Genomic DNA, 66165 nt, shown 5'->3' on the forward strand with positions numbered 1-66165 from the left:
TAATAAGAAAGGACAGCAGCAGTTAACAGATTTTAAGGAAGGAATAAGTTCAGAGCTGAGCTTGTATTCACTCCGATATGTCATTGGCCCTGGGAAGCAAATCATAGAAAAGCACAAAATCCAGGTAAACTGCCAGTGATGGTCATATGCCAGTACATAGCCTTGCTCCAATGCAAATAATTGACTTGACACACCGGTGGTAAAGTAGTCTCTTGATTATAGTTCTCAGTGGGTCTGTCTTAATCATACTCATGGAAGACAAACATGCAGTCTTACGGTGAAGAGCTATTTACAAGTACTGCACTTTAGCGTCTTTTTTTCAGTTACAAGGTTATTTGCCCAGAAGCCACTACTAACAGTAAGAAAGATTCGTAGAATGTGACGCTCACCCACCAGAGCTACGTAGATGTGCTACCTGTTAATGAAAAGGGAACAAATTGCTGGCTGTTTAAGCAGTGACAAGGTAGATGAACACCATTGTTTTGGATAGTGGTTAAGTAGGGAAGTGTTCCCAAAGCAGTTATCCTTCAGAGGTGGCAGCAGCAAGATGTAAATAGTGTGTATTAAGTTTATAAATATTAAAGAGTTAGAAAACTGGATATTTTGGTGAGGATATGGTTGAATGAAAGGAGCTGTGTTTATTTGGGTCTCTTTAACTAGCTACATTCTAATTTCTAGTAGTGAGCCAGACAAGCAGAGCCTTACAAGATTAAAAAGATGTCAGTAAGTTGTTTCAAATGGCACAGTCCTGCACCTGACATGCTGTGGGAGACATGATGAAAACTTTTTCTTTCTTCTCTGAGAAATTCATAGGCCTGTGTAATGAGGGATGAAGAGAATCCCTGACTCTGAATGGCTATGCATGTAATACGCAGTGTGAATATTAGATACCTGTAAGCATTCCCCATCGTCTTTCCTTACTGTGCCAAAAGCTCTACCTGCTACCTAGCTCTGAAGATCACCATCTGTTCCCCTAGTTTCGTCACTTCACTCTCACCTTGTGCTCCCCCCACACCGCATGACCCAGCAACACCATGGGCGGCAGAGTGGGGGTCAGATTCATCTATTACTAGAGACAAAAAAGTGTTTGGTGTTTGGCAAAGCTGGAAAACGTGAAATTGTCCCATTCTTTAGTCAGAACTGACTGCAGTCAAGTTAATTATGGGCATGTCTGGCTATGCAGCAAAGAAAAACCCGCAGCTGGCCCATGCCAGCCAGCTCAGGCTCGTGGAGCTGTTTCATTACTGTGTAGACTTCCAGGCTTGGGCTGGAGCCCAGGCTCTTGGACCCTGCAGGGTGGGAGTGTTCCAGAGCTCAGACTCCAGCCCAAGCCCCATGTAATAGAAAATTAAACCTACAGGGCATTTACGTCTGTCACAACTGACAGCAGAGCTGGTAGCTGAAGTAATGAATTGGTATTTATAAACCCTGTTAAAATAAAGTTTAAAAAAAAGTCAACTTAAGACACCTTTAAATGGTAAAGGAGCCTTCACAAAGTTCACATCTGTCAGCACTTTCAGGCTGCAGGTGCTTGTCACTTATAAGGGACAAAGCACTGACCAAACATGCAGAGTCAGGAGCTGAACAAGTCTGAAAAGATCAGCAAGCCAACACAGAAAGCATTCTCCATAACACAGAGGGAAAAGAGTTTTCTTTCAGAAGAACTGATGTCCACTTGACACAGACTGGTGCTGTATTTCAACTTATCCCATTTATGTTATGTTATAAGGCAATGGAGGAAATAAAAGATGAAATTCAGTTTTAGCCCATTTTTTCCAATAAGTGTTGAAGTTACCGTATGACAGGCACCACACTCTCATTTCTAAACCCCTGGGAGTTATGAGCTAGGATTTTCCAATAAAATATGCTATGTCAAAAGGTATGAAGATAGCAGCAGATCCAGACTTGTTAGCCCCATAAATATTTATCTTGGCCAAAATGCAAAGTGTGTGCAGAAGATGCTGCACATACTGGCAATTAATCCTTCATTTTAGACCCAAATCTGCTGTTAACCCATGTTTAGAGCAGAAAGCCCTGTCTTACAAATGCTTAATCATGAAACTGAAGTTATATGAAATATCTTTTAAAAAATTAATCCAACATTTAAAACTTCCTAAATATCTGTGTTAAAGTCCTTCCTTTTGGGACACTGTATAATAGTGACCTACACTGGGACCTTGTCAGGTTGAGAACTATAGTACCAAAACTAAAACAGAAAATAGGAGAAATATAAAGCACAACCCCTGTAAGTGGGAACTTTATTAAACTACCAAGTTACTCAGAAATGTATAAATGGTCCATTAAATACATTCAGTTTGTTTTTACAGACATTTATATAGATATTTATTTACATTTTCCAAACACATTTAAATTACTTTTTTCAAGCATACTACCAATAAAAGATATAAAAAAAATAAAATAATAATCTGCTCTCACAGATGCATACACAAGGACACAGAGAGGGCTAAGGGATACACTTTCATATTTAACCCACAAGGGAGGGAAAATCTAAACCTTATGAGATTTAAAGCAATATTCACTCTGAGGTTCTTGCCTATGAGTTGACTATAAAAATTCTCACTTTGAGACAGACTCTCACAAGAGGCCCCATGGAACAGCTGATAGTGTTTTGGTACTGTCTACAGTGGGATCTGCTTGGTTAAGGGCCACTTGCTTTATTAAAGTCATAAAGCTGGCTGGATCTGATTAGTTGGTTGCTAGCCCATGGAAGTTCATGGGCAGATAGTTAATTCTGATTAAATTATACACTCCTAATGAAAGGGGGTGGTGGGAGTGATACCTCAGAGAGGCAGATATACCACTAGTAAGTCACCACAACTTGTCCAAATAGATTTCATTTCATTATTTTTTTTAAATGACGTTTCATTCAAAGTGAATAAAAAGGCAACTGTTTAAATAAGATGTTTAGAAAGAGTCAGTTTCCCCACCTACATACATTTCTCTTGGGAAGGCACAGAGCATGTTAAAACAAGTTTTCCCTCATTCTCTGTATCTTGGTCTGAGATGATGTTAAAATTTGTATTTGCAGAAAAAAGTATTTTTTTTTAAAAAAGCTTATGAAACTTATGAAACACTAGTTTAAAACATGTCTTTAGTTCATCCTTTAGCCACTTTAAACATTCAAAACTACATCTGAAGCCGCCAAAGAAGCGTAATTTACAAAACATTGTCATACGTAAGCTGTGTGTTTTGTACTAAATGAGGAGGAGGCAGGGAAACTGATGGCTGTTTCAGAGCCATAGCAACATTCAAGTAATTTGATAGTAGATAAACCAGTGGAAATAAGGAATGGTAAGAAAGTGCTCGGCACCAGGTTGCAGCCTTCAAATGTTGAGCGGCATCACCTTTGATATGTATTATAAATATGGCACTTTTGTATTACCAAAAGCTGGCAAGTTTGCATCTGACTGAAACAAGTCAGAACACGAGTAATTATTGTTTCTAAAAGCTACTGGTGGTATTTCCAATAGGCATGACCTCCAGCTGCACTACCATATCCAGCATCAGTCATTTTTTTACTATATTCTACTTGTACGTGCAAGACAATTCTGCCACACTCATGGAGAATAAACTTTCTGCCCAGCAGAGTTTTGCCTCCTTCCTAAACAGACAGACAGACACATACACAATAAAACATGCCATAAATTCTTCAATGAGGTTAAGACAGCCACAAAACAGTGATGTCCTGTTTCACCATTTTCAGGCCAGCAGTTCCCAGTGTGTCCAATTGCCAGCAATGGACTTTGCAACAGGCACATATGACTCCTGAATCCAAAGAATTAAGAGCGACAGAAAGTGTCTTCACCTAAGTTCATTTCTGTACCATTGCAAAGGAGTCTTTTCAACTTTGAATAAAAGGAACTAACTAGTATAACTGCTTAAGCCTTTAAAAAAGAAATGGGGGAAAAAAGGCTCATGTATACAAAAACTGGCCATAACCTTTTTTTCTTTTCTTCTCTCTCTCTCTTTTTTTTTTTTTTTTTGGGGGGGGGGGGGAGGCGGGGGGGGGTCACAAAAGCATTTCAACTTGTAGTTTTAAATTCCTTCAAGTTCATTTTTTGGCAAAGTACTATACCACAAATGCACAGAAGTTTTGTGGCACTTGTAACTCCACCAAGTTAGAATTAAATACATTCAAATTCATTCTTGCAGGAGGATGAAGACCAGAAAAAAAGTAATTGCTGTCTTCTGATCTGCACATAAAATACTATGAGATGTTATTAAACAGTGATATTACAGTTTTGGATATTTCACAAGTCATCCTGTGCTTAAGTGTGTGTTCATATTCCACAATGTCAAAAAACCCAAACCCTTATTTCAATAATGGTTTCAATATCTTCCCTATTGTGGTCCGGTTTGCATCTTTCAATTTAAAAGAAGACTTTTCCATTGTACCTTGCTCCTTTGGTGTAGGTTCCACTTTAGCACTGAGAGTATCACTATGGTCTGTGTTCCTTTTGACGACTCTAGCACTACTTGCTCTCTTTAGGGAGTTTCCACTGTTCTCCTTAGGGATGAGGTCATCAGAGGTTGCTGCTGGCCTCATTCTAGGTAGCCTCTGAGACATTGATCTTGTGATGCTTGGTGTTTTTGAAGAATTAGGTAGATCCACCTTTGCACTCCTTGAGGAAGAGGCCACTGTGTTCCTTGCAAAGTTTGGTATAGAAGACGGTGCTTTAGGAGCACTGGCAGCTGTGCTTTTAGCATCTGTAGGAATCTGGGGTTTTACAGTGGAGCGACAAATCTTACTTTCATCTGGTTTTGACTTGGGAATACTTCTGACAGATTTAGAACCTGACACTTTAAGAGAGCCCTTGCGCTGAACTTGATCCCTCTCAAAATGGGCACTGCTGGAAGTTGCAGTCCCTCTCTGTAATTTTGGCTCCTCTACTGATAAGCTATGCCTATAAGGACTTCTGGGGAGGGTTTCTGTTGTGCCTCGGACAGAACTGCGATGTGATGGTTGTGTTTCAGCAGTGCTGGTCTCTCGAAGTGCTGGTTTGGCTTCTGGCTTTTTCAGACTGCTGGGTCCTTTGTTTGACCTGGAGATGGGCACCACTTTCCTCATACTCACATTTTCAGATGCATTCAAAGTTCTTATTGGTCTGGAAGTAGCTGTCTGGATAGGGCGAGTGCCACTGGATTTTGTGGAGTTTAGAGATCTATCTTTTAGAGAGTTTCTCTTTGGTGCTAAGGATTCTTTACATTTCACAGGCTTTTCCTTAGGAAAGTTGTGCTTGCTGCTGGAGTCCTCTTTATCACTTGAGGAAGTATGAAGAGAAACTTCCTTTGCAGAGGATGAATTCAGATTTGAGGAGATTGTACTCCTCCCATCTTTAGCGTCATTTGCACACGAGTAAGCTCTGCCATCTTGGTCTTTCATTTCATTGCCCACTAATTTTAAATCATTTCCTTCTGAACAATCAAAAGTCAGAGAACAATCAGTAGTATCAGATACATAGAACACTGGCCCATGTTCTTTACTGCCAGAAACACTTGTATCCATAGACATGGGGCCAATACTGGCATGCTCTGAAACTTCATTCCTGCAGCTTGCCACCATGGCTTGACAATCATCAGCCTCTCTGGAACTTTTGCAAGAGAGCATTGGATCATCATTATCTGCAGTGCTGAGGGAGTGTAAGCTCAAGTCATCTAGAGTCTCTAAGTCTGCGGCACCAACATCCTCTAAGTTTATTAAAGGCATGTCTTCCATAGGTTTTGTTCCTGGAATATCAAACTTATGTTGTTCTTTAACAAATTCACGTTCCTTAACAGCAAGGGCCCAAGTATTTATATCTGTTGCTTCCACACAAGGCACATTGGACCTGTGCTGCTTGTTGTCAGCGTTCTTTTGTGAGTAACAGAGATTAGTGTCGGTAGAGCCCACTCCTATGTCTTGCAATTGACTGGGCTGAACTGACGACAACTGAGACAGATCTGTGCTGTCCATTTTGGCTTCAGATGCTTGGTGTAAGTGCAAGTTATTTAAATGGACTTCTTTAGGCTCTTTGGATTCAATCAAGGCTATGCTGGGTCTTGCTTGGCGTGTGTTTGCACGGGGAAGGCTGTTGAATTTGTTTGGATCCTCATCCTTTGAGGTTTCCAGAAAAGTCAGAAGCTCTCGGTCTGCAGTAACCCCCAAGGACAGTCGGGAGCGCCTAGTGCTGGGGTTTCTATTCAAAGGACTTTGAGGTCTCTGCTGCAAGAAAGGTAGAAATTCCTCAAGTCCTTTTTTAGCCAACATTTCGACATCATTTTCACTACTACTTCTCCCAAAGTTCCCAAGCTCTCCCGCAGCCCAGGATCGACGCTTTTCCTCCAGCTCCTTTAATCTCTGCCGTTGGTGAATTTCTTGGCTGTTTCGTTCCCTATTTTCCTGTCAAAGAAAGAGGAGAGAGGAATAAATACACATTTCAGAGTGAAGCATCCCTTCAAAACAAGCTAAATGAGGCAACCCATCTCTTCATTTTTTCCTACAGTTGTCAGTTCCCCACTACAATCACCATGGCAACCTACTATACCACATGGAGAACAGTTTCCTGCATAACTAATACAGCTCATTAGACCGGTCAGCATACTAAAAAAATACTATCAGACCCTCGCAGAGAACAACAGTATGAATATATGCTTGGTTTTAAGTCCACTTTTAGTAAGTTTTAAGTCAGCAACTTTAACTGAATATGTAAACACTTAAACTAGAAAAAAATTTAGACATACAATTAATCTCAGGCATTAAAACAATCTTGTTTGATGCTAAAAAGATCCATCTGGCCCTCTGGATTCACTCCATCCTTCTTGACTTGAAGAATCAGAGCGCTTATGCTCAAGCACAACAGTTACAACTGTTCCTCGACAACTGGCATTCTACAGCCAAATTCTGATGAACTCTACAGCGCCTTAGACCCAAATTCTGTGGCATTCTAGTGCAGCAATCAGGAAATTCTGTCGCAGAGACTATTTATAATAAATAATAATTTTATAATAAATTCAGTGTTATGCTGTCCCCACACCCAAAACTGAGTACATTTATTGTAGGTATAAAAATCTGCAACTCTAGCATAGAGGGTTGTTTGGGACAAGCTGAATGTTTTGGCAGATTGAGGAGAGTTGGAGCTTTTAACTGTTGGGAATATAGAGGAGACAGTTTGGGATTGTGAGATAACATTTGCTATATGTTTCTGCTAAAATCATTGGCAGTGAAATAGTTCAAGACAACATTTTAATTGTCACCTTTAGATTTCATATTTAAACTATTAAAGCCTCATCTGCATTAGGTTGTTTTCTGAACCATTTGCAACTATTGCTAATACCACTGCAATTGCACAATGGAGCAAGTGCGAGTGTAGATAAGATACTGATGACAGTCATCATTTTCCACTATTTTGCTGAAACCTAATCAGAACAGGGCTATGCACCAACTTTAAAACACAAAAACAAATCACACACACCAGCATTCATCTGGGGATTTGTCTACCCTAGCACATCTACTTTGCTACCACAAGAAATGCTGACACCAGTGGTAGCAGTGGCATGACATTTTTTCAGAAAAAAATTAGTGTAGACATAGTAGTAGCCATGTTAGTCTGTTTTTAGCAAAACAGTGAGAGTTCTGTGGCACCTTAAACACTAACAAATTTATTTGGGCATAAGCTTTCATGGACAGAAACCCACTTCATCAGATGCAGACAGTGTAGTGTAGTGTAGACATAGCCTTCCATGAATGGGGAAGTTCATAACTCTTGGAGCTATTTTTCAGGATGCCACCAGACTCAAGAAGATCAGATATCAGATTACCTTGGAAAGACCTACAACAATGTTTCTTCACAACTATAACTACTAAAAACAAACTCTCTTAAAAAAAAGAAAAGGGAATGCTTGGCTATTGGAACAAAATTCTGGGGCAAAGAGAATGGAATGCACTAACTCCTGCCCTTAGGTGAGTCTCCCTGAAGACAGATCAACTTTAAATATCACTTTCTAAATATGATATTGGTTAAAAATAATTGAATATACCCAATAGTGGAGTCATCCGTCAATTGTCTATGGTTTTACTAATTATTTCCCTTTTTTAAAGAAAATACACATCTTTTAAAGGAAGTTTAAAAATTATTACCGTCTACTTTGTTTAAATTAGTGCATGATGTTTCTCTACATTTTTGTGTTTGGTAAGGTTACACATTGAACTTTCTTACCCCACCCAGGATACATTTCTAGGGATTTTCTTACGCTATATTTACAAACATGACATATTCAGACATGTTCAAACATATTAATATTAAAAAAACTTCCAAATGCAATTCTTCTTACGGATCGAGTGTACTCTTAAGTACCAAATGAATATCTTCTGTCTATTTTGCTGCGTGTCTACATGCTGCATTTTCCCCCCCAAAACTATACCCTCTTATATTTTTTGGAACCATTCCTTTGTTGTTGGGCTGTTTCTTATCCATCACAAAAGGCTACCAATAGTCTAGTAGCTACTAGCAAATATGAAATTCATTATTCATTTCTCGGAGTATGACCTTTTCCACAAGGAAGACCCTGGAGGATCGCCAGAGGAAAACAAACATCCAACAATTTGTAATATTTTGTAACATTATATGCATCCCAAAAGATGAATAATTGCATATCTCCTCCATATGCAATACAAAAAATCACCTCTGTCACTATAATTTCTTCTCTTATCCCCACTCATTGTGTTGTGTGATATGCACGCACAAACACACACACACACACACAAATTGGGATGGTGTAGAGTGCTACAAAACAGTATTTTAAACAAAATATTCTTTTATCATGCTACACACAGAGATTGCTGGTCCTCTTTTCCAAACTGAAGCTTATTTTCCTTGAGTGATTTGTCAACCCTATTATATATAATAAGATGCCAAAAGGATTTGGGTATTTTGTAAGAAGCTGTCAGCAAGGATTGATATAAATTAGTTATTGTATTTGCTACTCATCCAGAAGCCACCACTTTTGTTACAGTTAACTTTCTATAGAAAACAGCTTTCTAGAAAGTTGGGAAACAATGCTAAATTGAAGGTGCTGATACCATGGGAGAGTGTGCCAATTAAAGTTGGGTTTAATTTCTTTTAAAAAAAGCTAGAGTGAAATCTCTTTAGTATACAACTGGCTAGCTGGTTTATTTTCTGTGACATTCCCGATCTTGAAAGCTCTCTGGTTCGCAAAGGAAGACATTTAATAGCTCTATCCCAAATACAAAGAGTAGGTAGCCTTTGCCAAAGGGTGGGTACACATTTCTGGATGGCATAATTTTTATTACAATATTAATTCATTATAGCCTAGCAATATTCACACTGCTGCTTTGAAAAGAGCCACAAAAACAGAGAATGACAGAATATATGAGTTAGAAGAACCAGGGGAGGAGGAAAAAACCAGACTACAAATTGCTGTCAAATGAACAAAGTAAACAAACTGAAAAGAAAATTTGTTATCTAGCTTATTCTAGTTGTAATTATCTTAAGTCTCACTTATAACAGTAGACAGACATTTTGGCCAGAAATGCAATTCAGGTCAATGGGTGTTCCCTTAATATTGAAGTACCCTAAACAGAATAAGAATGTGTATTATACATATATTATACATTTTGAATTAGTTTTGTTCAATATAGCCCCAATTTGGAGTACTTAAGCAGTTGAGTAGTCACATTTAATGCAATGGGACTAATCCAGGTACTTAAATTATGTGCTATGAACCTGAGTATTGTATATCTGTTTTATCTGTGTGTATTTATAAGCCTGGAATATTGCTCAGATCTTCATGTCCCATCCAACAGTACTTTCTAGTGGATTTTTAATATGCCAATATCAAACGGTTACTTAATTGGAAGTTGCCTGTTTATAGCACTATACAGCACTTTAGGGGAAAACAGGCATGACACATTGGATTACATGAGCCAAAGAATGTATTTATGTACACAAAGCTGTCCTAGAAAAAAGCAAAGCTGCCCAACGGAAAAGTAGAACGAAGGCTATAGTGGTTGCTTTAACGCCAAAGCTGCCATGACCACACTGACAGGACAGGAGGTCACCTATAATAAGTCTTGAAATAAAATGTTAGTCTACTTCCCCATAGTTCCCCCCACCAGGGCCAGAGTCTTCATGAGACCCAAAACATCACTTAATGCCTTCTTCTAGAGGACGAAAGGATGCAAGTCAAAGATAAGGAATTTTTACAGACTTGCAAAGAAGGTGAGGTAGGAAGCTATCTTACAATGACACTTAGATGACTAAACATTCTAATTGGCTGGTAACAAAATATTTGGGGCAGCAAAATGTTTGACTTGATTGTTGGCTTGACTACAAGGCTGGAGTGGTGGCCATTTTCCAGTTTGTTTAGAGCAACAAACGCCCTAGAAGTGGCAATTTGCCACCTGATATTCATTCAAATAAATGTAAAATATTATGGGGATGGTAGCTCCCTGAAGCACATAAGATCTTAGATCACATAAGAATCAATAGATTTATTTTAAGTCAACGAGAATGTGTTTTCAGTCTCCTTACCTTAACAGCCTTGTTGAACTTTATGCAGAAGTCCCTAAATATCTGGAAGCACTCATCCAGTTTCATGGTTTCTTTGTCTTCACAGAAAAAGTCAATAAGAGTATTTCCTTGCTCCTGTAATTCTCGCTTCCAGGATTGTAGTTCTTTTAGTGCTTTTACAGCAAACTGTAGTAAAACAAATACATTGTAAACTAGACATTTTAAGAATTTATACACCAGATATATAATAGGTGCTGATGAAATCCATGTTCCCATCTACCAGCTATCAGAGTCCAATAAATCAGGACTTTGAGAGTAACATCCTACAATGTAAAAGCAGACTTGTTGCCATTTCAGTGAAGTGAGGAAGAAAGAAAAAAAAATATATCAATCAAAACAGGAATTCCAATGAGCCGGATGCATCACTAGATGAAGGGTTAAAAGCAAAACAGCAGGTTTCGAACTTTATCTCTCAGAACAGCTGCACTAAGAATATAACGAGCTCTCTCATTTTACTGAAGGAATAAATCTTTGCCTATCAGTCTTCTCACACGCACACGCACACACACACACAAACAAAGCAAACAAAGAGCTGGATTGAAGATAAACAGGACAATTGACATGCATGGATAATTAGCTCTACCACATATTAGTAGCTTATTCACAAGGATGACATAATGTAGTGATTGCCAGTAATTTCAAAAACGGAAGCATTATATAAAGTATATATTTGTAAAGTGAAAAATGGTTCCAAGATTCCACTTGGAATTTGTCCAAAGCAAGGTTTTAATGTTATATAAAGCTAGCTATTAAAATAAAAAACATGTTAAAACACAACATTAAGGAGTCTTAATGCAATGGATAAAAGCTAATAATTCAGAGTGAGGGCAGCTACTTCTTTCTTAATCCACCCTTTTTCTCCATCAATTACACAGCTCCTGACAAAGTGCAATGGCTAATCCATTAACAGCTTCTGTAAATTTAAATCACATCAGCCTTAACAAGATTTTTGGTAAATGATGTATTCTCATTTTCAATATTTATACCAAAAAATATTTTAAAAAGACACACGTGCACACACACATTTCAGTGAAGCACAAGTACAGATTCTTCCACTCATCACTACCTGCTAAAAGGTGTTACACTACATATGTCAAGACCATTTCAAAAGTTAAGGTACTCCATTTATTGACATAGGAAAAAAATTACTGGAAAATTAAATAAAACCACACCCAGGAATCATTGTAGGGCTCAGACTAAAACATACGCAAAGGGTTAATTCACAACAAATCTGTTAAGCATCTGAATTGCTAAAAACACCCCTTCAGTCTCCCAACAACCAGGATTTGAAATGCTCAATACAATCTCCACTAAAACTGGCATGCTCCAGCATAACAAGTTGGTAAGAATCTAGTTTCTGCATGTTAAATACAAAACTGTAAAAGCCATGAAAATAATCTGATATTCTAACCATTGATCTCTGTCAGCCATTTCACAACAGTTAAACATGCTTGCCTGATTAGCCCTCAAGGCAACACACATCCAATACCTTTTCCTCTAAAAAGTGTAGTCCTTTATAAACTCATATTTGACAAAGCTAGTATTGAAATGTGAGCAGCTCTGAACAGCTGATTTATGATGAGGCAGACATATTACAATGAATCTCCTGCCTGTTAACATATCCATGCAAATTATGTTAAACTGAGAAACACTGCTGCATTGAAGTGACAGTAACACATTAGCAGGGATGTTCTACAAACCTGGATAAAACCTTCCATCTGCTGAAAGAGTTCTGGGTCCTGTCGAATATTGTCTTTAAGAGATCTTGTCTTGGCAGATAGAGAATGAAGTTCTGCTTCTATATTATCAATGGATAATCTAAAAAATAGCATACACAGAGAGCCCTTATTGAGAGAAAGGAGTTGCCCATTGTTACGTGCTTCATAAATTATTTGTCATAATACACCACCTGTACATCAAACAAGACCTGCCTGCTTGGTAAACCTCCCCAGAGCAGAAGGTAAGAGTTAGCAGAGAAATCTGCTTATTTTTCCTTCTTTGCAATGTTGAAAGGTTCTCTAAGCTTTCTTAGAGGATATTTTGCACAAAGTCACAGAAATGTTAGCAGATCAAAGAGACACAAGTTCCCTTTGACCCAGCAGCTATGATATTTCATCCTTCTACCAGATATACCTTTAACAAACCCCTCCACGCCACTTATGTGATCTGGCCACTAAACACACACTAAACATTGCCTGACCACTACACAGCCTATTCTCCTAAAAAACGTTAACTGCTCCTGAAAACAGCAGTGCAAGTTACAGAAGAATCCCTCCCCCCTTGCAGGTTTCATTCATTGTTATTGGGGTATTATTGCTCACCTGGCAGGGCAGTCCAACAGCCCCCCTAAGACCCATAGAAATAGCTTTGTTCTTATGGAACCTGAACCTCTGTGTTTGAAGCCCAGCTCCCATAGTTTCTAAGTTAGTAGCAAATGATTGAGTCTCTCAACCACCTCAGAAATGGACCTTTTGGAGTAAGTCCCCACAGGGAGATGGTATTACCCTAACAGTGAGCTCCAAACCGCCATAGAATTTTAGCCTGGCTTAGGAACTGAAGCATTAGTAATCTCTCACAAGTGGCCTAACATTACTGACTACACACACTATTCTGGTTAGAGGGCATTTCACCAACAGCATGGTTTTAATTGCTTTCACTGCTTTTTTACAAGTATGGGAATGCAATCCATGTGACCTGCTTCCCAGAGTACACAGGGCTAGTGGTGATAGCAGCAACACCTATAATTTTCAGCACTAGAGCAGGGAGTGCACATATCTCTGGATATGAGGTAAGCTGTTTTTCCTCAGCTTCCTTCATCTCCACTGGTATACTCCCTGCTCCAGCAAAGATCACAGCTGCTTCAGAGATCTGCATGCCAGTGCTTTGCACATGATGTTTTAGAAGACCAAAAAGGCTGCAGATGACAGGAGTTGCATTTTGCTGGCCTTTGAAAGAGGGCAGGAGAGCGCCATAAGAAAAGGCAAGGTAGCTAAGTTAACAAATGCATGATTTTTAGGGTATTTTAAAGGAGTTTTGGGTTTACCAGCAGATTGTACTAGTGAGTTTTCTTTAATAAAGATCTTGTTCATGTCCAATGGCATAACATGTTTTGGTTTCTTTCATTTTCATCTCACCATCGATTTTAGTCAGATTAAATGACAAATGTCATACTGTAAATTGGACCTGGCCAGAAAACAGACTTTTTCCCTCCCATAAAAGATTTTGAATTTGAGGGGGGAAAACATAAAACTTTCACCCAAATGGGGACACAAGGTCAAAAATTCTAAATTTTTCACACGAGGGAAAAAGAAAAAGAATTTCTATTTTGGGATAGCCAAACTGGAAGTTGTCCACTTACTCCTGGGAAGCCTGGACTCCCCAGCAGTCTGCCAGGTAGGTTGCCAAGGAGTCAAGGGCAGAAACCTGCCTGATTTCCATCAGAAATTTCCAGTCAGGTCTATTGCAGACACATACACAGAACCTTCTCTCAGGGGATCTCAAGGTATTTTACAGACATTAATTTAAGATACTTCATATTTCCTGAGATATACTGAATCTCCATTTTACAAATGTGGAAAGAAAGCAAGCACAAAGCTGAAGACAAAGATGCAGCCAGGATTAGAACTCGGGGGTTGCTAGCTTCCGGATCTATGCTCCAGATCATACACTGCCTCATAAAAGTACAGTTTAGTCAGGTATTGAATTAATGTTTGCTGTAGAATTATACAATTCAAGCCTTCAGGTTGAAGTCTGTACACAGCCCCAGGCACTATACGTTTTCTTCTATACTCAGCATGAATACAACATGCTTATTCACAAGCGCCTAAGAGAAATGGGGTCTCAGGTTTGTAAAGCAAGTTCATATATTACAAGAATGGGGTGGTCCAGTATTTTGAATGTATGTATAAACCCTATAGTAGAGTGTGTGTTATTGAGGGAGGCTTTCAAGGATAGAAAGGGAGGAGGTGATGCAAAAATGGGGAAATGTAGTCTGTAGAGGAAGCCAGGGCCACTAGTAATCTTCACTAGTGTACATGGTACCAGATCTGGAAAGAAAGGCACTATATATCAACCCAACATATCTAGAAGTCATTCTATAGAGCAGCAACAACAGTAACATGACATTATTTTTAAAACATGCTCTGTCGATTGATCTCTTAAAAGTAATATATACGCATTTATCTAGTTGAACATTATATTGACAAATGCAAAAAAATTATAAAAATCAATTCATAAAAACTTCTAAACCTGACGGCACACTGCAGGCAAAGTTCTGCTTACAAATGAAAATGGATCCCTGAAAGCTATGGTAAACATCTTATAAAGATCTCAGTTTTAATGCCAAGCTCTGTGAACATGCTTCAATGCTTCAAAAAAGTCCCAAGTCTCTTTCTAACAATAAGTTCTCAGTTTCCTTTGCTTACCTGGCTGCATCATGAACATGCTGTAATTTTTCTGAAAAGGTTAGAAGAACCACATCTTTCTTTTGGGCTTCCTAAAATTAAAAAAAAAAAAAAAAAAAGAAAACAATGTCCCTTTAACATTCCATTACCCTGCTAAAGTCTAAATAAAGACCATTTTTAAAGTTTTGGGAAAGGCACTTAGTTTCTCTATTACACTGCTGTGAGGTTCTAGTTTTCCTTCAGTTCAACTGAGTGAATTATTTGAAAAAAGCCTCACTTAAAGGTGGACAAGGATCAGACCTAGAGAGAGATTAAACAACAATTTCCATTTCACAGAGCACAGATAATAGTACCTTCTTCCACTGAATACAATCCATGTGCTTTAAGAAAGACTGTTAGATCAGGGCAATTGACTAATGCCCATTGTTTGGGCTAATACAATATTTCCTGCCTAAACATCACCTAATAGTCTTCTGTTAGTTGAAGGTGTCTTGCTGATGTGAAAGCTGTTAAACCAGTTTGCACACAAACAACCAAAAAGTCACAAGTGGAGGTATTTCAATCTGTTCCCTTGCATGGAGGGAAGAAAAATTTAGTCAAGACAGCTTACCCCAGGTGTGCGTCAAATTCATTCCAATTCGAAAAGGAAAAGAAAAAAGGAAAAAAAAAAAAAAAAACCCCGTGAAGGAGTTGCAACAGATTTTGATAGCTTTAAAATAGCTATCTAATGAGTCAAGTACCGTGATGAAATAGGTCATTTCTCTTCAGAAGTTTTAGTAAAAAAAAATATCAGTTTTTATCAAAATGGACATTCCTTTAATAGAGTAGCCCAGGACTGGAATAGTCAGGGGGATGTTACACTTGAAGCAGGGGCATGTGCAGAAATTTAACTTTGACCCCTTTTGGGGGAGGGAGAGGGCATGTTTTCTGCCACCCCCCAGCCCGGGAGTAGCTCACTCTTCCCCCCACAACCACCACCACCACCATAGCCGGAGGAGTTCTGTACCCCTAACGATTATTTGGGGGAGGAGGTATGCCCCTGCTTACCCTGCCTTGTGCACACATTTCACTTGAAGAGCTAGATGAGTGAATATTTTTTTTTTTTTTTTTTTTTTTTTTAACATAGTACCAGACAGTTTCTGCTGAAGGTTTAACTAGTCTTTATGTTTGTTCAGCTTTCTGTGGGTGGGATCACAGGTAGGCTAGTGGAAGGTGTGGAGGCAAAGAGGGAAGGGTTAAGGACTGGAGACTTAAGGTTCACCCACTTATTGTCTGGCATGTACTTCTTCCACCCAACTAAAATAAACTATCAGTCTCCATGCCCCCCCCCCTTCCACCCATTAGAGTAGAACCGTTATTCTTAGAGATGGTAGTTTTTACATACCAAAGCAACAAAATGCAGCAGATTCATCCCAGGTTTGTTTGCTTTTGTGTCTGCCAGCTTGAGCAGTGACGAAAGTTTAAAGCCAACTGCATTGCCAGCATAACCCCCCTAAAGAGAAAGAGACAGAGAAGGCATGTAACATCAGTAGACTGCAATAGTGGATCAGGCCTCTCCATTTTGATGCTCACTTACTGCATTCATAATATTCCCAGCCTGAAGGACCAAGTGTAATATGGAATGTAGTTCCTCACATGACATTAACTCTGTAGAGAAACAAAGAGAAAATTGCTGTCTGGAGGTTGTTTGTTTAGAAAGATACACACTGCATACATTGGTAACTGACAATCTATGTACAAAGTCCATTTCACCCCCAAGGTCATAAAGGTGTGAATTTTTTATTTTTACAGGAAACTACAATTAACTGAAACGTGATGGGAGAAAATGATATTATATAATTCAAAGTCACAGGCACAGTCGGCAAATCACAAGTACATGTTCAGACCTTAGCTCTGCAAGCATCATGTTTCCAAGGCAACCGCCAGTAGCTCATGGAACATTTAGGTTCTAATCTTACCCGATGCTGAGTCTCTCATGAGAGTTACCAAGCACCCTCACTTCCCACTAACTTCAGAGTGAAGCAAGTGTGCTCAGCACCTTGCAGGAATTGTTCAGTGTCTGACAGGATTGGGACCTTGATGACTAAAGTTTGTATATAAAAATAACTGGTTGGGTCTGGAAAGGTGTAAGGAAAGTACAACTTTCCTTACTAACCCTTCACCCCCACTTCCACCCTGCAGATTTTCAAAAGACACTGCATTACAATAAACACAATTCTGAGACACCAAAGATAGAGCATACAGCTACATTAAAACATGATACAGGCAGTAAAATGAAATTAAACTTCTTTATAAAGCTCTCATAACAAAAGCTTGTTTCCTACATATTCTATATTTGCACAACAGTACTTTATATGAAAATATACATGAACATTTTCAACAAAATTCAACTTAACATGCATGCGTATGCTTAGAAACCATCATGATAAGTACCATAGAAATAAGAGAAACAGAGAGATGAAGCTGTGAAGAGTAAATAAACTAATATTCTACAAGTGCTGTAGAGGTAACAGATCTTTGCAAATTTGCCAGGTATTCATAGCATGGGAATAAACACTATAAAGTATTTTAAACGGTTTGATGAATATATAGCCATTCATAGTAAAATACGGAACCCTAAAATTATAGAAGCCTTAAAATAAACACACTTGCAATCACTGCACTTTGAACACCCCCCCCCCTTTCTTTTTAAGATCAGCCATTATACTGCTCCAAAATTAGCATTATTTAGGTTATACTGTATTTAACTGTTTACTGCAACATGCTAATCTGTCATTATGGAAGCAATCATCTCCTCATACTACTTTGCTCTCAGTGTTAGCAGCCTGCCAAAACATAAGTTAATTAAATATGTTTTGATATAATAAGGTTTATACAAGGAAGCACATAGCACTTTTGAGCAAGAGGCAGGAAATAATACAGACGTTTATAAACTAAGAGAAGTCAGCCTAAAAAATGACACACGGGAAGAGCCCATCTACACTACAATTGCTACTTGTCAAGTGACAATTAAAACATAGCTCCAATTTTGCAATGTAGATGGGCCTTTCTCAATTGATTTACTTCTAAGTCCCCAGTTCCATCCTCAGCATTAGCAAGATATAGTAGGCTTTTTTTGCCAAAAATTTACAGTCTTTACTACTACCAATTCAGCTCTTCCAGTGGAAGCATTAGTGTAGACAAGGCTTGTTCAACTGGACACTGACTATTGTGTTGTCTAACTCTGCTTGAGGCAGGTGTGAGCAATGCTCCTGTGGTTGTCAGTATGTTTACAGTACTCCCACACTAAGGATCAGAGTAAATGGGCAACATAGGGAGTAGGTGAAGGACAGAATGATAGGATGGAGCAAATCAGAAAGTTAATTATTTTACAATAGATTAAGAGAGAGATAGGAAGCCAGGAAGGTGGCAGAAGGCAGGACTTAATTAGGGTTTGGGACCAAAGGCGCAACATATCACCGACCAGTGAAAGTTCGAGAATTGGGAGTTAAGAATAACAGAAGGAAATGGAACTACAAGAGATGATATGAGAATTCATTATAAGGATTTCAGTAAAGCAATATTGCCATCTTACAGACAGCCCTACCATAGAGGAACGTGAAAGGGATCAAGATTTTTGACCCTGGGAGCAGAGTAAAGATTCAACAGACACACCCTTATGGAATGTGTCAGAGTTAGCTTCCTTTAAATAGCTACTAGGTACCTGAAATTCAAGATCTAGTCTCTATAATGCAGATTGATTAATCTACATGCAAAAACAAGAATATAATGCATGTCACAACATGTTTAATTACCTTTTGTAGCTGCTCTTATAATTGCCATGTCTTTCTGCAGAGTAGTACAAGAAGGTGTGAATTCTCTCTTCAGCACCATAGCTTCAATCCGAAGAGCATAGCTGGAATATGAACACACTAAGCTTTAAAACAGAGAGCCAAAAAAGAGAGATTGCCATGAATAGAATAAACCTAGTACTTCCTTACTTTGGCACCTGGATTAGTAAATACATAAAGTAATCAGCTTGACACAGTTTTGCTACATCTCCATCAAAGGCTTTTAATTTCTTTACCTAGAAAAGAGACAGAGACACTAATAAACAATTTAAACAAAGGTTAAGATTAAAAACAAAAGGAAAAAGATACACCTTTACTGAAGAGAAGCAAATTAGAGGCCTTGTCTACACAAGCACTTGAAAAAACACCCCATTCCCCCCCGAGCGACATAAGTTTTGCCAACATAAGCACTTGTGTGGACAGCGCTATGTCAGCTGGAGACACTCTCCTGCCGACATAGCTACCACCACTCATTCAGGTGGTTTTATTATGTCAGCGGGAGAGCTCTCTCCCATCAATATAATGCAGCTACACAAGCGCTTATGCCGGCAAAATTTATGTCACTCAGGTGGGTGTTTTTTCACACCCCGGCACAACAAAAGTTTTGCCAGCATAAGTGCTAGTGTAGAAAAGGCCTAACAAAGCATTACAGTCAATTTAGTGACTTGCTTTAGGGAAGTCTTGAAATCAGAGCCCCCTTTCAGAAAAATGAAAACCAACTTCACCTCCTTCAATCCCAACTTGTTAGCAATACAGCACAGGGGGAAACTGGCACACTGTCACTGTCAATATGCTTAATGCACCTCCGCAACTAGTCCTTTGTGCCATCCAGCCGGTGCGTGCTCACTGATTTAGGGCAACAAACAGACAAGGACATGGTCATGATGTTTGGGAGAGCGGTGCCCCAGTTTCCACAAGAATTAGGTTCTTTCATTTTGATTGTTTCATTTGCGATTCTCCATTGTAAGTGGGTGAATTTCCTGTCTGACCGGTGCCAGCTATTCAGGTGATTACAATTCTGGCATGCTGGATGCATGCATGAAAGCTAACAGTGTTCAGTGCTTACAGAACTAAAATAATCTAGCAGTTTGTAATAAGCGTTATAGTTAAGTGCAACATATTTTCTCTAAAGTTCTCTTTTGGGGTGAAACCCCACATTCTTGGTCTCAGTCCAAATGTGAATTTGTGGGGGTTTTATTTTATTGAAGTCAAATCCATTTTAAAGTTGAGTGTGTGTGACTGGAAAGATTAAATTTAAATTTAAGGGGGGAGGGGGGGGGAGAAACAAAAAAAGCTCAATTTCAGATCTTCACAAGGCTAGCCCTCCATGAGGACTGGTCACTTACACAGGTTTGAAAAAAATAAAATAATTGAAGATACAGTGGTACAACCAGGGTTCCCTAACACGGTTATATCTGATGCATACCAGGGCCTTAAAAATATACTACATAGTTTAAGTGTCAGAATCTCATGGCACTGTGCACACATCACACAAACATCCAGAACCATCCTTATCCCAAATACAGATATTATTATGAGTAAACGCAGCAGATACCCCCTGATACACATTTGTCATCTGTACTCCCCCTTCCATCATGGCTGCATCAACATCCATACGCACTCTGGAAGCCACAGATATAGACACACCACTTGTTAGTACACAAGCACCCACGCACACAGTGCAGATGTACACGTACCCTTGTTGAAGCACAACAGCAATTTGTCCAGGTAAGTTTTAAGAATGTTTCACAATGTGTAGAAATCGTGCATAAAATCAGAGCCCACATCCAGTTATCCTTATCCATCTTCCCCCACACAAGCTTCATATCTAGTCTCACCCTGACATTTATCTCATATCCCACGTGATTTAGACCTCTCTTTAGACAACTCCATCCTCTTTCCCCTTTCTCCATATCACACCTCCACTCACTGCCAACCACATGTAGACAACAAGGCCAGCATTCAGTTTTGTAGGGACCACCATACCTGTCCTGGAGAGGAATTGTTCAGACCATAGCAGAGTTTCTTTTCCATTCCCACTGCCACATCAGGACATCAACCATTCATAGGCTGCAGTGATTCAGCACAGGATCACAAGCCTCTCAGAACATCCAGGCTCCAACTGAATCATTTCAAAGGCTTTTGCCTAAGGTTGGCACAGCTGCATGTGGATTACACACCCGCCCTTCAGACATTAGTGTTCTTTTCTTTCTTTTTTAAGGGCAGGGAACAGTCTTATTTTTAATTTTAAAAGATTCTGTATGAAAAAGATCTTAAGACTTCTGTCACTGTACTTCTTTATGACATTAAGACAAAGGATCCTATCCCTCCAGAAAAAGGGGAAAAAAATGGGGGGGGGGGGGTTATCCTGCTTGATTTCACAGTAAAAATTCAAGATTTGTTGTTATGGAAGACATCAGAGCTTTAATTAAATTATGGACTTTTACAAAAAAAGATTTCCCACACCCCAAATGACAGAAAAGGACCCTTTTTCATCACTGTGTTAAGCCTGCTGAAGAGCTGGGTAAACTTAATATAATGGTAAACAGACTGGAAGCTGCTGGAGCTTTGTCTACACTAGAGCTCGCACTATAATACATACACTGAAGGATTCATCCCTCCCCCACCCCACCAGAGTTTCTTTGTGAAGACACGGCCATACATGATAGAAGAACTAATTAAGTTATGACACCACAGGAATCAAGAGACTGAAAGCTGAGTAAAATGATAGGTGAAAAGATATTTAGTCAGATGTTTATTTTTGTGAACTCCCAGTGGCTAATGAACAAGCGAAAGGATTGCTTTGTTGAAGATTTAACCCTTGCCTCTTCAATTAAAAAGCAAGTTTCACCAATAAGCCAATTCCAGATGCCCAGGAAGTGTGTTTTGTTTTGTTTTACTGTAGACACATAGGAAAGTATAAAGGGCTGAAAAAACAGAGGAAGTAAAATTTTAAACATCAGAAATGCAGGCTCTACCTAACCTGAAGGTGGATCTGGTAAAAGGTTTTTTGCACAAAAAATTAATCAGAAACTGCAATTTTGTTAAAAATCAGCATTTTCTGCAGATAAATGTTGATTTCAACATTTTCTGAATTTTAAAACAAAGATTTATTTGTTTCCAGTCCACATTTCAAAATGAATTCTTTCCTTTAGGCACAGCATTATGACTTTTGGAAACTGAATATTTTTTTACCTCTTTTGGAAACTGAATATTTTTTTACCCTCACCCCCACCATTTTTACATCGGAAAAAGAAATAGGAGTGTAGATGGCATATTAAAAAAAAAGTGTGCAAGGTGGAGAGGAATCAAAAGACCAAAAATGGAAAGCTAAAACTTTTCAGTTTCCAAAAACTGAAACTACATTTCAAGTTGAAACAAAGTGGGGGGGAAAAACCTGTTGATTCAAAATGAAAATGCCTATGAAAACCCAACATTTTTGTCAAAAAGCAATAAAGCTTCTATTTCTTTAGTTACAACAAAGATATACCAAGAAAGTGAATCCTGATTAGAGAAGTGAGTTGCATTCACACTACTTAAAATTGTCTAACCCAAATTTAACTCAAAAACAAAAAAGAAAAAATTCCTTCTAAAGCCCCTAATTTTCAATCACAGTTGTCCAAGAAATCAGCCAACAAAAACAGAAAAGACCAGACTCGACATTCTTAATATGTCTAAGGTATTAAACAAAAAACCCCAAATACCTATTCTAGTACATCAGAAATCAGCAAAAAAAAAAAAAAAAAAAAAAAAAAAGGCATACCACTTGTGTAGCCTTTACAGGTATCCTTTAACCTAACCCTCAGAAAAAGTGGTTCATAGCCAAAACAAGAGAGTTGTGAACTCACCCATCTATTTCAAAGTTTGCATGAAAAGCATTTAATGATATGGCTACACAGAAAATAAAATCCCATGGCTGGCCTGTGCCAGCCAACTCAGGCTCACAGGCTTCTCAGGCTATGGGGCTGAGGCTGGACATCTACACAGCAATGAAACAGCCCTGCCGCCCCAGCCCGAGTCAGCTGGCATGGGCCAGCTGCAGGTTTTTCTTTGCTGTGTAGACATACCCTTAGTGCTGTTCAGGCAGATTTCCCTCTTCAAAAACAAGACATTACAGTTGAAGACTATAAATGCAACTTTAAAATGTAAAATGCAGAACAGCCAGGAAGCAAACCAGTTCATGTTCTCAGAGTAGCATCAAGTCACTCCGATTACACACACTGCATTTAATATAAATTTGACGGTAACTAGCAATCAAGGTTATCCATGTGGAATGTGGGCTGTTAATGTTACAAGGCTAATTTAAAATTTGTTTTTTTTAATTTCTCAAGGCATTTTTTGCAGATATTGGGTAAGATCCTCACGCCTTCTCTAGCCCCATTACACTAGGAAAGAAGACTGGAGCAGTACCAGGGGTTCCTAGAAGCCCTGGTTCCACCCCAGGAAGGATTAGTCTTTCAGATGCACTTTATCTCTTCTAAAGACCCACTCACAAGAGCTGGCATTGGAGGCAGGGCTGAAAGAGGAGTGCTGAGGAAGGGCTACAGCTGTGCAAAGATTCTGGACAGACCTGCAGCTCATACGCAGTACTGGTGCTAGCACATTGGGAACCCTAAACAAGAATATTTTGGGCCTTCCCCTCCAGCCACCCCAACCCCCTAATAATTAATAGGAAGCCCCTTTGAGCTTCGTGGGACCTTAAGTAATTGGTTAGTCTGCTTATGCCAAGTGCCGGCTCCGCCCATAGGGCAGACAGACTGCTCTAACTTAGACAGTCAAGATGCCTCTCTCTAAACCCAGGAGACCAGCCCCCAGATTAAATAGCCCAATATTAGTCACCTGAGCCCATCTCCCCCTGGACTTCATGTTCTTTGCTGCACTTCTTAGGGAAAAAGCACAGAATCTCACCCATTAAAGTTGCAATACCCATGCAAGGAAGATATTAGTAACAAAATTTTACAAATGGGGAGGACAAAAACAAAGAGAAGCTAAAGGATCCTTTCTGCATTTTATAATCTACTGTGTTACATTTCATATAAGTCTTGCAATGTAGAAGACTGGACAGTGTATTAACTAGGTCATAAAATTATAACAATCTGGAGGAAATCTAAGACAATAGCTAAGACAAAAAATTTTCCTGTACACACGTTTCTTTGCTATAGCTATTACATATTTTACAGTTTTAAAAGATTCAGTCATTCTATAATGAAGCAGAAAAAAAACACCACAACTTGAATGACTAGTCACACTACACATAGCCAAAAAGAACTATTTGTTTGCGTACTGACAGGCTGCAGATTGTTAATCTACATTGTGTTGCCAACCCCAAGAGTTCAGGAATAACGAACTCCAAATAATAAGTAATGATAATTAGCTTTAAGTCTTGAGGTTTAAAAAAAATGAAACGTTTTGCCTTTTGCTTTTTTAGCCACTAGGCATCATATTTTCAAGCTTCTCCCTGCAATCACAAGGGCTAGAAAAAATTTTCACACAGAAGTCAAAATGCTCCCTTAGTCACATGACTCCAGGAGATGGGGCTCTAATTAAATATTATAACAGCCAGAAATAATGAGAGTGGCAACACCACACACTATTAGTCATATACTTAACAGACATACCAATAGTCTTTGGATAGGTTCACGAATGATTTGAGAATATAAGAGCTAAAATCTTTTTTAAAAAAATCACACACACACACACACACACCCCACTCAACACACAGGTCAGCCACTCTGTCTAAGCACCACAGAAGGTTTTCTGTCAATGGTATGCAGTCACATAATTAAAAGGATATTTTAATGCATGCGTACAAGACAGCATAGTTAAGAAATGAAAAATTGAGCATGAAGTTTGAGTTGCACACTGAGATGCTGTTAATTTTTCATTTGTTTTTTTAGATGGATTATATGTTTGCAATGGCCATGAGCACACAGATTTCACATACACGCAGCTCTTACATATGTAATCCACCCTCACTTTAAAGATTGTTATGAAATGTAGAAAGTCTGACCTCATTTGGTTTGAAGACATCCATCACAAATATTTAATTATTTTTCAGAGCCAGGATAGCCAGTAGATAAGCAACTTTCCATCAGAAACATGCATTAAACTTTATCTTATGAACACAGGACAACTATGCAAAGCTCCTGAACGAGAGTACAGAGTCCTTGACTGAAATTGTATCAGTACCACTCATCCTTGGATGCATACACTTGTAATAAATCAGAGTGAATTACTCCATCTCAAGAAGAGGCAGCAGTACACAATAAAATAGATGAATAGGATAAGTATCCTCCATTTTTCCATGTTTCTTCATCACTGTGAACATACATGGCACTTTAAAAAATGAGGCCCCTTTCCCACGGTGTTTACAGGCTAGTTCAAACAATGATACATGGGAAAGCAGCTAAAGTGCAAGGAATGGAGACACCACATGTGAAATGGCCCTCCCCATGCCTGTGCAATATAGCAAGTAGCTCAGAAAAGGAGACAAAGGGTGAAGTGAAAAGAAGACTACACCTGACTGAAGAGGTAAACAAGGATGTAGGAGGAGATGAAAGATATAAAGGAGAGGCAGAGTCATATACAGCACTGAAGGAAAGGAAGAAGAGACTGAATTTTATGTGGAAATGGAGAAAAGATTTGAAGGGAGTGGAGCAGGCAGAGAGAAGTTTTCCAGGTGAGAGATTACTCGTGTTTTAAGACACAGAACAAGCAAACAATTTTTTAGGCATTATAAAGAAGGATTAACAGGATGTGTTGATAAACCTGGGCAAACGTGTGTGGGTGAGTTGATGAACAGGCTAGACCATAGTTTCTCAACCTGTGGTATGCGTACCCCTGGGGGTACGCAGCGAAAAACCCCAGTGAAGGGAGACGGCTGGCAGCCACCGACTTCTGGGAAAGCCAGGCAGCAGCCTACTGCTTCCCGCCCGGTCTCACCTCCTAGCTGGGAGGTGGGCAGCAGCCGCCCCAGTCCTGGGAAGCTGGGCAGCAGCTGCCAGCTTATTGGGATGCTGGGTGGCAGCCATTGGTTTCAGCATCAACTGCTGGCATTTTGGGAATCCGGGCGGCTGGTCCCAGATCCCAGGTGGGAGCCCAGTGGCAGCCTCCTGTGCCCTGCAAGCTGGGCTCGCAGCTGGGTGGCTGCCATCCGTGCCCCAGCTCTGAGCCAACAGACAGCCTCCCGTGCCCTGGCTTGACGACGGGCAGCAGCTGCCTGCCGCCTGCCCACATCCCCGGGTCCCAGCCTGCATGGAAGCCTCCTCCGCCCCAGCTCGGAGCAAGTGGCAGTCGCCCACCTCCTGGACTGGCAGCCAGGTGGCAGCTCCCCTCCCCCGCTCAAAGCCTGGTGCCCAGAAAGCCAGGTGGCGAGCCTAGTGGGTTGGCCAGTCCTGGAGCTGGGCTCTAACCACAGGCTTACTTGTCGATTTCACTGCTCTAGCTGAGCCCTGAAATTGATAACTATGACAGCCCCAGATTTTACCTGTATAAAAACGTTAAGAGGGGCCCACACACTGTGATTTGTCCCATGCCCGCACCCCTCTAGGGATGGCCATGGGGAGCGCTGCTATCCACTCTGGTGGGCCGCTAGTGCCTGCTCATACCTCACACATTCCCACCTGTGTGAGGAGAACACCACGTGACCCCACCATCAGGCCACAGTGATTGGCTGGCGTTGATCTTTGCTCCTATATGGAGGAAGGGGAGGAGGATGGAGGGGAGAAACAGCAGGGGGTTGTGATCTGCCACAGCCACACAGCACTGCAGAACTCAGAACTCTCCTGCTTTACGAGAAATACAGTCGTCCAGCAGTAAAGGGGAAAAAGATTGTACTTCTCATAGTGGAAAACTGAGTGTTGGGGTACTTATTAAAATTCTCAGAAGTTAGGGGGTACTTGCTACTTAGAAGGTTGAGAAACACTGGGCTAGACTATCCCAAAATGTGTACTTGGTATACAAACGGAACAGAATGTAGCATGGCAGCGGCTAACAACTATGTTCCGTAGACCCCCTTAACCCTTCCAATTTGGGCCTGTTGAGCAATGTGGTGGTATACATCAAAAATAGCTAGAAGATTCCCCCTGGTTTGGTCAGGATGCCAGGAAGAGTCATGGGAGATGAGCCCAGCTATGTAGCTGGAGTCTTTTTTTTTTTTTTTTTTTTTTTTTTTTTTAATTAAAGGAGAGGGCGTTAGGGAGGCTTTTTTCTATCAGAGATTGTTAGCATGGGAGACCAGCACTTTTCCTTCGATAAATATGCAGAAGACTGCCTTGACAAGAAACAGGCTGAGGAAGGAGGAAGAGACAGAGGGTTCCAAATACAGACTTTTCTTTCTTCTCCAGTGTTGAGAAATATGGTAGGGTAGTGAATGAATGAAGACCTATGGCAGGCAACTGGTGATTTGTTGTTTTTTTTTAAATTACATATCTAGAAAAATTTACAATTGTTTTTGCACCAGACTTCTGTCTTTGAGACCATTTTCTGTGGATGTCTGATAACCCTGCATATCCTCAGTACTTCACAGACCGTTGTGCAAAAGCCTGTAGTTTTAAACAGCAAATTTGAGAAATTTCACAAGCCTTTATCTGACCTTGAATGTGTCAATTTTGCAAATCACAAATTTGAAAATGTTCAAACATTTTCTGTTTGACAGAATCCTTCACAACATGCCAGTATTTCAATAATGCCCATATTTATAGTTTCACAAAAAACAGTGAACACAGTGCTATTTATACATAATTCTAATAGCTCCTATAGGTACCAAAAATGTTTAGTGTTAACACCTATTCAATGCATGTAAATAAAGCTATTACAATACAATTATAGTGGGAAAGGTGCAAGACATTTTGAAGACAACAAAATAAATTCTTACTGTATGTTTTGTTTGGGTAGCTAGCCTTTTTAAAAGTTGTTTCATTTTTAAAAAAAGCCCCCACAAAATGATGGAATAACTATCAGTGTGGAGTGATGGGGGAGGGACAAACTGTTAAGATATAAAACTTGCAGCGTAAATCAGGCTGGTGAATAAGGAAATACTGAGGTAATAGGGCTATTTATCAACACTTTCTAGGACACTGATAATATTACAGCATAAATCAAGTGCTGGTAGATTGTAAAGGTTGTGGGTCAAACTGAAAAGACCCCTGAAAAGAGAATTCAGAGTGGACCCCTTCACAGCCGTGACGTGGACTTTCAGTGCAAGGTTTGTATCACTCATCATGGAAACTGCAGAAAATCTCTGAAGTTCCAGCTTGTTGGGGGATGGGGATGGGCAGGACAGAAGACTGTTTAGAACATACCTGAGGATGGCTCCTCAACCCAACACACAAGACAAATCAAGAGTGCCCACAAGAAGGCATACATTATACAAGGTCCACATCAGGAATTCTAAGCTAAGAAGAATGGAAAACACGTTCTGCAAGAGACAGGCAGAAATTAGGATTGTGTGTTGACTTCCTGGAATCAAGATGTGACTGCAAGATTAGATAGGTTTCAGAAGTCGGTGCGCAAAGATCCACTGGCATGGTGCATGTTGGTATTAATGACACGGTTTAAGACGATACCTCACAGGGTAGAAGGATTTGATTTTGTGGAACATTAGTCAACCTTCTCTGGGAAGAGGAAGCTGTGCAAATTTGGATGGCCTCCATCTCAGTAGAAGGGGAACCAATCTTTAAGGGGACAGGCTGGATAGACTCATCAGGAGGGAATTTAACAAGAGATGCAGATGAAAAAAGGAATAAATTAGCATTAATTTATCACCAAATCAAGAACAAAATAAGTCAAGACACCAAGAAATGTGAAGAGAAGAAATTATTTAATTGCCTATACACCAATTATAGGAGTTTGGGTAATAAACAAGAGGAACTGCAATTGCATATTTATAAGCACAAATTGGACATAGCTGGTATTACTGAAATCTGCTGGGAAGAGTCACATGACTGGAACTTTAAAATCACTGGTTTTAACTGCTTGAAATAGAATTGAAAGGGGAAAAGGGGAGGGAGATGGCACTCTGTCAAAAATAGCATCACTGACCGCTTGGAAGTAAATGACCTTGAATGCTTATGGATCAACATTCTAACAGATAAAGTGCAAGATATGATACTAGCTGGCACTTGCTACAGACCACCAAATCACACTAGAGAACAGGACCAGGGCAAAAAGCTAGAGTATTATGGGGGACATCAATCTAAGTGACTTATGCGGGAGGTCGCATGTGGCCAATACTAAAATGTTCTTGGAATTTATATTATAAATAACAGTTTCCTAACTCAAGAAGTGCGGCATCCTACATGGAGGAAGTCTGCATTTGACCTCATCTTGACAGATGAAGAGGAATTTTGCTTAGCTGCAAGTATCACGACTAGATTACATTTATTATGTGTAAACAAAACAAAGTCCAAAGCAGTAATATCTGATGGAATTGGAGTTGCTCCGTAATAATCTACGAATACTGAATGTTGACCTGGTTATTGGGACGCTTACTGTATGAACACATGGGTGTGGTACAATAGGGGCTATAAGGAAAAAAAAACGGAAGGGGAAGAAGAATAGTTCAAGATAAGCCACTTTTTCAGCAAACACTTGACAGACAATGCCAGAATCAGAAAAGGCCTGGGAACCAGAAGATCCAAAGGACTGTAGTAGTTAAAAGACAGAAACAAGAAAGAGGAAAGAAACAAGAAGGAAACCATATTAAGATGCAGGTGACCACTGGGATACCTGAAGTTAGGCCTGTCTACATTACCATCAGAAGATGGCCAGACTTTAGGTAAGATAAACTTGTGTAGACTATTGTTTTAAAATCTCTCTCTCTCGAAGTGCCTTGTTCCTACTGCAAAAAACAAACAATACTTTGGTTTTAAGAATACTGCTTTGTCATTATATACACACCACTGGTCAGACTCCTGAAAGGAAGAATACAGGTGCCAAACCCAGTGAGACCTTCTGGGTAAGTATGACTAATATACAGGCTACCCAGGACCTAGTCTAAAGGTCATGACTATATTATGGGGACTAAACCAGCATAGCTACAATGCCACAGCCATGCCAGAATAACCCTGTAGTGTAGATGCAGTTGACACTGATGCAAGGGGTTTTAATTTGGTGTAGGAACATCACTTTCCTGAGTAATGGTAGCTAGGTTGACAAAAGCATTCTTCCATCAGCCTAGCTACTACACCACCAGGGGTTAGGTTGGAATAGCTGCGTCACTCAGAGGTGTGGATTTTCAGACCCCTGAGCGACATAGCTATGTCAACTTAAATATTAAGTACATACCAGTCCTAAGAGTAGGAGAATATCACCCAGGATGGGTAAATACATGAGGCTTGACACTTGAATGGCACACCTAAAGACCCAAAAAGAAGACAGAGGTGCAGCTAGCTCTGCAACTGTGACAACATGTACTTGATGCTTTAAAAGGTTCGGTTTCGAAAAGCTGAAAACAAGTATGACTCAAGTCACCGGGGAGAAAATTTAAACAGAAAAATGTGAATGATAATTGGGAACTGCTTGATAATATTTTACTAGATGCTCAAAAAGATACAATCCCACAGTCAAGAAATAAAGTTCCCCCTAGTTAAAAATAACCTTTCCATTCCAACAGTAACTCAGGAGGATGTTAAACAGCAGCTACTGAAGTCAGACATTTTAAAAGCAGTAGCTCTGGAGAACTTGCATCCAAGAGTTTTAAGAAGCAGATTCTCAATAAGTTTTGAAACACTGAAGAAGTTTGAGAGGACTTGTAGAAAGCTAATGTTGTACCAATATTTTAAAAAGGTAAACAGGATGACACAGGTAATTAAAGGTCTGTCAGCCTGATATGAATCCTGGGCAAAAATAATGAATGTCTGATATGAGGCTTGATTAATAAAGAATTAAAGGAGGATAATGTAATTGATACCAGTTAACATGCGTTTATGGAACATTAACTGTGTTGAACTAACTCAATATCTTTTTTTGATATTACAAGTTTTGTTGATAAAGGCAATAGCATTGATGTGATCTATTTAGACTTCTGAACCACGCGACATTTTATTAAATAATTAGAACAATACAAAATCAACATGGCACATATTAAATGGATTAAAAACTGGCTACCAATAGGTCTCAGAATGTAAATGGGGAATCATCAGGACATGTGTTTCTAGTGGGGTCCCAGAGAGATCAGTTCTTGATCCTACACTATAGCATTTTCATCAGTAACCACCACTGATAAGTTTGCAGATGACACAAAGATCTGAGGGAGTACTAAATAAAGAGGATAGATTACTGAAACAGAATAATCCAGATTGTTCAGTAAACTGGGCAAAAGCAGACAATAAGCATTTCAAAATGGCCAAATATCAAGGGACAGAGAATTCAGGCCACACTTACCGGATGGAGGACTCTATCCTGGGGAGAACTGATCTGAAAAGGACTTGGAAATCATGGTGGATAATCAGCAGAAAATAAGCTCCCCGCACAGTGCTGTGGCCAATAGGGCTAGTGTGATCCTTGGAATTATAAACAGAGGACTATCAAGTAGGAAGATTACATTACCTCTGTATTTGCCCCTGGTGCAACCACTACTGTAATACTGTGTCCAGTTCTGGTATCTACACTTCAAGAAGGATATTTAAAAATTGGAGCAGGTTCACAGAAGAGCCATGAAAATAATTCAAGGATTGGAAATCCCGTTTTATAGTAAAAGGCTGAAGTGGCTCAATCTATTCAGTTTAACAAAGGGTTAAGGGGTGACTTGATCACAGTCTATAAATATCTACCCACACAGGAACAGAAATATGATAAGAGAGAGCTCTTCAATCTAGCAGACAAAAGGTATAACAAGAATTTATGACTGGAAAATGAAGCTAGACCAACTCAGTTTAGAAATAAGGCATAATTTTTTAAGCATTAGAACAATTTATCCAAGGATGTGGTAGAATCTCTATCACAGGAAGCTTTTTAAATCAAGACTGAATTTTTTTTCTGAGAGACATGCTCTCTTCAACCATAGCTATTGGACTTTAAGTAGTAATTAATACCAGGAAGTCCTATGGCCAGTGTTATGTAAGAGGTCGGACTAAATCATCACAATGGTCCCTTCTGGCCTTTAAGTCTCCAAATTTAAATCAATCAGTTTTCTACTGCTGCATAACTACATACCAATCTTCTTTCTCCAAAAATCAGCTATAATCTTTGTACCTTGACACACCCTACTAATTCCCTTTGCTACAAGACAGGCAAGATGTATTTTCACTATCAACAGCAGCTTGACTGGCTATGACGTTCAGCTGTTCCAAATATGGCCAACTGAACCATCATAGTATCAGAGGCCATGATGTAGTCATAGAGAATTACTAGACAGGTCATTTCACTACCGTAAGTCTCCCACAGCATGCAGCTCAGAAGGCTATGTAGGAGTTCCATCTGATAATTTAGAAGAGAGTCACGCCTGTCTGAAAGTTTACCTACCCTTGCCACAACTAACATCCAAGATCTACAGCTGAAAGATTAGAAGGGAAAATTACTTTGTGCATTGACTACACATGAAGTGAGGTTACGATTCAGTTTCCCCTATTCTATACAGTTACTCCATCATTTGTATGGGTTTCCCGCCCACACACACAGAGCAGAAAAACTATTGTTGAAGACTGATATACATATTGTAAAGCCATACAAAATTGGAGGGGAGAAGGGGGATGGTTTCAGTACTCAAAACTATTTTGAACTCCATTTCTAAAATTAACTAACTACATGTCAAGTTGACGGTGTCCCTTTACACACACACACACACACACACACACACACACACACACACACCCCCCGCTCTAACGTCACCTTCAGATTATACATTACCTATAAAAATTTTAGACTTTACCACTATATGTGTTATTTGTGCACATGACAAAGTAAATGGCCTGGGTTAAGGTTGTGTGTTTGAGCAGTAACTCAAACTGGAGATGTGTGGTGTAGTTGGTTACATGTTTGAACTGAAAGCAAGTTTGTTGCTGAGCAAGTTGTCGTCAGTGAGCATTTGAATATTAGAACATTGAAGTGGTTGGGCATATGAGTTAAAGGTTGATCTGTCAATTTCCTGGTTTTTCAAAATTGCTTTTATGGAGCTTGTGTGACAGTCTATTGAAGTTTATCAGACAAACTGGCACATTTAAGATTGTGGGTCACTAAGACAGCACAAAGACAAACAACACTCTAAATTAAGGTGCTAGGCAACTGTGTTGCTTCCAACTGTAGAACTTCTGCACCTGCTGAAAGAGTGTTTAGCAGTAATTTAGGGGTCATATTCTAATAAAATGCATCTAAGAAACAAAGCCACCTTATCAGTGCTTTAATTAAGAAGTGCCAACAAATAAATAGTTAAACTACTTAGAAGGCAGGGAATGACTAACACTGTGTCCTCAGTATCTCAAGCAAGTATGTTGTCACCCTACAGGCCAAATCTTCACACTTAGTGGTTTTTCATCCATAGATCTCAAAAGAGTTTTGATGCCCCTTTTAGAGGAAAAGTAAGAGCTATTCTATAGAATCCCAGGCAACCGCAGCTCTGCCACAAAAACAGCCACTAAACAAAACCCCTTACTTACCTCTTCTGCTTCTGGCAATAATTTAAGGAATTCACGCAGCATCTCAGACCCACAGAGATCACTTTTTCCTCGATTAATATCTTCAATTATGGATTGAGCAGGCCTTGAATACACAATTGATCAATTACATTTCAAGTGCTTGAGTAAAAGCAGTTACACAATGGAGAAAAAACACACCTCTGCTACTTAGAAAACTGTAATCAGTCATGTATCAGTGTTCACTACACTGTTATTCTAATGCAATGTTCAGCAAAGCCTCTACTGAAGACCAATTTTCTAATTAGTGCATAAGAGGCACACAGCATCAACTTGCTATTAAGAAGTTCCTTCAACTCATAAAAAGAGCCATACTGGTCAAACCAGTGCTCCATTAAGACCAGTATCCTGTCTTCTGACAGTGGCCAATGCTAGATGCTTCAGAGGGAATGAACAGCACAGGGCAATTACTGAGTAATCATTCCTGTTTTCCAGTCCCAGCATCTGGCAGTCAGAGGCTTAGGGACAGCCAGAGTATGGGGTTGCATCCCTGACCTCTTGGCTAATAGCCAGTGATGCATCTATCCTCCATGAAGTTATCTAATTCTTTTTTTAACCCAGTTATACTTTTGGCCTCCACAATATCCACTGGCAACAAGTTCCAGAGAATGACTTGTGATGTACATTGTGAAGACATACTTCCTTTTGTTTGTTTTAAACCTGCTGCCTATTAATTTCATAGAATGATCCCCAGTTCTTGTGTTATGTGACGGGGTAAATATTTCCTTATTCACTTTCTTCACACCATTCATGATTTTATAGACCTCTATCATATCCCCCGTCATCTCTTTTCTAAACTGAACAATCCCAGTCTTTTTAATCTCTCCTCATATGGAAGCTGTTCCATACCCCTAATCATTTGTCTTGCCCTTCTCTGTACTTTTTCCAATTCTAATATATCTTTTTTGATATTGGGCAACCAGAACTGCACACAGTGTTCAAAGTGGGGCTTTATATAGTGGCATTATGATATTTACTGTCTTATTATCTATCCATTTCCTAATGGGTCCTAACATTGTTAGCTTTTCTGATTGCCACTGTGCACTGAACGGATGTATTCAGAGAACTATCCATGATGACTCCAAGATCTCTTTCTTGTGTGCTAATAGCTAATTTGGACACCATCATTTTGTATATATAGTTGGGATGTTTTCCAATATGCATTACTTTGCCTTTATCAAGAGCGAATTTCATCTGCCATTTTGTTGCCCAGTCACCCAGCTTTTCGAGATCCTTTTATAACTCTTCACAGTCAACTCTGGACTTAACTGTCTTGAATAATTTTGTATCCTCTGCAAACTCTGCCACCTCACTGTTTACCTCTCTTTCCAGATCAATTATTAATATGTTGAACAACACCAATCCTAGTATACATCCTTGGATGACTCCACTATTTACCTCTCTTTGTTCTGAAAACTGACCATTTATTCCTGTCCTTTGTTTCCTGTCTTTTAAACAGTTACTGATCCCTGAGAGGACCTTTGCTCTTATCCCATGATTGCTTACTTTTCTGTAGAGCCCTTGGTGAGGGACCCTGTCAAAGGCTTTCTGAAAGTCCACTGGATTACCCATGCCCACGTTTGTTTACCCCCTCAAAAATTATAATCGATTGGTGAGGCATGATTTCCCTTTACAAAAGCTATGATGACCCGTCACTAACATGTCATGTTCATCTGTATGTCTAATAATTCTGTTCTTTCCTATAGTTTCAATTAGTTTGCCTGGTACTGAAGTTAGGCTTATTGGCCTGTAATTGCCAGGATCACCTCTACAGACTCTCTTTAAAATTGGCGTTCCATTAGGTATCGGCCAGTCAGCTGGTACCAGAGGCTGATTTAAGTGATAGGCCACATATCACAGTTAGTAGTTCAGCAATTTTCATATCTGAATTCCTTCAGAATTCTTGGGTAACTACCATCTGGTCTTTGTGACTTATTGTTTAATTTATCAGTTTGTTCCTCTATCAATACCTCAATCTAGGACAATTCCTCAGATTTGTCACCTAAAAAGAATGGCTTAGGTGTAGGAATCTCCTTCACATCCTTTCCTGATTCCATTCTTTCTTCGTAAAGAGAGGAAACCAAATGAAGAGCATCTGACCTTGATTACATGAGAGTTTACAGCTTTCTAATACTGCATATGAAACTTCAGTTCAACTGGCAAAGCAACAACCAAACTGAGCTCATTAGATTTAAGATTTAAGTAAGATCACAAGATTTAAGTAAAACTGGCACTTAGATAAACATGTTTTTGTTTAAACTATGAACTGCAGTTATTTGACAAATTTGTGCAGAATCTAAACTAAACAAGCAGTGCATTACACATTCCATCATGATAATGTCTTCTTTATTTTCTATAGTATTTATTGTGTAACCATTTCACTTGAAGCTTGAATGAATTAATTGTATGAAAAAGGAAATCTTACTTTTTGAATTGTTTGAGAAATATCCCAATATTCATACTTCTTTTTGAATCCAAAATGGAAATCTGAAAGGGAGAAAGGAAAAAGACATGACTCCAGTAATACCCGCCTGAAAACCTTAAAATACAGAAAATCTTCCTTAAATTACTATAAAAAGTATCATCTACGACTTTCGTATAGAAGAGTTGTCACCAAAACACAAGTCAAGTGAATAGACAGATCTGGGTATCATTCATTAGTGAGCAGGAAAGCAGTGATTGATTACTGAACTACTAGTCTTTTACCAGGAAACAATGCAGCCCACCCACAATAGCCTTGGCTTGCAGAACTGATGTCCGAGTTTAGTGAAAACCACAGCATGTTAGTGAGAGAATTAAGACAAACTATAATTCTTCATATAACAAGTACGTTTTTAATCATAGAAATGTAGGGATGGAAGGAATCTCAAGAGATCATTTCGTCCATCCCTGTGCTGAGGCAGAAACAAGTATACCTAACACCATCCTTGACAGGTATATGTCTAACCAGTTCTTAAAAACTTTCAATTACTGGAAGTCCACAACCCACCTTGGTAACCTATTCCAATACTTAACTATCCTTATAGCTAGTAAGTTTTTTCCTAAAAATCTAATAAGTCTCTCTTGCTGCAGATTTTAAGCCAATTACTTTTTGTCCTACCTTCAGTGAACATGGAGAACAACTGATCTCTGTCATCTTCCTAACAAGCCCTTGGCATACTTTAAGATTTATCAGGTCACCCCTCAATCTTCTTTTCTCAAAGCCTAGTCTACACTAGGTTATCAGGTCAGTATAACTATGCCACTCAGGGGTATGAAAAAGCCACATCCCTGAGCAATGCAGTTAAACTGACCTAACCCCCAGAGTAGACAGTGCTAAGCTGACGGGAGAAATCTCCCATTCATTAAGCTGCCGTGCCTCAGGGTGGTGGATTACCTATGCCAACAGGAGAAGCTCTCCCATCAGCGTAGATAGCAACTTCACTGAAACACTACAGTGGTGCAGCTGCACTGCTGCAGCATTTTAAGGGTAGACAAGCCCCAAGACTAAACACACCCAATTTTTTTTAAACCTTTCCTTGTAGGCAAGGTTTTCTAAACCTTTTATAATTTTTGTTGCTCTCCTCTGGGTTTTTTCCAATTTGCCCACATCTTTCTTAAAGCCTGGCACCCAAAACTGGACACAATACTCCAGCCTCAAGTAGCATGGAATCAGTTATTTCATAATATATGCATACATTAATGCCGTTTACTGACGGCCACTTAACTGGGAGTAAGACAGTAACAAAGGTTTGAAATCCCATGACTTCCAGGAACATACTAATGAACTATGAATTCTGAAGTATTATTTTTATTTCAGGAGTAACTTATCAAATACCATGACCACCAGGGTAGAAGAACCTAAATAGAAGTCAACACATGGCATTGATTTAATTAATATGAACAGTCAGTGATTAAATGGAAGGATTTAAAATCAGTTCATCAATCTGACATCAATACTTGATATAAGTAATGCTCAAGTCTTCCATTTATCTGAATGAAGAACCCCATGACACATGCATTTGTTTGTTCAAAAAACCCCACAAATTTGTTATAGAGTTTTGTCATATGTAATTCTGGAGACCAATCAAAAAAGGAGTGTACTTTTTTTTTCTCCTCCTAAATTTTTAAAGTTCTTTCTAATCAAAAGAATGATTCAGGTTTTTTTAATACCAAAACACTGCACCAAGTCCTAATGGAACACAGTTAGGAATCTGAAAAGTTAGCAATTATCTTAGAGAATGATATTACCTCATTTCACTTAAGTTAAAAAGTTATCACCACAAGTCTGATAACAACAGCCATAAAAAGCAGTCATGAGGTTTATTAGTACCAGGGAACTGTTTCATGTTAACACTGTCACCTGGCTGCCATAAAAGAACTCCAAATACACAGATGTGCAGGACTCCAATGGCCTCACACTGTGTTTGACAGCTGCACAGATACCTTATACTCAGGTTTGTTTGTTTTTTTTAAAATTCTGACATCATCTCTAACATCATTTGCATTGGGAACATCAGGAAAAAGTACCAGATATGTGGATTTCTGAAGCCAGCTGATGAACATAAAAATGCAGATGTAGTTAGTATGCTGCCAACATACTTTTGTATATCAAAGGCAATCTCATTTGCCAACTGAAAAAAAAAATGAAGTAGATTTGAATATTTTCCAGAATTCTGAAATTCCCTCTCTTCTTGATTCAAAATTTTTTACAAGTCTGAAAGAGTGTGATACAAAGTTTGTTAGTTTTTTGTTTTTAAAAAAAAATTAGATTATTGCTAGCCTGAAGTCCTACCAGTCTAGCAAAGGTAAACAGTGAGATACACCCAAGTCTCTTTCCTCTAATCCTGGGAGCTGAAAGGCCCACACAGTTCAAAAGTGAAAGCCCCAGCACCTACTGCAGGTTAACCTATTGTTCCCCAGGTGCATTATCTAATCTCCTCTCAAATGTTTCACTGAAGGTACCCCTCAATGACCTTTTAGACTGCAGTTCAATTCTCCAATTATTCTGCTCATTTCTAATCTACATTTACCAGTCTTTAAGTACACTACATCTCGTAACACATTCTCATTTAACCCTTATAGCTTGTTCAAGAATTTGTTCAGGTCTAAGATCCTTCTCTCCATTTGGTTAAGCTATACAAGTTTTTACCCCTCATATCTTACATGCTACGCTTTGTATTCCTTTTAGTTGGAGTACTTAACTGTACACAATTCTGTAACCCCAAGCTGTATGCAGTGGGCCAAGTCCTCAGCTATTTAAGTTGGTACAGCATCACTGACTTCATGATTTATACCAGAAATCTGGCTCAGTGAATTTGGTGAACCAATATAATTGTTTTTATTCTTTCCCTTAAAAAAGGGGGGGAACGTACATTATAACTACCTTTTTGGTATCAGCACAGCACATCAAGTTACTGTCGTAAGCACAAGCTGAAGTACAAAACCAAAATTTAATAGATCACATTTTCTTATAGCACCTAGTATATTGGTTCTCATTGCTCTGCAGATTATTTTACATTCATTGTTTCAATTTTTCTATTAAAGCACTTTCCCAAGATTTTCATAAGCAACTTGTAATTTTGGGTACCTCACTATTTGTGTGTTCATCTTAAAACTCTTTCAAAGGGACTGATTTTCTAAAAAAATCCTTTTGAAAGTCTAGTCCTTTAGGGAGTCTCAAACTGAACACACACCCAAAAAAATCACTATTCTCTTTAAAACAATGGCCCTTACTCTGTGTATGTGGAGCAAATATAACCTCTCTTTTTACATACATTTTATCACACTAAACCTTGTTCTGCATTCCTAACATCCATCCTTCTCCCACTGGAGTTTTCCTTTGGTTTTCTTCTTGCCCAAGAGCATAGAATAATAGGGTCATAGAAATGTAAGGCTGGAAGGTACGTTGAGGTAACCTAATCCAGCCCCCTGCACTGAGGCATCTTGGCATGTCTTCATATTAAATTGCCTCTTATGCCTCAAACATTATTTCAAATGTTCTTCTGGAGTCTGCCTCTATCTTCTGTTTATGCAAAACCTCCAGTATTGATATCATCTGCAAAGTCTGGTTAACACAACATATGCAAATGCCTCCACCTCATTTATAAAGTTACTAAAATAAGGCCAGTTTCAGTGCTGACCACTATTAACAACAACGTTTGATACTTCATCTCAATTGGAGAATTTTTTTATGGATTGTAACCATCCCCTTTGCCAAAGCAGATCTCACAATTTCTTACGACCTCTTCTAGTCAAGTCTCAGGGTCTCTTCTCCAGCCTCATCTTTCTTGATCCTTTTGACACTATTAATTTATCCCTTCTAAACTCTCTACCTTCTGCTTCTTTAGCCAATGCTATCCTGCTTGTCCAACCTCTCATGTTCCCCTCTCCCCACTCCTGCATTCCTCAAGAAGACTGTTTGTAGGACCCTTTTTCCATGTCCACCAACCATACCCCCACCCTTTCCCTTTGAAAACCTCACCCAAACTTGGATTCAGCTACTGTCTCTACACCAGTGGCTCACAAATCTACTTCTCTACTCAACCTCTGCCCTAATTACAGGTTTCACATGGCTGACCATCTTTCTGAATAATCCTGGATGTCCTGCCAACAGCTGAGAGAGAACATTATTAAAGAGCTCATTATTAAAACCCATCCTCATTCCCCAATCCCCATCCACCACCATTAATACTCCTCTCCAATACCCAGATCCACAATTTCAGTGCTGGCTCTTCTCTACCAATCTGCCCACACATCTAAGAAGTCACCATGCGCTGCTGTTTTTCTCTGCAGCACCTCAAAACTCCCAGCCCCCTTTCTTTGTCCCTATAACTAAAATGCTTGTGCATATCTTGCTTATTGCATATTGTAGCTATCCTTGATTCCCATCTCATACTAAAGGTCCATTCAGAACTCTGTGGCTAAAATTCTCTTGTCTGGCACTTGACCCATACATCACTCTTCAAATATGTCCTTCTTACCTTTCCTATTAAAATTATGGCTTCCTAGTCTCACATTCAGTAGTCTGCCTAAATCTGACTGTGCCTCTCTCTCTTTTTCCCCCGTCAAGCTCCCTGCAGATTCCGCTCCATACACACCACCTTCCCCTGTTCTGTAAATGGCTCTTACCTGGACTTTGCTCTTTATCTTCTTTCATTCTCATCTTTGAGTACTTTCACATGCATCTTCCATTATCAACCCTATTTCAGCACACCAGGTATCCATCATTTCAAATCCCTCCTCAAAACTCACTTCATTGGTGAGGCCCACTAACACTTATCATTAGTATTGAGGCACATCCCAAGAAAACATCTCTCTTGCAGAACAAGCACAGTCCAGCTTGATCTCTACCTAGGTACTTAGACTGAACATCCACCTGGATTATGTTATCAGCCACTGGCGATCTTATATCGCCAAAATTTTTGGTGACCATGTGATCACTGGCTGTGTAGCAGCATTCCTTGGTAAACATGCTTCGTAATTCACTGGTTTTTCATCCTAACATATATGTACCAAGAAAGCCACTGAAACCAAACTAGCACAGATAAAGACAGCTGCTAGGCTACGAATATCCTCATTGCTGATCTTTTTCCGTCACTTAACACAGAACATCTGATGAAGATGGCAAGATTTAAAAAAACCTCAATACACTGCTCGTCAGCCTTCCTCAGTCCCCACATTTCACTGCAGTACAACAGAGTTAGTATAACTGGTTCTACAGAGCCACAGCTTCAAAGCAAGCTTGAGGTGGCAATGTTTCCAAAGGCCACTGAAGGGCCCAGAAAAGGAGCTGGTTGATGCTACAAGTGTCCACCTCTTTCAAACATCCTCCAGCACTATCTGTGATTCTTCCCAAATATTTAACAGCTGCCACCTGCTCGCTGTCTCATTTGAGCAGCATAATACTGAGTTGGTCATAAACTAGAGCTGGAGACTGCTTGATGGTAATGGCCAAGGACTTGGTTTTATCATAATTAATAAATGGACCAAAGCACGCGGCTTCATACCTGCCCAACCATCAGCTCCAGTGATTCACCAAAGTAAGTCAAGAAGGCGTGGTCATGGGTGCATTAGAAATCTTGAGGCAAAAATGGTGTTCAGCTCAGTGCCACCAACCACTGCCTTCACAAGCTTATCCATCAACCAATCAATGCTGATATTGAACAGTGATGGAGACAGAATGCAGCATTGCCAAACTCTCCTAGGAACTGGAAACCGTGCCACATATCTGCCACTGACCTGAACACAACTTTCTGTTTTATTATGCAGCTCTTCTAACAGTGACACTGTCTTCCCTGGGATTCTGAGTCATCTCATCAGACCCCACAAGTTCACTCAATGCACTAAATCAAAGGCCTGATGAAAGTCTATAAAAGTGCTGCACACGGTTTATTAAATTCAGACATCTTCTCAACAGACTGTCTCAAAAGTAAAGATCTGGGGAAAACTGGAACCACCAGGTCTAAAGCCACACTGAGTATCCGGGCCTTTGTCATGAAGCGCATAAGTGATTTAAGACATTAACATGGAAGTGAAGACTTTCCCTGGGACAGACAATAGCATAATATCTCTATAGTTACTACACTTGGCCTTACTGCCTCTTTGAACAGCAGCAAACACACTATACTTCTTCTATCTGTTGGAGTGATATTAGTGCACCAGATGGGCTGAAAAAGCCTATGCAGCCACAGTAGCTTCACTTGTCTTCAGAAATTCAGGGGTGAGATTACAAATCCCTGGTGCCTTCCCAGTTGTCAGTTTACAAACTGCAATCCGGATTTCTTCTTGGCTGAAAGAAGACACTTCTATTTCCTATCCCACTTAAGCAGAAGAGGGACAGAAGGTGGCAGACAGTTAAGGAGCATCTTGAAATTATCTTCCCAGTAACACAACTGATCTTGTAGACTCTGGATGCCATCCTGATTCCTGACTGAACAGGCAACATACCACCGCAGACATTGCAAAGTTTAATAAAAGCTGCAGAAATCCTACCTGGCAGCAGCCTGTATCACACTAGCTGCTTAAAATCAACCACCAGGATTCCTTACCTTTCTTACACAATGACGTGACAATGTTCCAAAGTCAAACCCATTCAGACTTTGCTTTTGCTCTCAAATAAATGTGTCTTTAAAGACACAATTTGTAGCCTCACTTTTTTCTGAACTCCAACTGCTGTGTTTTCTCACTGAGCCACGGTTGATGTTCAAAGAGTGAGGCTCCAGCACCAACCTGACAATGATCAGCACCAATGACCTGAAACAACACCATTCCTCCCCAGATGACAAGGAGGAGAGACTTCAGTCTCTAACGCTTCAATGGCCTGGAGCAGTTTGGAATGGAAGCTGACCAATAGCTCATTTCTAATAAAAACTTTTGGTTGAATCCGACAGTTAACTGGGTGACAAAGTCAGAAGCTAATGGTCAGTGTCAAGTTCAACACTGCTGTATATTTGTACCTCACTGACTGTTGACTACCAACAATCGTTAATGAGGACATGATTGATAATAGTCCTAGGCAAATCATCTGGGCTGTACCAGGTCTCCTTGTGAGTCTTCAAGTGACAGAAGAGAGTCAGTAATCACCAGTGGCAGTGGCAGCCGCAGGTTCCTGTTCTCTTGCCTGATACTAAGTTGCCTGAGCATACTTGCCCAGGTGTCATTCTTTCCCACCTGTGCTTTAAAGCTACCAGGGTCATGATGATGTCACTTCTCAGGTTTTCATTAAGGATTATCTGCAATTGCTAGTAGAAGTTAACTGCATCTGCATTGTTGCCGTTGGTGTTGGCCAGCTTGGTGCGATTCCAACAGCTGGTATGGAATCAGACTTTGATGAACCACTTGTTAATTACCCTCCAAACCTGCAATATCCATCGGCATTGGGAGAAGGTATAGGAGCCATCCTTTGCTGGAGCAATCCACCAACATAGCCTTAAAACAGAAACAGAGTCCTCAACTTTCTTTTCTCCACTTGCTAGCCAGTGCACTTCAGATGAAGCTTTTCAGCTGCTTAAGGAGGAGAATAGCTTTAGCTGTTTGGGTCAACGTTCGGCTGTTCCAGGAACCAAATTTTACATATGCTGCTAGCAAATGGCCCTTACAAGATTTCATTGGTCATTTACGCCTTAGCATCCAAGACAAATTCTTTGCAATTTTGGCTACAAACAAGGACAATTGACCAGATTGTCAAAAGTTGTCAGCTTCAGAAGAAATACCCTTACAATGTGAATGTACCAGCCTTAGCATTCACACCAATAAAAAGGCTATCATTCATCCATCTTATCAAAAAAACCAACTATGCTCCATCTATTTGAAATATAAACACCTAAAAAACTAATTTAGTATTGTATCCTGGACAGCCAAGAATTTTTTCTGCACTGAATAATACTGTATCTTTACAATATTTTATTTATATTGGACCTGCAACTTCCATTAATATTAAAAGGAGCTGTAAGTCCTCAGCATCTCAGAGGAGATGGGGGAAGATCAAAAAAATACTCAAAACACCACATAAGCAGCTACATAACACCTCTGAGCCAAAACAATTCCTTTAAAGGCTGTAGTTTTCTCATTTCAAAGAAAATTTCATGTAGCAACACTTTGCTCAGTTGGAATATCTCCTAGGGGCATCATGTTTGTTACTTTATTAAAGAAAGCTACTAAGTTTTTGTTATATATTTTGGGAAATCACGTTGGCTGATGCTCATTCATGATACTTAAATAAGCAGATTCATTATTCCACTCTTTGCTTGCTATAAAGTTACTCATTTAAGTCTTTAAAAAACAGCACTATATTTGATTTTTTCTAATCATCTGGACCCCCACCTATTCACAATGAACTAATCAGATTTCTAATGTTTCTCTATTTAGTTAGTATTTACAAGAAATTAGTTTCATTTTTCTGATATCTGTACATTTGTTTGTTTAAACTTTGTTTTGGTATCCCCTTTTCAATTCTATTGAAGTTACAAATGTATATTGTTTTAAATCAATTTCAATGCCTTTTTATTTTCTCACTAAAGTTTGATACAAAGCAGTTACATTTCCAGCAGTCTCTTTTCTTTAGTTGTTAAATTAATACTGGTTCTGTTCATTGGTCCTTTATGCATATTTAACATTTTCTCTCTTATTTCCTTTGTCTACCAGTACTTACATTTGTATTTTTACTTCCAATTTCGCAAAATATTAATAGAAACACTTCCAAGCATTTTAGTCCCCAAACATAGGTTGTTTGTAAGAGTTTTTAAAAAGTAAAGAACAAAATAGAAATGTTATTGAGTGGTTCATTGGAAAGTGTTTGAATCTAAACATTCCTTTGCACAGATGGAGGAAATGCTCTGCTCACCACCACCCTCAACCCCAAACATTGTGCTGGTTCCAGAAAGTGAAACTAGTTTATTTTTATTGCCAGATATAAAAAAGGTGAACTTGATAAATAAGCAGCATACGTGATGAACAATTGAAACTAGATTTATAATTCAGTTTGAATAATCTAAAATTAGTAGCTCATGCAGTGAAACTAAGAAAAATATTTGCTGTTTCACGCTCATACTTATGCCCTCACCCTTACATTGTCTCCTAACAGTCACATTAAGAACAAAGTTTCATCCTCTTTCTACATTTGTGTTAGGATGATTCTTTTATCCTTCTTCAAGATACATCAGCTACTTTTACCCCGCAGAACAACTACTAACAGAATGCTGCCTACTAGATCCCTTTAACAACTTGAAACGTGATGCATTCAGAAATAGCAACTGAAGAGAAAGACAATGACATGGTGCAGATATGCATATAAAACGTGTATGGAGTGAATTACTGTATTTATACTCTTCGTATACTCCATGCCCTGGAATGAAGAGTTACCAAGGCCAGCCAGCCAGAATCCACAGTAACAACTGCAGTCACATTCTCCCCTCCTCAAATATGTTTTTTTGCAGGTGATCAAATTAAGGGGCTTCATCGAGAATTTGTAATAATAGAGCTACCCTTTCGAAAACAAAGTATCTTTAAATAAAAGCATAAATCTAACAGCATATGCTCTTCAAGTTTTTTGGATAAAGTAATAAGAAAACATACGGGTAAATGGCAGCTGGTCAGATTTCACACCAGTTTCTAAGACATTACAGTGAATAACTCAGAGAGAGAAACAGAATTGTAGCACTACTTCACTCTGAATTCTTACCTCTTCTTTAGTATCTTTAAATGACGATCTTGAAGATCGACTTCTGGGACCCTGAGGTTTGGTTTCCTCTTGCTGCCCAAAAAGTTCCTCAATTGTCTGTGCATCAATCTGGAACTTCTGCTGTCTTGCAGCAATAGTCCAGATATTGGTTTTACCACGGACTTGCTCTTCAGGAATTGTTTTCCAGAAGAAACTCCGCATCCGTTTTTTTTTGCTGTGGGGGCCATGCCCATTCATAAACTCTGGTGGAGCAGGTGGGGTTGGTCCTGGAGGAGGAGGAGGTGGTGGTGGCGGTGGCACCCCTGGTGGTGGAGGCGGAAAACCATCACCTGTGAATGAACATGGTGGAGGTAGCGGCGGTGCTGGCGGCACTTGTGGTTCTGCTGTCGTATCTTCAATCATTAATCCAGTTGCAACTGAAATAGCCCCATTTTCTTTATCATTGACCAAGGAGAGACAATTCATAACATGCATTTTAGTCTCTCCTATGAGGAGAGACTTACTTCCCTGGATCTCCTTGAAACATTGAACAATGAAATAGCAATTTGTGTCAAACACTTTCCAACTCTAATCTGCCGGCAGTGAAAACAATGCAGGAGCCCTGTACCATCTTCGTAACCTACAACAAAGAACACAATGGTGAAATTCAGATCAAAAGAACTGGCTATTTTTCCCTGGAACAGGCAGCAATGTATTATTGGCAAATATACAAAATTAATGTAAAACAATAATTACTCAGTCATTTTAAGTTTTAATCTAGATGAGAGATTTTCTGAAAAATCAAGTTCTCTATAGCCTAATTTTGTAAAATGTATATACAGCCATAATAAAATGTCAGCTAATTATGGGGAATTACTTTTAAATAAAATTAAAAACTTGAAACACATTCCTACTATTCAATTTAGATTAAAAATATCATTATACAGATTTTAAAATGCAGATATAGAATGTAGATCCCAGATTATTCAACAATGTAGCATGTAGCTTTTTTGCCCTAATGTTTTTCATGCAATTTTCATGAATAAAGTGTTTGGAGTCCCAAAACCCTGGATTCTTAATAAAATTGTGCAATGTTTATGGTTACTGATCATAGAAGTGCATCTTAAAATAGCCTAGCACCTACATTTTTTCATTGTCATTAATGGTCACGTTACAATATGTTTACCAAAATTTACACAATAGAAGAGAGACTGCAGATTTATTAAGATGTGTTTTTATAATTCACTCGGGTACCTAGATTACTGTAGTAACCTCAGTAAGCACAGATCTCAGTACAGGTATAAAAAAGGGGAATAAATATAAATTGGAATTATAAACTACACAGCCTAAACTCTATGCATATCAAAGCTGTAAATATTTACTTAAGACAACTTGTATGTCTAAATGAGATAACTCCTGTTGAGCTACCGGATTTTCAAAGTTATTGTGACAACTACATTCTTTTTTATATTGCCACCCTTCAACTAAAAGTGATGTCAGTGGCAGCAATTTTAAAGCTAGTTTGATTTTTGAAAAGAAAAAAACTAACCAAAAAAAGGCACAATTTAAAAGTTTGTCAGGTCACTCATAATAGTGAACAGATTTACATTTTGTAGATGTTTTCGCTGAGAACACACCAAAACTAAAAAGTTTAAAAAACAAGGCCCAACTAAGAATCCTACTGTTTAATCTCTTTATATGTTAACCGGAGGATGTGATTGAACAGCACTGTAATCAGAGACATAGATACTACCAAACTGAGTGGTATTGCAGACAAGTCAGATGGAGACTGAGGAAGTACCAGGCAAAGAATGGTAACAAACGTAAAAAAGAAGTTATAGCAATGCACTTGGGCAAGAATACTACTAAACAAAACTTTACCAGTTAATTAGACTTATCTACTTGGCATTGTTCCTCCCATTTGATCGAATGTATAAATAATTAAGAGCAATGCAGATCAACCTAATATTTTGGAACAAAAAATACTGGGAAGGGAGGGGAAGAGACACCTCCACCTCTGCCAGACATGAACCATGACAGCATACATCAGTGGTCCCCAAAGTTTTTACATTGCACCTCCCCTTGCCCCTGTCCACTCCCCCCCAGAAGCTGTGGCCAAGCTGAGGTTGGGGCCACAGCTGGAAGCGGCGCCACAATTGGGGCCGGGAGCCAGAGAGCGGGTCAGGAGGCAGCCAGGCTAGGAGCAGAGCAAGGCTGGGTGGCACTCCTTCTCCACCCCGCACATGGGATCTGAACCAGGCCCCGCTGTCCCCCCCCCCCCCAATTGTTCCTCTGTGTCCCCCTAGGGGGGCCCACCCCACAGTCTGGGGACCTCTGGCATACACGCAAAGAGGGAAAAATAGTTACAGACAAGCCATGGGGCAGATCTTCAGCTAATGTAACTTGACATTTCTCAATTTCTATTGAAACCGGTGGAGCTGACACCAGTCAATTTCACCTTTGCTCTTCAGAATCTTGTGGGCAGCAGCCAACCAGATACTTATTGTTTCAAATTCGATAGTCTTGTTCATATCACTCTTTTGAAGTACTGACGGTATTAATGAATGTGGGGAACCCCGAAAATATAGGATCTGGGAAGCATTGAGGAGGATACTTTGGTGGAGGAAGGAAAAAAGAAAAGAGGAGGTGGGAAAGAGGTAGTGCTTCAAATTTAAGTCAGCTATCTCCTATATAGACAAACCTTGATGTATTCATTTTCTCTCAGAGTGTTACACAAGAACTCAATCTGGACATTTCTAATAAATCCAGATGCATTAGGAAGAACTGGATCAAATCCTAATCAAACAGTATATAGGATATGCTGATTCATGAAAATCCCAACCTTAACCCACAGGAGTAGCGCTTCAAATACATTAAAGTATTGTGAAAAAGAGTTCAGGATGCAACTTCTAGCTATTGAGTAATATCAAAATTTTCAAGTTTAAAGAAATCTAAAGATGCTTATATATTATTTATATTCAAGCTAACTTCATTTTTTGGATACTCATAATGCTATGGAAAACTGAATAGCTATTATGCATTCATTAACAGCTCAGAACAGTCTTGGACATTAAAACCTGTTCTATTGAGACAGGAAATGTTGTCAAGAACAGAGCAAGACCGAACTATCTGAAGAGTGCCATGGGGCATTTAACTTCCTTTTAGAGAGCTCCTATAAGTAGAAAGAAGGTACATTGTTCCCAGTGCATGAAATATTAAAGTCAAACAGATCATTGCATTACTAAGTGGCTTTGAATTTCAGCATTGGGCAAAACCCTTGAACAGACAGCTTTCTATCCCACAATAGAATGCTATCAAAAGCACTACACGTCCCCAAATGTTAGGTTCCATCTCAAGAAATGAACAAGTGCTAGAAGCCCCAGACAAACCACCCCCAACTTTGGAAGAGTTTGAGTTTTGTATCCAAATGTTGAGGCTTGTGTCCGATTCTAATCATTTGAATAGCTCTACATAATCCCAAATGAAGCTTCTTCTCCCCAGACTGGCAGGAGTGTTGCAACAGCTGCTACACTCTTTACAGATGAGTATAGGAGATGGATGCTCCAAAAAGGAAGTGAATCATGCATTCTATTGCCTTCGTTGGGGGAATTAACAGGGAACAAAAGAGACTCCTCTCCACTTCTGTAAATTTAAGCCCATAAATAGAAGATGGAAAAAAGCCCAGTGAGTAATGGTAGACCTAGTAGGAGAGAGAATTTTAAACTCAGCAGTACCTCACGCTGCTTTGGATGGTGGCAATACTAATAAACTTAATTTTTTTCTCCATAACTGAGATGGGGGGAGAGTCTGGAATGAATGTGTGAAAGGAAGAGCACCAAACACACACAAGCATTCAGCTATTGTTTTCCCACAGATAAGCACAGCCAAATAAAGAAGGTCACCTGCTCTTAACATAAGCATAAAGTACCCTAGTTACCAGGCTGAGGTACAGAGGAATGTCAAAATTCCTCTCTCAAAGAATCAGTTTGTGGATGCACCATAATACCAGCCACTAATGTGGGTGTGGGTGTGCAGGGGGGCGGGGGGGAGATAAACTAGCAGACTGGGACACTGTCTGCACAGTTTATTGATATCAGCAGGTGTCCCCTAGCCCCAGCAGGAAATAAAGGGAGGGACGGGAAAAAACAGCAATTCCCACTGCTAACTATGGATTCCTAAAATACACTGGAAGCAGAATAGTGCCCTAAACACTTAATCTGATAAAATTCAACAAGAGTTGAAATTTCAGAAGGAATTATGGAAGGGAAGAAGGCATGAGACCAACACTTTAAAGCTTCCAACATTATAATCTGCACTTTTGCACATTTATTACATCCAAATCAGTCTCAGCAGCAAGAGTTTTAAAGTGATGCCCTTAGTACATGTTTAAAAATGTTCATATTGACTCTACAATACACACATTGAATACTATCAGAGCTGTAGATTGTACTTTTCAAAGAAAAGGAACACCAATACTTGAATTCGATGGAGCATTTTATTTTTAGTCTCTCTCATGATTTTATCACACAGTATTTCACCCATAGCCATGCTTCTAGGCTGGAGAGCAATAAGGAGTTTTTCCCCAGGTCAGAAGACAAGCATTCTAAAAAACATTGTTTCCCAACCAAAGTAACTGCCACCAAAACAGACACAAAATATTGTATTAGTTTACACAAACTAACAAGTGAAATGTTTAGTGTACAAAGGGAGTTTTAGAATTAATATTTGTTCCCTCGTGTTCTCTACCAAATATATGTGTGCGTTAGATATCATCCAAATTCACACTAAAAGAGCACTGCCTTTGACTGCTCACACACCACAACCCTCACCACAGTACTTGGATGTCTGGATCCCAACAAAAGCTATACAAAGAAGTAAATGGAGCAACTAGTTGCTAACCATCGATTACAGCAACAAAAACCACTGGCATGTATAAGTAGAAATCTATCCTGTCAAAACGGGAGTTGTAAAAGTAGAAAGGCTCATATTATCACAACAGTTTAAACTAGGACCATTGTACACCTCCTGAGAAAATTCTCATCTGAAACACATCTCTTAAAAGTACAACTGAAAAAGACAAAGCCTGTTTTAGTTCAGTGCATAAGCAAGACAGACAATGAAGACTAGTGACCCTGTGGGCACTGGACAATATACAGACTTTTTCGTTTTAAAAGCTAGCCTTTGGATTCCAAGGATACTTTTAGATGATGCTAAAAGAACAAGAGTTAACATTTGATTTTTGATTGGGGAAAATAAACCAAAAAGGTTGGGGGTTTTATGCAGATAAAAAGACCTGTGTGTGTACACAGAGAACTGCTTAAAGGCCCACCCAAGGAGCAGTAAAAAATTGGTTACTTACAGGTTGGTCTTTAACTGAAGGTCGACCTAAATGGTCCTGGAAACTTAGAAGAGTTGCTTAAACCTGAGGTTTGGTTTTGGAGGTAGGCAGCAGTGCTCGACTCCGTCCCGCCCGCACACACACTTGCACGGGAAATAGCAGTGACTTGATGCAACTAATTACAGCTAAGCCAGCAGCAAGTGTATCCCGTCGGGTGAGTCTTCCTCCCCCTCAGCTGCAGCCCAGAGAGGAAAGGGTCAACCCCTCCTCACCTCATTCTCCCAGCTTTTGCTGGCTGCTTGTTTCGCTGGGCGGATCCTGAGAGAGGCAATTAAAGAAACCCCACTGAGAGCCCAAGTTTGCTGAGCTGAGCTGAGCTGTGTTGTGTTCAGTCCTGGAGCCAGGGTGAGGTGGGTGCGGGCTGCAGCGCAGAGAGGCGCGTCCCCTCTCCGCCTCCCCCCGCCCCCCGGGAGATGCTGCCTGCGCTCCCCTCCGCGGCGAGTGCTGCAGCTGGAGGAGAACGCGGCGGCCCGCAGCTGCTGCGCCCTTTCCCACCCCCAGCGAGCGCAGCGCAGCGCCCTCTCCTACCCCTCCCCCCACCTCTGCTCCTACCCCTATCTGCGGCCTGCCCAGCGCAGGGCACCGCTCGTCTGCTCCCCCCTCCAGGGACCCCAGGCCAGCAGCCTGGCTCTCGCCTTCCGCAGCCACCCTTCCTGGCTGAGGCAGCTCTGTTCTCCCACGGCGGGCGCAAGGAGCAAGGCGCCCCGGGTGGGGTCCCGTGCAGCGCGGCCGCCTCCTTCCCGGCCCTGCCCGCGGCGGGCACCGAGCGGCCAGGGAGCCGTGTCCGTGCCACTTCCTATTGTTTCTCCATTCCGCCCCCTCCCCGGGCCCCGGCCCAGAGACGACAGGGGGCGCCACCGGCTGGGGTCCCTGGCTCCTGGAGCACCCTGCGCGGCCAGGGCGGGGCTGCCTCGCCCTTGCCCTAAACTGACCTCAGTCTCCAGAGGCGGCGCCGCAGCCGCAGCAGGAGGGATCCGCCCCCCGCAAACTCTCCCCTGCTTCAGCCGCGGCTTCTCTGCACCGGGCAGCCTCGCGCAATGCATTGGCTGCCGGGCTAGCTAGGCTGCGACTCAGCCCGTCCCATCCTCTCCTCCCCCACTCCCGGGAGCAGGGACTCGCAGACACCACCGCATTTCCAGACCAGCACACCCACCCGTCCTGTGTGAACGCTCCAACCGATCAACGCCGCCACGGGGCCCCTCAAAATCAATACGTGTCTTGCTCTGCAGCTGCCGGGGGAGGGTCAGGGCGGTCCCCTCCTCCTCCCCCTCCCATGTCTTCATCTTCTGGGGACTCACGGACTAGTCCACCACCGCAGATGCAGCACTACGCTCCCTCCCCGCAGCACCAGGGTGCATGGAGCTGCATTTGTTTGTACGGTCATTTCCCCTCGGAAAGTGGGCGATGCTGAGCAGGGAGGGGGGCCAGCAGTCAGTATCCGATCGCGTGTTAACAAACCCAGGCCGCGCAGAGAAAAAAAGCAACGTTTTTAGACTCCAGTAAAGTCACCGTGGTGCCAAGATTTAGGAATTTTTCTTTTCAGTGCGGGGGGGGGGGGGTTGAAAGAGACATAACCAGCATTAACCTCCGCGGAAAGAAGAGTGTTCCTCTTCTTTCCAGGGAGAAGGAAAACAATCGATCGTAGAAGGAAAGGGGATTTTTAGAGCTGCCTTACTACTTCTTTTTAGCCTTGATGGGAAGAGAAGCGAGAGCTCGCTGCTGCACAGCCTGACCCCTACACTTCATCACCGCCCCGCCAGGCGCGATCACTAACCCACGGAAAGGAGGAGAAGAGCCCCGGCCCGGGCAGCTCGGGTCCAGATGCCTTCGCCTCTGAGCTGATGCAACGGGGCAGGAAGGCTGGGCAAAGCCCCAGCGGGAGAAAGGAAACGCTGGCACAAACCTGCCGGAGGGTCCCAGCCTCGCTCAGGTGGGTGGGGAGCAGCAGCAGCAGCAGCAGCGCGAAAAGGACGAAGAAAGCCACGCGCGGCACCTCCTGGGAACGCCGCTGCCTGCGCCGGGCCCCGCGCGGCCGTGTCCACACCCTGGAGAAATGCCCTGTGAACACCCACCCGTCCATCGCCCTGTGCATGCAGGAGCCGCTCGCACGCAGGCTTCAGCGACGCTATTCACACTTCACAGCCCAGCTGCCGCTCTCCGGGCCTTACCTTCTCTCTGCCCGCCGTCGCACCGAGCACCCCGCGGCCCCCTTCCCCTCCGCAGGGGCGGCTTCAATGAGCACGGCTTCTTCTTGCTCCCTCCCGCCTGCCTTGCGCGGCCGCTGCTGGGCTCTTCGCCAGGATAATGCCACCGCCGCCGCCACCTCCGCCCATCTCACTGCAGCCCGGAGCAGGCAGCAGGAAGAAGGAGGTAACACGCAGGCGCGGCGCTAGGCGGGGCTGCCTCAGGTGACAATGCTACCCCTAGTCTCCAAGCCCATAGCAAAGGGCAACAGAGCCCGGGGTTTTTTAATTTTCTCTCTCATCCCTGGGCACCGTCAGGCTCCAACAGACGTCAGTGGTAAAACTCCCCTTTGACTTCACTAATACAGCATCAGGCGTAGGCTTTGCACTTGCTCCTGTAGTTCATCTAGCTATTGCTGTGGCCAGAAAGGACTAATGATGACACACAGGTTGGGGCTTGGGCTAAGCCCATTTCCTTTATAGGGAAAGGAGGCTACTCACACACCAAGGCCCCCCATCCTGCAAACACCTATGCACCTGCTTAATTTTAGGTACCTGAGTAGTTCCTCTGTTTTCATTAGGACTGCTCAGGTGCCTAGTTAAACAAGTGTTTACATGTTGGCTGGATGGCTGCCTAGTTTATTAAAACTATTACATAGATTAAAGAAAGAGGTTGGACCCCTTTGGTTCTGTTCAGAAAGCACAGTCCCTGGGATTTTTGTTTGTGTGCTTGAGTTGAGTGTTTTTTATGACATTTCTATCGTTTTCCCACTCTGGCCTTCTAAAACTTCTCCATGTCTACTGATTTCACTGGAGTTAAAAGATGTCTCCCTATTTTTCTCCATAAATGTCCATTTTTTCAAAATTCAAATATCTGCAGATATAGCAATCTGAAGGGGATTGGTGTTTGAGAAATCTCGCATGACAAAAAGATTAAACCAATATTGAAACATTTTACATTCAATTTTATAAGTTATTTCTTTCAGAATTGCTTAGAAACATCTACATTTTCCAATAAATTATCATGAAGAACTGCTGATCATTCATCTGAGACCCAGTAATACAGTGTATTACAAACAATGGGAAAAATGAGTTTTGTCTTTGGATATCTAATTGGTAAATTTGGATAATGATATAGGTCCTGATACTATGAAAATAATGCACATTCTTAACTTTCTGTAGTGGGAGTAATGCCATAATCCACTGAAGTCAATGGTACAATGCATAATGTATAAAATTAAACACTTGCATCTTTGTAGGATTGGGGCATCTGTCTAAATAAATTCCTCTTTGGCAGCATGTGACGGGATCATCTGTGGCTTAAGTGCACCTCGCCCTTGCATAGCTCTCTAAGAGTTAAACAGTCTATTATGGATACAAGGACCTGCAGAGAGAGGGCTCAGCAAGGCTCTCCTCTCTCTGAACCAATTGAAGATTAGCTGAGAGAAGGATACAAGCATAAATGCTGCCTCCTTCTACATAGCAGAGCAGTTGCTTCTAGCTTCCCGCAGGACCCTTAGTTAGCAGGGAGTGACACCAGAAAGAAAAGACCACAAAACCCTTGGAGCTTGAGTATTTAGTGGGGCCAGTTGAGGGAAACAAATTGCAACCCAGCTCCAGGAGGAGACCTGGGGACTCCTGCTATAAGGAGAGACACAAAGACTGAGAGAATGCTGAGGGGACTGGGAAGGGAATCTACAGAGCAGGCTTCAGAGGAACCCTCAAAGACAGAGGCATCTTTTATTTATTTGGGACTCTTTGTTCTGCTCCCCCCACCCTTTTTATGAGATTTTGTAATAAACAAGCCCTAAGGAGAGTGTTATTGAATCAAGCAACAAGAGTGCCTGAAGTGGAGTTACTAGCTTCCTGAGAAGGGAAACTGAGGCAAAGAGTACATACAGTGCCACGGTAACTCAGCAGGGGGTGCTACAGGGCAGGCTTGCACTACAACAAAGCCATTTCCTATTTGATAAGGCATGGGAATCACGTATCACACTTTATCAAGAAAAAGCGTGTCATGGGAGAAAATAATCTGTGCAGGAGGATTAATCTCTTATTAAATGTTATTGCCAACATTGATGTCATTGTAACTATTTATATAGAAACAAGGTAAAAGCCATCTCTAAATAAAATCAACATAGCATTTAGAAAGTAGTGTGTTCTGGAGATGAAGCCTTTGCAGACTCTATTCTTGCTCCCAGATAAGCATCACCCTTTCCATTCCCAACTCAGTATCTCCTCCCCACTGAGTCAATACCCAGGATCTCAGCAACCTGTGACGTCTGAAAGTGGGTAGGCAAAACACGCGTGTACATAAATGGTCAGAGCCAGTTATTAGAAACAGACTAAGATCAAGCTATATCTTATTGGGATAGGAGGTACTTCCACAACCCCAACCATTGAAAAACATTCTAAGGGCTTGGCTACATGGGGAAATTTGCTGGGGGGGGAAGAGGGGGGGCAGGTGTACATATACACACCATTATAATCCATATGGATATTCTTATGCTGGAATAAGTGTCCACATAGTGAGTCATACTGGTGAATTTCCCCTTGTAGACAAGCCCTAAAGTCCTAGTCATGATTTTAAAAGGACTTTAGCACAATTTAAAATAGGCTAGCGCTGTCTGGGTCTGTCTGCTACAATACTGAACTAATATTGTGCTTCTCAATTTGCTGCATTTGAAAGCTGTAAAACAGAGGAAAAATAGACCCCATACCTTTTTTTATAACCATTAAAATACATTGACAAAAAAAAACTTATTTTTCATCCCTGCCTCTTCAAAACAAATTTACAGAATAAGGCTCTGATCTTGCAAACACTTGTGTCCATGAATAACTTTTTACTTAAATCTGTATCCTGCTGAGTAAAACTAGTGCAATGGGGCTCAGGGCCCCCATTTTAGTTATTGTAAAGACAGAGTAAGACAGTCACTACACCCCAAAGAGCTTACTATCTAAATACATAAGACAAAGGATGGGGAGGAAAACGATACAATAAACAGTTACATGTTGCTGAAAATTGGCTCAATGCAAATATTCAGACCTAGTTTTGCCTACCCACTTCCAAATGTCATTGGCCTCTGTGGGGTGGGGGATCCTTGGTTTTGAGTTCAATAAGTACACTGCCAGAGGGAGAGAGAGGATTTAAAGAGGAGGTCTCCCACTTCAAAGTGATCTACCCACTGAGCTATGGGATATTCTGATATTGTAATAATTGGGCCTACAAATTTACCCTAATTGTGAGCTCAACTGTAAAAAGTATATGAAAGTTGATAAGATGTCACAATAACCTAGAATGCCGACAGGAAAAGTTGCAAAAGGGAGACGGATTGAATTAATACAAATAAAAAGTTCTGATATAATTCAAGGACGGTTCTGATCATGCCTGCTAAACAAGACAAGCGTGGAACTAGAAATCAGTGAACCAAAACTAGACTTAATTAGTGAACAAAATACTGGGAGGATGGGTTATCCCATCTCTCCCTTTTGGGGTCCTTAAAGAAAGAGCCCTTGGGGAGAAAAATTGGCTACTGGAACAAGCTTCACCACCATGGCTGCCACTCCCACCATCTCCTGGGACCTTTGACCTTCATCATCCTGAGAGATGCTCTGACCAAACTGGGCTGGAGAGAGGGATCCAGCTGACACTGCCATTTTTACTGGCTCCTGCTGAATCCCAAACACCATCTGGGATGAAATGGGGTTGGACTTTGACAGGAACAACAACAGCTCTAGCCCATTTCACTTCACTTCTTCTCTTTCCCCCTGTTATTACCATCTTTGATACTATCTAAGAGATTGTCAAACAAAGGGGGTGAAAAGGTGTTCCTTCTAAGAACTCTCTCCAGCAAAGGGGAACAAGGGATGTTGTTAAAATGAAAGCCTTATTTATTATTTTACATTTCAAGTGCTCTAATTATTTTTTCCTTCTTTACTCTATCTTTAATAAAAGTTAAAAGAATGTTTAATGGTGTGTTTGCCATGGTACCACACAGGCTGAGGTCTCAGTATACCAAACCCCACACCTTGTTTAAAATTGTGTTTAATGTTGGACAATGACTGGGTCATGGTAATACCTTTAGCCCACATATTCCATCTAAGTTAACACAACAGGGCTCTCTCAATCTCTCCTGTTGAAGCTATTCCACTATGGATAAATAATGAAAGAGGGACTGGAGCAGGAATACCGGAGCCAGGGTCTTTCCACTCCCAGGTGTGTGCTCTAACCACAGGACAAAAGGGTCATTCTCACTCTCTCCAGTCCATGACTTATCCATTGTGGATAAAGACTCTCAAATAGTCAGTCAGAGAAAGCAAGAGAGACACACACACATACTCTGTACTCTAGTGGCTAGCGCACCCACCTGGGAGGTGGGAGACCCCCTGTTCAAGTACTTGCTCCCCATCTAGCCATAGGGGAGAGTGGTTCATTGAAAAAGCAAGACTCATCTTCCAGCTTAGAGCAGGTTTTCATTATGACATGAGGGGAGTGTTTATGTTTTTTCTTCAATACCACTTACCTCCTTGCTAGCACTCGTAAAGCTGCATTGCTGCTGGAAAATGGATGCACAAGAGAAGAATGATCAGGGGATTGGTAATGCACTACAAACATCTCTACATGATAGGTTAAAATCTGCCCCTATAAAGCAGGAACTGAAAGGCAGTTTACAGATATCAGCTATAGAATTAACCACAAATACTACATGAGCACTATCATAGGATTTTGCACCATTAATGTAATGGGGGGTGGGGGGTTGTTTTTAATATGGGTTACTGTGCAGTGGTTTGATTTGTTTGTAGTCTCATTCCAGGTACTCATAGATAAGTGTCCATCTCACACTCAATGCTAATTCTAACTGAGGCCCTCATGGAAGATTCAGCAGAGAGGCCTAGAAGTGAGTGGGCCTGCTGACTGAACTTTCTTACTCCTAGTCATGTTTCCTCAAAGTTGAAGTTGAAGATTATTAGTATGGGAATGTAGACATTCCAGTCAGTGCCTAGCTTGTACCTGTTCTGTGGCTAGCTAGCCGTCTTCTATTTAAGGGGCTCACTAGCTGGCACAGCCATTTGTTTCATTTAATTAAAAAAACCAAAAAACCTACCATCCAGAAGCAGCTTTAGGAACATGGTCAAGTTTAGCTTTAGTTCTAAATGAATTTAGTGGAAATGTTTCAGTCCTGCTGAACAGCAATTCATATTACACAACCCAGCACATAATTTGATACTACTAACAGTAGCTGGAGAGGACAGGCTCAATTCTGAGCCATCATGGACATTCTTAGAGAGTATGAAGACAGGGTTGAGGTCACCAGCAAGGAAGTGCAGCACTGCTTACGCTGTAGCTGCTTGTGTTGGAACTAAAAAGACTTGTTTTCATTGCTGCCAATTCTAAGCACAAATATTCACTCAAAATGGTTGAAAATCCAAGCCCCCATAAGAGACTTCTATTATGTCGTTGTATTAATAATAATCAAATACCCACCCAACAGGGCAAGTTAGGGACAGAGCATCAGCTTGGACACGAAGCTTAAACTCTGAACTTTCTCTCGCCTTGTGGGTTTTTGCCAAACTTTATAGTACACAGTTTTTAATAGCTTGGGTTGTTTTCCCACTGAAGACAGCTGTAACGACAATTTCAGAGTATCGATGAATTGTTGAGAAAATATGAAATTCTTCTCATCCTAAAGCATCTTTACAGACACAGGGAGCAGTACAGCATTGCCATTCATTCCTTTCCATAGCTTTTTCCTCTATTAAGCCCAGCCTGGTCATGTCCCACTATCTAGTCAGTGGTCAGCCTCTAGGTTGGACTTTGCTTACATTTGCTCTATTTTCTTTTACATCCTACTATGTCTTTGTCTTCTTCAGTGTCCTCACCATCATAATCTCTTCAATTGCAGCCAGTCCCTTATCCTGATTTCACATCCTACTCCTTTCGTTTGTCTCTAAAATCATTCCACTTCACACTTGCCGTCTTCCAATGAACTCTCATCTCTACTGTCTCCAGCCTTCTGATGTCTGTTTCATTTAATGCATCTGCTTCTAGACCATACAGTAATAATTTTAGTACACTGGTTTGATACATTTTTACTTTGGTACCAAATGTAATGTTTGTATCCGTTCATAATGTCATCAACTTCTGTGCAGCACTTGTATCTAAAACACACCTTTTTTAACCTCATCTTTGGTGGAACCATCTAGGATCAAGCTTCCTAGGTACACATAAGATTTTACTTGTTCTATAACTTCACCGCTGCTGCATTTCAACACTTTATCTGTTGTCACTTTTCCAAGATACAACCACTTCATCATCTTAGTATATGTTGTAAGACCAAGTCAACTACATCATTTATCCAAGGTAGTGAAGAGTATCATCACTAATTCAAATCTGTCTGCAAGTTGTGCAGTTAAGAACATGATCAAAAGCGACTAAAAATTCCATGACCCCTTGTCTTACAACAAACTTTGACGTGAACAAGTTGCTGAATTTTCCACCAATTCTTATGGCACTGCAAGAGTAATTGTAGATGGATAACTGCAATTATAAAATCTTATCTGGAAGTCCATATGATTCTACTACTTTTCATAATGCTTCCCTTCAAACTGAATCAAAGCCTCTTGAAGTTGATGAAAACAGTACACATCTTTAATCCCCATTCTTGCTTTTCTTCCATCAACTGTCAGAGTTTGAATAGCTGCTCAGTTCAACTTCAGCCTAATTTGAAGCTGCAAGGAAGATGTAATAGTAACTTATTAAAAAGTGGATTTGACATGATAAAGCAAAACGATATTTTGGCATTCAAAGGCCCATTAAATCAAGAATTCTAGCATTTGCAGTTCACCCAGTAATGAGTAAATGCTTCATCAGAAGAATTTTTGTTCATACAGTCTCATCTATACTAAAACACATGGGCACTTCCATAGTTAGTTAATTAAAAATCAAAGTGAAACATCAGGAACGTAATTTATTTGGTATCTGTCCTAACTCATTTTTATAACTAAATTGCACGTTTTATGCTTACTACTCCCACCTAGAGGAAGAATTAACTCACATTATGTAAACCATACCAGTATATATAGTTGCAATGTTTTGTTTCAAGAAATAAAAGTATTTGCAATTCCAAAACCAAATGGCATTTGAGTTAAATAATGTTTTTTTAAAGTGTGACAACCGAGTTTGGGCATGGAGCATTTCACCTGGGTTTTGGGGAATCTGCTTGCCAAACCCCATAAAAATGAGGATTTGTCATGAAGGCTGCTACAGCCTTTGTTCAAGTGATGTCAATAGCTTTGTTCTCATTAGTGAATCTTAAGTAAGCCACACTATTCTGTTTGATCATTAAATTAGAGTGATCAGTTGAATTCATTAGAAGCCTTTGTGCTCTTAAAAAGAGCTACATTTACAATAATGGAGGATGAAAGTACTCAGATGTTTTTCTAGAATGAGATAACAGTAATGTGTTAAACTAAACAGCATCATTGGAAACTGGCCGGAATGTGCTATAAACTTCAAACGGTATTTTTGCTGACAGCATACACTGTCCCTTCTAAGCTTTGTCTACACTAGTGAGGTCCACTTGACACTTATATTTTTATTATTGGTGGGGCTGGGAGCCTACTTAGGTTGCCCAGCACTTAACATTAGAACATACTAATTTCAGTTGCTTATAACTTTGCCAAAGTTGAACCATTTGGACTGAAAGTTTCCATTCTGGGTGTCTGCCTCTGGCTGAATTTTCCCTCCAGCCATTTCAGAGAACAAAGGTAAAGGGGGGGAGGGTGGAGGGAACATTGTTTTGCTTATTTTTTAAAAAACCCAACAACCTTTTCATTGAAAAGCTCAGGTGCATCTATGTTTTGGAACAGGGGCTTGAAGTTTGGGGGACAGGTGGCCTTTGGGTTAGCGATGTGCCTTTTGTCATCAGTATGGAAAATCTGCCCAAATCTGGCCAGGTGATAAGCTTTTGAGAAATCACAGTTTGCACATGCTCTGGAGAGACGTCTTAGTTTTGAGCAGCTATATTTCCTGAAGATTCTGTCTGAAGGGGGCATGCTCCAGCATGGGGTTCAGAGTCAGCAGGATTTTCCCTGAAACTGCAGCTCTGGGCTGCTGTGAGGCATGTAGGCTCTGGGTCTGGGCACCTGAAGTGAGAGCAGGGAAGCTGTCTCATGTGCTTTCAAGGTGTGTCTATGCTGCTGGTGGGAGCAAACCTCCCAGCTCAAGTAAACAGACTCACACTAGCAGAGCTCAAGTTTGCATGCTAAAGATACCAGCAGCTCAGACAGGATAATAAATAACTGCAGCTCAGACAGAAGCTTGGGCTGTCGAGCCTGGGACGCCATGTTGTAGTCCAAGCCACAATGTCTACAGTGTTGCTTTTTCATGGGCTAGGTCAAGCTTTGCTAACATGAATCTGTCTCCCCAAGCTGGGAGGCTTGCTCCTTGCTGCAGTGTAGACCAGTGGCATACCGTAGGTCTCCGGGGCCTGCGGACCAATACTTACAGTTGTGCTCCCCTGTTGATGGCAGCGGCAGCAGCACCCCACGGGGGTGGTCTGCAGGCCCGCATCTCGCTCTCCTCTACCATCGCTCCTCCCCCCAACCATGGGGGTGGTGGATGCAGCAGGGAGCAAGAGTGGGGGACAGCAGGAAACGGGCCCACAGACACACACCCTTGTGGGGTGCTGCTGCTGATGGGGGGAGGGGAGGCGCAAAGGTAAGTATGAGGCGGCTACCTGGCAGTGGGGGGAGGGAGGGGCGGTACGGTGGGCTCTGCCCTGGAGCCCTGCGCAGCCAGAATCCCTGCAGCTCCCTCCTTGTGCCTAGCACGGGAGTGGAGGGGCCGGGAGGCAGAGGGGCTGGGTTAGTGTGGCCTTCGGGGATTTCAGCAACCTCCTGCTGGGCCCAGGCAGCATAGAGAAAGAAACTGATTCAGATGCAGAGGGGACAAGAAGCAAGGGGGGGAATCAGACCCCATAGATGTATGAAGACAGATCAGATAAGGAGGAAAGGGGAAGGGAGACTGGAATTAGCTGGGCAAGGAGATGGAGGGAGGGAGAGACATTGAAAGTGGACAAGGAGACTGGGACTCCAATAGGGATAAAGAATTTGGGCCAGTGGTGAGACAGATTAGATGAGAACCCTGTGGGCACAGGGGAAGGGAGGGGAAAGGGACTAGGAATGGCTGTGCAAAGGGACTGGGCTGGGGAATCTGAAGGGTGATAGTAGGACTTGCTTGACAAGGAGACTGGGACTGGGTTGAGAAGCCTGAGGAGTGGAGACAAGGGCAGGGTAGGCAAAGAGAGTGGGACTGGGCTGACAAGTCTGGGTAGGCAAGAGGGACAGGATGGAGGGGTTGGGGACGGAATGGGTAGAAGATCTGGGTCCACTAGAACACACTCTCCTCAAGAGTCTGGAATAAAAGCCAAGATTCCTGAGTCTCACCCTTCCTGTGTTGTAAGCAAATATATGTGAAACCCATTCGCAAAGTGCACATCTCATTCCTCTCTACCGTTGGTCCGCACATAGCAGTAACAGGTTGTCATCTTATCAGTTACTCAAGTGGCAGAGGTCTGTGTGGTGGATCAAAGGTTCCAACCCTCCTGCTGACCCATGTGGATTTTCATATGATGCCACATGATGGAATTTGTTTTTTAAGTTTGCTTTTTTTAAGATCTAGGAAATACGCACAAAACTACATTACGAACATTATTAAGGTCACAAAGTCAAGCACCCACAAGTTAAAAAAGTCAGAATTAAAGTAGCTGATTCAACCTTATTTTCCTCCCTTGTGTTAATACATTATGATGCAGTCTTTAATGATATGATCACTCACTATTTTTTCCACGGGACCCCTGCCTCAGAGCACCGGATGGACCTGATCTGGACATGAATCAGGGTTGTGTTGTGAAGGAAACTGTTGTCTGTAGGATCTCTGCTTCGTTTGTTGCAGAAGTTGCAAAGTGTATAGTGAGGCTGTGTATTGCAAGAAGAGTAAGGATGGTCTTATGGTTAAGACAATTGAATGTCGTCCTGGAGAACTGGATTTTCTCCGTCTCTGCCACAGAGTTCGTGTGTGACGATAGGCAATTTAACATTTTTTTTTTTGTATCCATGACATGGAGGAAAATATAAAACCATCACTGATAAAGTTTGCAGATGACACAGATTGGGAGACTTGTAAATAATGAAGAGGACAGGTCATTGATACAGAAAGATCTGGATTGCTTGGTAAACTGAGTTCAAGCAAACAATGTGTGTGTTAGCATGGCTAAATGTAAATGTATACATCTAGGAACAAAGAATGTAGGCCATAGATACACGATGGGGGACTCTATCCTGGGAAGCCGTGACTCTGAAAAAGATCTGAGGGTCATAGTAGCTAATCAGTGGATCACAAGTTCCCAGAGTGATGCTGTGACCAAAAGAGTTAAAGCAATCCTAGGATGCATAAATAGGGGACTCCTCGAGGATTAGAGAGGTTGTTTTATCTATTTGGCACACGTGGGATTACTGCTGGAATATTGTGTCCAGTTCTCATGTCAGCAACTCAAGAAAGATGTTGATAAATTGGAGAGGGTTCAGAGAAAAGTCACGAGAATGATTAAAGGATTAGAAAACATGCCCCAATAGTGATAGACTTCAAGAATTCAATTTATTTAGTTTAACAAAGAGAAGGTTAAAGGGTTACTTGATTACAGTCTGTCACTAGCCACATAGGGAACAAATATTTAATAAGGGGCTTTTCAATCTAACAGAGAAAGGTATAATATGCTCCAATGGCTGGAAGTTGAAGCTAGGCAAACTCAGACTGGAAAATAGGCATACATTTTTAACAGTGAGAAATTAATTTTTGGAACAATTTACCAAGGAATTTTGTGGATTCTCCATCATTGGTTATTTTTAAATCAATATCAGATTTATTTATTTAAAAATTGATGTTCTAGGAATTACTTTGGGGAAGTTCAGCCCAGATGATCACAATGGTACCTTCTGGCCTTTGAATCTATTAAATCATTTAAACCCAAGTTTTCAGAGATGGTCACTAACAGTGTTCCTCATTTTCTGGGTGCTTGATTTAAGATCCTGGGGTCTGATCTGGAAACATTCTGAACACTCAGATACAATTGAAGCCAAGGGGAGCCATGCTTAAACATATGAAGTGCTCTGTAATGCTAAGTACACTGAAAAAATGAGCTCCCAGGTATCTCAAATTAGACACCCAAAACTAGTGGAAACTCTTACCCTTAATTTCTTTGTGCCTCAGTTCCGCAAGTGTAAAATGGAGATAATACCCACATACTCATGACAGGAGAATTGTGAAAATACATTCATTAGTATTTGGGATCCACTCAGGTACTACCAGTGATGAGCAAAACTCGAAAACCCTGTGAGGAAATTAACAGTTCTGTCTCTAGAGCAAGGATCTGTTTGGCCCTAAATTCTTAAGGAATCTGGGATAGATGCTATCCTTAGCAGCAGCTTTTCTGCTTTGAGTGGTCCTGAAGTTCTTGTTTATTTCTTCTGTAATAAATGCGGATGATAGTGGGGGGATGCTGTAGGACATTTAAAGAGCTCATTCTTAGCCTCCTCTCCAGTCAGTTGTGGACTTTGGCATGAGGTGATAGCTTTAGCCATCACTTTCAGTTGAGGAGTTTTACCAGATCAGTGACTCAGCTTTACAACTGAATAAGACCACCACATGGCGATTAATACAAACTGAAACAATAGCTCTGAGATGTGTGAACTACTCCATTCATCTGTGAGTGTTCCCATCCCCCTCTTGATTGCTTTACAACCAGTGATATGCATGAAGTATGCCCCTTCTCAACCCCACCCCCCCAGAGGCAGGTCTTCCCTAGATCTTGGCTGACAAGGGGGGTAAGATGGGGGTCTCAGATCCTTCCAGAAAGGCTAGCACCCCCAACCCACTCACATGGGTGGGGGGTCCAACCTCTACAGAAGGTCATGGGCCCCCCACATCCTGGAATACACATGGGGGGGGCAACAAGAGGGGCTCGGGCACCCATGGAGGTCCAAGAGCCCCCAGATCTGGGCACCCACCTTGAAGGGGAGAATGTGGAGTTGACAGGCGCCCCTGCCCCTATTCTCCCCATTACCCTGCCACTCACCCCACATTTCCCCTTCCCAGAGTCCCACCTCTACTTCTCCTCACCTGAGCCCCCAATCTCTCTCCCTTTCCTTCTTCCCCCTCCTCATAAACCCCCTCTAATCACTGTAGCCCCACACTCCTCTCCGCCAATATCCCTCCCAGGAAGTATTTGCATCTAGTTACCCCCCCAAAATAAAATTGTTACCCATGACTCACAAATTGAAGCAACCCCTAGCCACTCTGGGTATGTCTACTCTGCAATTAGACACCCACAGCTGGCTCATACCAGCTGACTCAAGCTTGTGGGGCTTGGGCTAATGGGCTGTTTAATTTGAAGTGTAGATGCTGCTGCTAGGCTCTGGGACCTTCCCCGTCAGAGACTCCTAGAGCCTGGGCCCCAGCTTGAGCCCTAATGTCAACATTTCAATTAAAGAGACCATGAGCCCAAGCCTGAGTCAGCTGGCACAAGCCAGCAGCACGGGTTTTTAATTGCAGTGTAATAGACATACCTTCAGTCCAAAATTCCTTTTGTCCTAGGGAAGTACCTGTGATTAACATCCTTAGTTATGTTAATTGAAAAATGAGTTCACAACCAGCAATCTTACCAAAGTCTGTCATTCATCCAGACATTAGCACCTCACCAGTTTAACAGAACAAAGCAGCAGAAGGAAACTGGTTCCTTTGAGGCTGTAACTTGAGAGCCCTACAGTCAAATTACCACTAATATAGATCATCCTCCAGGGGGATCCTCACCTTGTAGTGGTAGAGAAGTTTGCATGTTCCAATGATCCTGAGAGCAAGGCTGTCTGGAGCTTCATGCTCCTGGCAGGGTCACCCATGTCAGCAAGGTTGAGGGGGAGGTTCCTGACTAACAGCAA

The 66165-nt window shown here is 41.0% G+C and overlaps 1 protein-coding gene across 2 annotated transcripts; it reads right to left on the reverse strand.

Moving 5' to 3' along the window:
- Positions 1–2230: 2230 nt before the first annotated feature.
- FHDC1 (FH2 domain containing 1) lies at positions 2231–53312 on the reverse strand. 2 transcript variants are annotated; one of them, XM_067551880.1, is made up of 12 exons: positions 53158–53312; positions 45613–46231; positions 35878–35939; positions 33417–33519; positions 18973–19058; positions 18787–18887; positions 16569–16639; positions 16377–16484; positions 15014–15084; positions 12290–12407; positions 10551–10715; positions 2231–6400 (listed from the first exon to the last, which is right to left on the reverse strand). In XM_067551880.1, the coding sequence occupies exons 2-12, from the start codon at positions 46084–46086 to the stop codon at positions 4334–4336; spliced, it is 3426 nt and encodes a 1141-aa protein (XP_067407981.1). In that variant the 5' UTR covers positions 46087–46231; positions 53158–53312; the 3' UTR covers positions 2231–4333. The 2 variants fall into 2 exon arrangements, with proteins under 2 accessions (XP_067407981.1, XP_067407982.1); XM_067551881.1 differs by lacking the exon at positions 53158–53312 and adding an exon at positions 50951–51331.
- Between the last annotated feature and the right edge of the window lie 12853 nt (positions 53313–66165).

The sequence above is a fragment of the Emydura macquarii genome, unplaced genomic scaffold (assembly GCF_026122565.2).
Source record: "Emydura macquarii macquarii isolate MOO-44397 ecotype Brisbane River unplaced genomic scaffold, CSIRO-AGI_Emac_v2 contig_1363, whole genome shotgun sequence".
NCBI lineage: Eukaryota > Metazoa > Chordata > Testudines > Chelidae > Emydura > Emydura macquarii.

Coding starts and splice junctions, on each gene's coding strand:
- FHDC1 (XM_067551880.1), bottom strand. CDS start 46,086: ATGCATGTTATGAATTGTCTCTCCTTGGTCAATGATAAAGAAAATGGG. Junction 10,716..12,289: donor AGATGGAAGGTTTTATCCAG/GTTTGTAGAACA, acceptor GTTTTACTACAG/TTTGCTGTAAAAGCACTAAA. Junction 6,401..10,550: donor AGTTCAACAAGGCTGTTAAG/GTAAGGAGACTG, acceptor TTTCTTTGACAG/GAAAATAGGGAACGAAACAG.